General features: G+C 44.2%; 1 protein-coding gene across 1 annotated transcript; it reads left to right on the top strand.

Annotated features, from left to right (window-relative positions):
- The first annotated feature begins 21,351 nt into the window (after nucleotides 1-21,351).
- On the top strand, nucleotides 21,352-62,446 carry LOC115087392 (cytochrome P450 26B1). Its single transcript, XM_029594526.1, has 6 exons — nucleotides 21,352-22,434; nucleotides 27,398-27,622; nucleotides 44,200-44,475; nucleotides 46,691-46,846; nucleotides 53,892-54,173; nucleotides 60,228-62,446. Exons 1-6 carry the CDS (start codon nucleotides 22,231-22,233, stop codon nucleotides 60,618-60,620), a joined length of 1,536 nt encoding a protein of 511 aa, XP_029450386.1. The 5' UTR covers nucleotides 21,352-22,230; the 3' UTR covers nucleotides 60,621-62,446.
- The last annotated feature ends 9,643 nt before the right edge of the window (nucleotides 62,447-72,089 follow it).

Here is a 72,089-nt window from a genome sequence, read left to right as displayed (position 1 = left end):
TGCATTAACATGTGTCACAGGTTAGAAAACAGAGTCTGTCTTTGGGGTTTATTTACTAATTTGTGATATGCATTACCACGTGTTAATAAACAGACTCCCTCATGTTTAGAAGTTTTTGGCATTCTTTCTGATTTGGAAGGCTTTGATAACCAGCTTTGCCAATTGTTGAGACTACTAATATTTTTCTTTCTGTTGGGCTTTTCTCTGTTTCACAATTGTTCTCCTGATAGCTTCATAGCAGGCATCCTTAATTGATCCTTTGATGTATCCATTTTTGGTTCTTGTATTAAATAATTAAAGAAAACATGGTTGAAACCAACAGAATGGTTGGATAGAGATGATATGAAATGATCTACATGACACCAAATATCTGCATGCTTAGCAATTCCTTTATGCTTCTATCCCTCTGTGATTTAAATTTCTGATGTAAAATTGCCACCTCAAGTCATCGACATTGTATCCTGCACTAGAGAAATGCTGTCCCAACAGATTGCCTGTGGTTTTATTCTGTTGCTGTGAAAGTGTATGTTCATCCAGTTTTGGAGCATTTTTCTGATTTTCCTCCCATTAAAAAAAGTACCATTCGTTCACTTAACACACAGTAGACCATACTGAGGGAGCTGAAAATAAATGAGACTTGAAGTTTACCCTTCTCTGTAAACTGGGGATTGTGTCAATAGTTTTAACATGTGTGTTTTCAGGAAAATGCCCCACATGATGAGAATCTATTCCTGGCATCAATTTGTTTCCAGTTATATGGCTGAATGTAGGACAGAAGTGACTTGCTTGGAAAATCATCTCATAATCTTACATCTTCATGGAGATGCTTAGAAATCATGCACAGAACATTTTTCTTGGGTTTGTAGAAGACTTCTAGAAAGATTTAGTTATTTTCTATTTCTATCTGTATTCCAACGGACTCCTCCTAGTTATTCCAGTAGTTCTGTGAATTTGATTATACGCAATCGTAGGTACCAGCTCTGTAGGTGCTTGCGTACCCCCAATATTGAGCAAAATCCTTTGCTGTGTCTAGGGAGGAGTAATTTTGTGTTGGATTTGGTAACCCCCCCCCCCAATCATTTTGAAGAGTTGGCTTCTATGTGCACAACCCTGTAGCACCAATTTATAAATTCTCCCCCAACATGTTTCTCTTTATGTAACCGTCAATTGAGTCTGAAAACCTTTGGTTATATAGCATGGCTGGACTTACATGATGGGGTGCGTCATAGAAACATGAAATATGACGGCAGAAAAGGACCAAACAGTCCATCCAGTCTGCCCAGCAAGCCTATGGTAGCACCTGCCGCACCATACAGGTCACCCCCATCCTTAGTTTCCCAAACCGTCAAAGTCAGGGCCCTTGTTGATTGCTGCGGGCCGGCTCAGGTGGCAAGTGCTATGCACGGCCGTGTGGAGGGTCTCCAGTTCCATACCGGAGTCGGGTCTTCAGTTTCCTGGGCTGGCAGAGGTCTAGGGCTGGGGATGCTGTGGAGGCAGCGTTGATAGCCTTCAGGGAAGGGAGGGAATGTCACGGTCCATGCTTAAGGGTGACACTTGGTAGCTGGATTCAGGGCCCATGCCTGCAGGGTTCCAGAAGCGGGTGCTGCTGTATGGCTGCTGGCACAGGGGCTGTCGCTGCGATGACCAGATTAGGTATGTCGGGAGCGAGGAAGTACAATAGGGGAAAAATCCCTGGGTGGCTGTGAATGAAGGCTCATGGCCCCAGATGATAGCAGCAATCGGATACAATAACTGAGAGTTAGCAGCTTATTATTAACTGCTAGAGAGGGAAACAGCAAAAAACAAGTTGCAATATATTAGATTGTTTTACCAAGATGCAGTGATTAGACGTATCCTTATATTACATTTTTGTTTTTTTTATTTACTATGACTATGTTGATGTATTTTTAATGCTCTTGTGAACCGCCATAATTGTATATAGAGTGAAGGCATATAAATAAGTAAATAATAAATGTCAGCTGCAGTTTATACTAAGGTTGAAGCACAAAAGGAAGCTGCTGGCTCAAAAAAGAAAAAAAGAGGTGAGGAAAGATGTGTGATCATGTCAGTGGTTTTTGTGTAGGCTGGAAATCATGAGTGTGGTTAATTTCTGTTTCCAACTTCTACACTAAAAGGTGAATTTTAAAAGCCCAGTGCACGCCAAAACCAGGAGATATATGCACAGGTTGGGTTTGCGCGGGCCAAGCAAATTTTATAAGGTGCTGGGATACGCGTGAACATGCCGCAGCGCGCACAAAGAAAAAGTATCCAAAAAGGGGCGGGCCATGGCCGGGCCAGGATTCAAACTTGATGTAATCCAGACTAGAGCTGTGAATCGTTTTTCTGACGATTGAAAATATCGTACGATATTTTCAAAGTCGTCATAAATCGGGGGCTCCCCGAAACCGATAGGAAAACCCCACAAAATTGTTCGTGGGGTTCTCTTATCGTTTTGGGGAGGGCGGGAAAAACGGCACACAGAAATAACCCCTAAACCCACACCGATCCTTTAAAACAGATCCCTTAGCTTCCCCCACCCTCCCGACCCCCCCAAAACCTTTTACAAGTACCTGGTGGTCCAGTGGGGGTCCAGGGAGCGATCTCCCGCTCTCGGGCCGTCGGCTGCCACTAATCAAAATGGCACCGATGGCCCTTTGCCCTCACCATGTGACAGGGTATCCGTGCCATTGGCTGGCCCCTGTCACATTGTAGGAGTAATGGATGGCCAGCGCCGTCAGTTTGACAGCTGACGCTCAATTTTACTGGTGTCGGTTCTTGAACCCGCTGACAGCCACCGGTTCGGAAAACGGACGCCGGCATAAATGAGCGTCTGTCTTTCAACCCCCGGTCTGTCGGCCGATTTAAAATTTTTTTTTTTTTTAAATTTTTGATTTTTTTTAAATTTTGGGGCCTCCAACTTAATATTGCTATGATATTAAGTCGGAGGGTGTACAGAAAAGCAGTTTGTTCTGCTTTTCTGTACACTATCCCTGTGCCGGCAGAAATTAACGCCAGCCTTTGGGCAGGCGTTAATTTCTGAAAGTAAAATATGCGGCTTGGAGCCGGAGCGCACTGTACTGTATCGGCCTGAATGTGGTCAAGGGACAGTCTGAAGTCAAACCAGGAATCCAGATGAAGATGAGCTGAGGGTCCGAGCCAAGCTCAAGCCAGGGAGACAATCCAAGAACAGGAGGCAAGGCAGAACAGCAGAAAGACACAGAAGATGGATGAAGGCCACAGGACAAAAGAACGCAGGAACTCTGGAGTTGTGGGGAGGAAGCAGGAGCATGAAGACAAGGCACAGGATCACAGTCAGGAACAGGAACCGGGAACAGCATGGCAAAAGAGCTACTCCGAAGAGTTTGACCTATTGCCGAGGCGTCCGAGGTCAGTCTGAGCCAGCCTTAAATAGGGGAGAGCTAGTGATGTCATCAGCGGGTGCCACGGTGGTTTTCCTGCCGCGGGCCCTTTAAATAAGCCTGAGTTGTGCGCGCGCGCCTAGAGAGGCCCCACTCAGCTGGGCGGAGTCCCTAGTGCGGTGTTGCCCGGCTCTTGCCACAGCCTGCTGCGTCTTCGCTTGAGGGCCTATTGCAGCGTCGGAGGCCTCCTTCTGGCCCGGCGCAGAAGGTAAGAGCGGCCGGTCGCGGGGCCAACCCGCAACCGGCCAAATGCAATACTGCAGTCTGCAAGGATTCCTACCACCAGGGATCCCACCAGAAGGTTAATCTTCTAACTTTGAGTAAAAGATCTACAGTGGAGGGAGGACACTCATCTGGCATCCACAAAAGGCCCTGAGGGATAGAGACATTAGCTCTGTGTCAAGATAGATTTGTGTGCCATTGGGAGGAGGGGGTTTCCTAACCATCCAAGGGAACCTGGCCCAGAGGGACCACTGCACAATCTAATCCAGAAGTGTGGATGGATTCCTGGCCTGATAAAGACTAATGCACAGATAGAGGAGGAAGGATCTGTAATTAAGAGAGCAACTGCAGAGACTGTGGTGGGTGATTTATCATATTTAACTGTGTCATTCAATGAAACTCTTATCAGTAAAGCATTATTTTGGACACTGCCTACTTGGTCCAAGTGTAGTTTGTTGGCACACAACACACAGCGCACAGTAGAAAGAAGAAACTCCAGCATGGCTTACCAGTCACCCCCATACTGGGACCAGAGAGGACTGCTTTCCACCCCTAGCCTGAAGGAATTACACCTTGGGATGGGAAGAGAAGTAAAAGGTATCCAGGGTCCCTGCCCTCAAGAACTTACAAATAACTTTATGTCCCCCCCTCCGTACCTGACTTCTACTTTAAGGAGGGGTTACATTGAAATTTGCGCAGACATTCGTATGTGCGCTGACGCACATCAGGACCCCGCCACGTAACTTTACTTCTGCTATGGATGCTGTGTAAATAATAAAACAATATTAAAAAAAATTGTCAGATCAGTGGGGTTTTAAGGGTCATGGCTAACAGGGGGAAGGGAGGCTATTAAACTGGTGGGGGGATGGAAGTTCTATCCTTTAACTGGGCAAACTGGGAACGAACTGGGGAAACTAGCAGTGGCGTTGGCGCGCATCCCTTATAAAATTTCCCCCCTTATGTAGTAGAAGCAGGATTTGCACGCAAGTGTGCACGTCCATTTAAAACTGAGCGCACATTAAGCGCGTCCAAGCTATTTTATAACACGCACGCCTATGCATTGCACACAGAATTTGGCTTGATGTGGTTTCTGGTTCCCTTTTTGACTACACCTTTCTATTTGTCCTGTATGGTCTCTTTATTCTGTATTTAGTAAGGGACTGTCTGTGCACTGCATCAGTGACTGAGGTGAGATATACTGCTACTGGGCAGTTTCTGTGTAGCGATTTATAGCAACCTGATTTGTTCTGTTTTCCTAATAGGATGTGCAATTCATTGTATTTCATTTATTAAAAGTGTACATTCCGCTTGTCAAACATGTTAACCAGGCGGTAACAAAATAAAATTCTACAAACAAATCAAGGATTACAACAAGCATTATAACAAGAACATTACTTACAAACCGGATGCTGCAACAAACTATACAAAAACAAAGGTAGAGCCAAAAGAACAACACTGGCAATATCAGTTCACTAAGACCAATTGTAAAAAGGTTAAAATAACTAACAGACAGAATAGAGTACAAAATCCTAACTTAAATCAGGTTTTGATACACCTGAGTCAAAAAAATAAGTTTTTATGGCCTTTTTGAATTGTAAATAATCACTTTCAAAACAAATATCAGAAGGCAGGGAATTCTGCAATTTTGGTGCCTGAAGATTCCCTAGTGGAATCTAAAGGAATTACAGAGGGCATTTTAAGGCCTGGAGTATTTTTTGCAGTATTGCATTTTCCTGGGTAGGGTTCTTACTGTTTGAATGCTGGCAGTTTGTGCTGTTTTGGTGTGGGAGGTTTAGTAATACTATAATTGTAGTTCAGTTTACATAAGGCTTTCAGAGGGCCACGTGCCAACACACTTTTATAATAGGCCTGATACCATATGGGTTCCAAGTGCCTTTTGCAGGTTTTCCTCGTTGGCACCGCAGCAGTGTATGTAAATATAACACACGTGTTGTTGTAAGTAATAATTTTACCTCAGAAGGCTGTATTTTGAATGTCCTTTTTCATATAAAATCTGTTATTATAAATGCATAATTATTATGTGTGATGCGTGAGGGAGGGACAAGGCTGTAAGATTCACCTAGGATGCCTAATAACCTTGCATTGACCCTGAGAGAGTTCAGTGCACACAAGCACTCATCGTTCAACATCTCCCACTTCCCTTAGAGGGCAAATGCTGGGGAGACAAATCAAGGCGAGCTTGGATGTTCTTTTTAAGCAGGCAAGTAGTATCCAAACAAGTAGGACTATTTCAATATCTGTAGGCCACATTTTCTTGGTTTTCTGATTACATCTCTTGGTACTCAATGATCTTCTCTCTCTCTCTCCATACATAGTACAGAATAGTTGCTTAATACTGAGACTTCTATTAATAATGCTATTTTCTCAAGGGCAGGCCATCCCTGCCTGCAAGCAGAAAAAAGACCCTAGCAGGTTTCTAGCATCAAGAATGTTATTGGTAGGTCTGGGAATGAATAATTCTATTCTATGGTTTATGCAAAGAATATAATAAAGAAAGAATGATTGTAAACGTAAAGCAAGAAATTGGCAGTGGGGGTGGAGCTAGGGGGCGAAGCTTGGTTGCCCAACCAAAAAGGTGTTCCACTGCCCCTGTTGCCAACTAGGGCTGGGCCATGGAATGGAGACCTAAAAAAAAGAAACCATTTCATTTGTTTTTAAAAGACTTCTTCCAAAGTTCTATTTACTAATCTCTCTTTCTTGCCATCTAAGGGAAAAGTGAGAAGTCCTTTTGGGAAGCTTGGATGTAGGGGAGTACTACTGCTTGAACTCTCACTGCACTGACCATAAGAGGGAAAAAATGTTCCGAGAGCAGAAAATTTAAAGCAGCAGCACTTCCTATTGACTGCAAAAGAGAGAGAGAAAGAGCAAAATATGTCATATCCTGCCACCAGGCCAGAAATAATAACCAGACACAATACTGAATATCAGCAGAATCCTGGGAAATGTCATTATTATTTCTCTCCTGTACTTTTTAATTCTTTCCTTTTACTGCTTTGTGTATTGCTTTGGCAGCCCATAGATACGTCTGTCATGCCAATATGAATATGACTGGAAAAGAGATTGGCAATGTCTGTCATTAAAGATCTCTTATTGGCAAAGCTGCTGCCACAAGCAGAAGCGCCTCCTACTTGCTGAAAAAAAAAATGAAAACCTTCAGCAATTGTTCGCATGAGGGGAGAAGAAGGGGTAAAACATTTTCAAGGGTCTGTTCCTTTTGTTAAGTGGATGGGAAAGCTGAAAAAAATAATAATAATTACTGAATTAAGTGGGTTTGGAGAAAATGCCAGCCAGCCAAAGCGGCATTCACTGCTCCGTCAGGAGATTTGCTAGGTGTCCAGCTGCCCACTGGGGGGGGGGGGGGGGGGGGGGGGGGAGGGGGAGGACACACGTTTTTACTCCTTATTCTCCCCTCGCTCTCTTCCTCTCTTACAATGTCCGCTTTTTGCAGTAACTAGGCAGCAATACCTCTATTAAACATTTTTCTTTTCATACCATCTTCTCAGTGGACAAGCGAGAGCCTCGCGTGATGAGTAACCCCTGCTCTCCTTGGCAGTCTCTCCCCTTCCTGAGGATCGAGGCATGCAAGGATAGCTTCCTTTTTTTTTTTTTTTGCCACAAAAAGAAGATGTTTCTCATTACCCGTTTTGAATTTTCTAAAACTGGCATACAGCATTTACAATATTACTCTTATATTTTTGCAGTGATGCACAGTAAAAGAAAACCCAAGGTACTGTTTCCAAGGAATTCTCTGCTTTGCATGAGAGCTATGTGTGAAGTCAAATGACTATAGGATGGACAGATGGTTATGCCAGAGAAGGAAATCCAATAACAGAATAACGAGTGGTAAAGAAGAGGAAAAGCATTCAGTGGAATACATTTAGGAGAGCTCTTGCTATATGAACATATAAAATGACTGAAAGATGTTTCCATTGACCAAACCCAGGTATGCACGGCACAGTCCATGATTTTAACATCTGCTTGTTAAATTGCTTCTTTTTTTTAATGTCCATTTTAAAAGTCTGATAATACACTTCTGGGTGTGTATGCTGTAGTAGCCCTTGTCCTGACTGGTTAAAGATATTCCTCCGCACTTGAAACCTCACAAGCCCTCCTGGCCGCGGGTTATTGCAGCATATCCTACACCTGGTTGTGTTGTTACATACACTCTGCTTTCGGGCAACGTGAGGATAGCCAGCCAATGCAATAAAGGAACAACAAAAGATATCAGTCAATTGTATGCTTGAGTGCATGGACGTGATCATTAATGAGAAAACAGTAAAACACAATCTCAAGGAGCTTGCACTGAAGTGACAACTGCGCTTCACCCGTTCATGAGGTATTAAGCAGGAAAATAGAGATTATCATTGTCCACCTTAAGCAGTGTGTTCCGTCCTGGAGGCCACACCTTCATAAGGACATCAAAAGATTGGAAGTGGTGGGAAGCAAGAGCTACAAAAATGATACAGGAGTCACAACACAAGACTTGGGACACTCAGAATGCACTCACTGAATGAAAGGAGGGGACCATGAGAGACACATTCAAATATTTGATATGCTTTAATAAATGACAGGAAGGTGGAATTTTCCATAGAAAAAAGCATTTCAAGGGCAGGGGCTCATGAAATGAAGTTGGATGAGGGAAGGGTGGTAGACACGACAGAGTCTTGAATAACCTAGCAACTGAGTGGTCCAAATATAGAGGACAGTGGTAAGAATAGGGTTTGGAAGTTGCAATATTGCAGACAACTCACCCTTTTCTCCCTTGGGATCAGAAGCAAGGGAAGAGGTGATAAAGAGAAAAACAAAGGGCAGATGGGGAAAGCATGACTTAGATATACTGCGGGTACAACGCCTCAGACTCCCATCAGGTTGCTGCTAGCAGGTTAATGGGTACTGTTAATGGGTGGCTGGGTTCTGTCCAGTAATAAGTGGAAAATAAGGAGCAGATCAAGAAAACGCAATCTAGTGATACTGAAGGCCGTGGAGTAGCCAGGTTGGTACCAGCAGGCTCCAGCCCCCCCCAAAAACCATCTGGGTTGGTGGCTAGGTACCGTCCAGCGAGCCAACAGAGCCCTAGGACCTGCATGTTCAGAAAACAGCCTCATTAGTTTTGGTAGCTGTTTAGATTATTACAAAAACTTGGTGGCAGGACATGGGAGAAAGGGTAGGGGAGAGAGGAAGAGGATGGAGATGGGGATCAGATTAAGTACTGCACCTTTTATGCTTTTCTATCCAGGATGGCAGAGAATCAATAAGGATGACAACAACAAAAAATGACTTTAATTGTATGCAGATATACCTCATGCACATTCACTGTGAAAATCCCGCAAACCAGACTGCTTTGTGGCCCTGAAGGGCTGGATTTGGGGACCTCTGCTGCACGCGCTCAAGCTTCTACAGCTGACAGCTGGGATATATTCTGAGCAGCGTGGATTGGAGGGGCCAGCGGGTCTTCTGCCATCATCTACTCAGTCTATTACTGCATTATATTGTATCTTGTGCATGGGCCTCACTCTGAAAGCATTGTCTGTTGTGAGGACATTTTCTTTAAAAGAGCCTTGTCTTCAATTCACCACATTTTCGAGACTTGTGTTCTTCATAACAAGTCCGTTTGTTAGAAAGGGCATAACCCTCCGCAGCTGGTGGCAACCCACCATGATAGCATTTAGCCCACTCCTTTTGTTTCTTGTTTTATAAGCATCCCATATTCAGTTATTGCCCACTGAATTCTCAAGAATAAATTCGAATCTCAGTGGTCTGCGGTGCCTTTTCTTAGGTCTTGTAGCGCACAAGCTCTCAAGGTCACAGGACCAAAATGGCTGCTAGAGCTCTCTTTTTGGAAAGAAAGAAGTAGACTCAGAAAGCTAGCCTTACAAGTTCCTACATATTTGTAACAGAATCCACTTGTCAAATCGCCTGTCTTAACACCCTGACTATAAAACAGCTTTCAAAAATCCTGTTTCTTCTCTGCAACTGCTGTAAAAAAATGTCTTTTTGAAAATAAAGGTGTTCATATCGGAAAAAGCTACCGTACACAGTATTTTCACATTTTGCAGACATTTCAGGGCTAAAATGGAAAACGAATGACCTCAGTGCCTTACTGCTTAAAGCTGAAGGAATATGGGTAGGAAATGGAGAGGAACAGCTCAGCAGTTTCATTGGCTACTTGAGCTCTCACAGCTAAATGAAGCATAAAGTGGAAATAAATTGTGCTACTTCTCTTTCACACATCATAAGAGTAGTAAGACCTTTAGGCCTGTGCTTAAAGCCCCATGGGAGGGGTTTAGGGCAGGAGGCATGCACAGGGACCCTTCACGCACGAAGGTCCCGAGGTAATAAGGCGCGCTCAGCTGAGGCACAGTTTTACCCACGTTTGTGCGCACATTTTTTTGGGGGGTGCAAACTTTACTCCCAATGCAGCAAGGCGTTTTGCACACAAAAGATGCGTCTGTGCATCTGTATGCACTGCTTGGCACCCTTGCATGAAATCCCACGCAGGTGGAGGCATTAGCTGTTACCCCCCTGATGCTAAGAGGTGTGCCGGCTTATCTTGTAGTTTCTTGGCGCTGGAAATTTTAGTCCTGGTCGGAGGTGGAGTAAGGTTTCCGGCGCTAATGTTAGTCTAGAGGCAGAAGTATGGGTTTTGGTGCCAAGACCTGTGGTCGGTCTTTTACGTGCATAAAAAATGCTAATGTGCAGGTAAACCAACTTTTCTGTGCCGCGAATATGATTTACGCGCACCAAAAGGTGAATTTTAAAAGCCCTACACTTGCCAAAGCTGGGAGGTGCGTGCCCGAGTGGGGCCGGCGCGCACCGTGCAGATTTTAAAGGGCGCCCACGTATGCACCTAGCTCCCGGTACCCGCACAAGTCAAAAGTTCAGAGAAAGGGGTGGGGTGTGGGCGGTGTCAGGAGAAGGCCAAGAGATGTGCGCGTAAACACACACACACACACACAGATGTGCGCTGGGGGTCCCCTGCCGCGTAACTTTACTTCTGCTATGGATGGCGTGTAAGTCCAAAATCAGAAAAATCCAGACCAGTCAGCAGGGTTTTAAGTGTTGAGGCTAATAACCTAGGTGGGAGTTTGGAAATGCTATCCCTAAACTGGGCGAACTGGGAAAACACGGTCTGGCGTCAGCGCTTGTCCCTTATAAAATCCCCCTCCCCACTTGCACAATAGAGGCGGAATTTGCACGCACATGCACGCATCCATATAAAACTGTGCGCACGTGCACCTGCGTTCTTCCTATTTTATAACACGCGTGCGTTTTTGTGCACATGTTATAAAATGGCCGCATCTCTGGACACGAGCTGGCATATGCATGTACGTGTGAACCCGTGCGGCTGTTTAAAAGTTACCATCTGTGCCTTTCCTTGTGCACATTTTCTGGTTTGAGTGCACTTCACCTGTTTATGACATCACAATTCAACAAAATGTTTTAACTCCTGATGCAGTATGCTAATGGTATGCTAATGCAGAGTTAAATGTGCACACACCAGAAAATGTGCACAAAGAAAAGGCTTAGCACAGAGCAAAACATGATTTATGTGCACAAACCATGTTTTCCACACATAAAATATGATTTATGTGTACAAAAAATATTTTCTGATTTGTGTACATAAATCATGTTTTTCTGCACATAAAAATTAATTTATGTATTTATTTATGAGTTATGCACACACAAAAAAATGCTTTCAGCATGGAAAGCATTTTTTATGCATAAAGCATGTTTTTTTTGTGTGCATAAAATACCATCTACAGGTCCCTATTCTGGAACTCCAACTTCTGCCTGTAAACTAACATTATCCCTGGAAACTTTTCTCCACCTTGGACTGGGAATTGCTAAGAAAACAGGAGATAAGCCAGTGCGCCTCCTTGCATTTGATGGTAATAGCTAAGGCCATCATTAACATGAAATGTCCATGCGAGGGTGTTAATTTTGAAGTAGGTTGTGGTGCACACATTATTTTTTTATGTGTGAAAAAAAAAATCTTTGCTCCATTGACAATACAATTTGCACACAAAAAACTGTGTGTCCAGCTGTGGGTTAAGATTGCCCTCTGTCCAGCACTTCTTATTACATTTGCATTACATGTTAGGCGCCTGGGACGTCACACACACACACTTCATATTACAGGTTCCCTTGGATCACACAGCTATAACGCATAAAGATGGTCTGCATGGACAGCAGTCTGAACAAAGAACTGCCATTGTTTAAAGAAGAGCTGTGAGCAATGTTGAACTGTGACGTCATCAATCGCATACGTCAGTATCTCATTTCACCAAAAGGACATTGAAATAGTGTTTTAACTTTCTGTTCTCGATCACATTGCTTCCTTTGATCTCTAAATATGTTGCAAACATGCACTGTAGTTTAAAAAAAACCAAAACGTTAAATTCAAAGCATCTGTCCCAATGGGCTTACAGTGAAGTGAGATCTAATGTATCTCATTGATGACAACCACATGACTCTCTTTAGATCAGCTGGGCTAAGTGGTGCATCAAATCTTGGAAAGGAAGTAGAAGTCTTTTCCCATTGCCTGCCACAAAGTGAATGAACGAGACTGCCGATTTGTAACCTATCCGAATGGTCTGTGAGTTTCTATGCAGATATTTATTCATGACGGCAAAAGACTGCTAAATAAATCTTATCGCTACAGTAATAGCACTAGGGAAGATTTTAATTCGGTCATTATTCTATAAGGCTCATATCTACTCTACAGCATGTGTGCGTCCAACCATATCTTTCTTAATAGCAGTCTTCTGTAACGTTCATCGTGATAGGAAGGGTCTGGCATGTGATCTCATACAAGAAAAGGATGGTTATTTGTATAATCCTAAAAAGATCTTACATTCTAGATGACTATAGATTGAAATGGCAACAGCTACTGGGGGGGAGGGGAAGCTGACAGATTTTGCCCTTTCAGCCTTTCAAGGTCACTTATGATGTCACTGAAGTTGCACAACAAGCCTTCCTGCAGAAATAAGAGTATCCAATTGGCTGACGTCCTTGCCACGATATTATATACTTATATACTGTAAATCACTGTTTCTAACAGCATTTTTGGTAAAATTTGCTGACTAAATTAGTGTTAGGGCGAAACTCTGCAGCATCATATACTGTGATTTGCACCGGCAGCTTCAGCATTATTTGTTACCCACACATGAACCGCGCAGACTCCTACACTTCATATTTGTTTCAGTAAGATTTTGCATCCTGCAGGGTCTCAGGTAAAATCTCACGAGGCAAAAAAAAAAAAAACAAACAAAAAACAAGGGGGCCTGAAAATATTTAAACCACCGAAGAAAAAAATTACAGAAAAAAAAAAAAAAGCTTCGAGAATTGCCATTTCCCAACGTGAGCATTATGTTCCTCGGGGTTGTACAGTACTTAAAGATGAAAAGCGACGCTTCTCATCCCGTCTGACTGAAGGAGAGGAGTGGGAGTTAAAGAAGAGAGGCTGCTAGTGACAAACTCCTTTCCGGGCTGAGCGGGCGAGCCCCAGGGGCAGGAGCCAAGCCTGTCCTCTCGGAAGGGGAGCGCATCTTCCTCCCCAGATCTTCGGGGGTAATTCCCAGCCTCTCAGTAAGCACAGGACCCCCCAAGGGAGCAAGCTGCTCCCGTGCTTCCGCAGAGAGCCAGTGGGCTTGCAAGGGCTTTCCAAAGGTTGAAAATAATTATCTGAGGCTTTTCATAAGGTTCCCTCTACAGGACCTCGCTTTCTTAGGATTTCTAGCCAGCGTTTGCTAGGAAAGCACTCGTTACTCCCTGCTTTGTACTTGTGACTGTCCGAGTCCGGTTCTGAGAGTCGGTTAATGCGATCTCTGGCTCCTAAAAGTACTAATAATTGCAATAAATTGCCTGGCGAGATCCATGCGGTCCTCTTCCAGATCCCCTTCTAGCATCTACCGCTTCCCACGTGCCCTTTCCCGCGGGCCAGTCTCAGCCTCCCTGGCTTTACTGGGATTCTCCGGAGGGGGCCGCAGCTTTCACACGGAAGTGTTGAATCCAGGTTACGTCGACCTTGGGCAGTGATGACGGCGGGTCGTGGGGGAGCTGCCTGGCTTTCGAGTCTACAGGTGGAGGACCCCAGGTCTGCAAAATGAAGAGCTGCGGGGTTTTTGTTTGTTTGCCGCACTAACGAGACTACTTTCGCTGTCCGAAATCCCAGCACAGCCTCTCAGCTCTGCCCGGAGGGCTATGGTCGTAATCTGCGCCTTAAAGTTTGGGACTGACATAAGTGGTCGTCAGCCACAACCCTTTCCCCTCCTCAAATAATAATAATAATAACATCTACTAAATCTGTATGCTGACGTACGTTTGTTTCTCTTTTCCTGATACCAAAAAACGGAAGGCAGGACAAGAGAGAGAGAGAGAGAGAGCATCCGCTGTACTCTGCTAACCCCAGGATCTTCCTCAATGAGACTTTGCGTTTCTAACCTTGAAAACGTTTCTCATTTCGTTAAACAACAACAACAACAAAACATTTTGAACCTGCTTAAAAAACTAATGCATATGATAATAAAAGAACACCAGGACCCTCTCCCCACCACCCGCAATGCCTGAACTTTTCAGCACCGCCACCTTTCAGTGCACTCCTGTCAAAAAAAACGAAACAAAACAAAAATCATCCTAAAATAAATAAACCCATAAACAAACAAACAAAAGATAAAGAAAGGGACCCTCAGCCCTGCTTTTCGTTTGCTGGCTCCTGTTTTTGCATTTGACAAAAGCCTCTGGGTTTTGTTTTGGTTTTTTTTTTTTCCTCTGTCACTCTTTTCCTTTCCTTGATGGATCCCCCAATTGTCAGAGCGTTCAAGAAAATGCACTTTAGCTCTTTGTCACAGGAGGTAATTTGATAAACTCTTTCTGCAGACAAACACACTGGTTTCCGAGTTCTTTTCAAAATGTTACTGCAAGGAGAGCGGGAGGCGGGGGGGGGGGGGGGGGAGAAGCAGATATTTGAGATCCTCAGTTGAAGATTTTTGGAAATTGCTGTGGGTGAAAAAAGAAAGAGGAAAAAAAAAAAACCCCGGGAGAAAACAAAAAGAAGTTTCATGGAAAGTCTGACATCCGCAGATGCATCGAGTGGGGGAGGGATGGTGGTGGAAGGGGGGGGAGAACGAAATTTCTAAATTATGATAGTTCTTAAATGCGTGTGAATATTCATTTGAAGACATCACTTTAGGGGCGGACACCTCACGGGGTTTAATTCTATAAAATGCTGGGAAATCCTTTGAATTGGAAACAAACACAGATTTTAGGGAGGCCCCCGCCCCTCCCCCAAAACTTGTTCTTCTCATAGGAAGCCAAGTTGGACTTAAAATTTGGTAAGTTCAAAATTTATATTAAGTTACAGATTTATACAAATATTGTAATACTTTGCAAACATTTATTGTTTTTCTTGATTCAAAAATCGTTGATCAAATATTGTTAAAATATGAAGAGCTTAATTTGTAATTCATCTCATTCATTTTCCCCCACAGGTCAAGAGTCAAATATTGCTTCTGACTGAAAAAAAAATAAAACTAACTTTTTTGTTAACAGATTTTTTTACTTTAACAGATTTCACTTTTTTTTCTGTAAAAAATGGTAAGCTTTCCTGTCGCATATTAAAGTGAGACACTATTAAAAGCAGTAACAATTGGAAACTAAAATGTTAATCCGATTCTGTTGCACCTTGTTATTAGGAAGACATGGAAGAAAAATATCGTAAAGAACAGAAAATAACTTTTGTTTTCTTAAATAAAAGAAACAAAATATGAATAGAACTAGAATTTCCCGTTAGATATTATAAATCATTTCACACAGCTAAACTTTGAGACAATATTTGCAAAGTTATTCTCCGCTGATGACCTATTTTAAAATCGCACCACCAAAGGCGTTATAGCAGTAATAGCTAGACTTTCAGTTCCTTAAGGATAAAAACTAGTCGAGTTCTTACAAAAAGCCTATAATCGTTTTTACTGGCGGAGCACGATCCTGTTATTTAGGACTGTAAGCAGCATACTAGACTCATATATGAATTTCTCCAGCTCCCTGAAGTTTGAGAACATGTATATCCTTAAAACCGCAGTTCCTGACGCCCCCTCCCTCCCGACACCCCCCGTAAGAACCAAAGCAATGCCCATGAATGAATGCTGATTAGATAGCTGAGGGAGAGGAGGCATATATAAAGAAACATCGGGCACAGTGTGCCTAAAATCAGCCAAGAAGAAAGACAAATTCTAGGCATATTAATAAGAAAAAAAATTTGTCCTGATTGGGAATGGCGAAAATCGTGTGATTTATAAAATGGTTTTAAGGGAATCTAAGAAATCTATTAAACAGGAAAGGAAAGTCCAGTTGTAGAAGCAGGGCTACCTGACCGCGGGATTTAAAGTACCTCCATGGGATTTAAAATGCCTAAAACAGCTACAGCATTCAGAAAAGGTAGCGTCGTGCGTTCCTAGCTGCATTAAAAAGTAGCCGGTATTATTATTATTTTTTTTTATTATTATTTTAGCGAGACCTTCATTTATCCAACTAAAACTCCTTTTCGTGGCGGTGCCAGGTGAGCATATATTTTTATTAGGGGATGGGAATGGGGGCAAGGGCTTGTGATTGAACATTGCATAAGTCAGAAAGCCTTCCCTTCAGCTCCGCGTAACGTCACAATCCGGATCCTGCACCGGATTCACACCGGCCGGGGCTGTGGGGCACTGTTCCAGCCACAGAAAACAGGATGACTGCCTCCGTCTCCTTAAATAAAAGGGCTGGTGGTGTGGGGAGGGGGTCCGCAAGAAGGGAAAGAAAAGGGCATTTTTAGTAAAGGGGACTTGCACTCATTCAAATGACCTGCTTTCCTTTTTTTTTTTCTTAATTCAAAAGTCTACGCTCCCTCCCACCCGCTGACACACACTCCCTCCCAGGCTCCTTAAAATGCAGACTGTGCCATGAGGAAGATGCTGCAGCGGGACCCTAAAGAGCCTGGCACAAGCAGACAGACCGGAGAGAGCGCTGGCTGTCTCATCGGAATTGCTTCTGAGTTCCGAACCACGAAAAACCCTTTTAAAAAACCCACAGAGCAGAGTCGTCTCAGAGCCTCCCGGCTCCTCTGCCCCGGAGATTGTGGTTAAGAAGCTCCGCCCGTAGGGTCCGGGCTCGCAGGCAGCCTCCGACCTGAGCCGCAGAATTCGCACTCCGGCCAGGCCATCGCCCACTGACCCTGCCGTCCCACTGAGGGTCAGCTTTACCTATTGATCCGATCAATGCCCTGTCAAAGGGAGAGAACTGGTTACTTGTGGGTGGGAATGGTGCGTCCCGGAGTTCCCGGGCAGGATTTGTGCTGAATGCTTGCTGGGGCAGCTCCGGGCACCGGAGGCAGCTGCTCAGCCTCCCAGGGCAGGCATTACTTGTGTGCTGGAGGGCGGTATCGCGGTGAACACCCCGGCTTCAGCTGGAAAGTTTACTTGTTTATTACAGGGCAAGCGCAGATCCGGCAGTGTGTGCCATTCACGCTGGAGACACAAAAAATTATCATGTAATCCTCAAAAGAAGTCTTTTTTTTTTTTTTTTACAGTGGCAAACTTTGGGTTAAGCCTGATTCATCCTCATTATTATTATTATTATTATTGCCCATCAGCATTCCTCTCAATCATGAGGTACCTAACTGAAATTGACGGCTTTCACCAGTCGACCATTAGCCACATCTAGAGAAATAACCGATAGGAAAAGTTTACAGCCCTTGTTGCAGTGGTTTAAAATCAGAATTAAAAACACATCCCCATTAATTGTTTGTTTGGTTTTTTTTTTTTGTTCCATTTTCTAATAACGATGTCGCCCATTGCCCTTGCCTGATACTGGACTTTCGCTCTGAAATCCATGCCAGCAAATGTCTAGTGATAATGCTCACCAGTGGCGGGGATATCACGTCTATAATCCGGACGGTATATTAATGCTCCAAGGAGAGACACTGAATTTAGCAAACTCCAGGCCTTAGCTGCATGAATAACACTAAGGTCAGAGGTTCATTCTTATTGTTCTGAGCTAAATTATATCCGCTTTTAAAGTGTTCGGTATGAATCAATTTTTTTAAAATAATATTTCAGAGAAATAAACTCATGCCCCAGTCAATCATTTTGAATCAGTTTGGGATTTAATCATGTCGAGGGAGGTAGAACAGTGCGGAACAGGCGTACTGTGTACTTGAAAGTCCTCAAAATCATTTTAATAATAATAAAACAGCCAACCATTTCTGTAACTGGAGAAGTTGATAGTTATTTTAGTTTGAAACGAAATCGTAATAAAGGATGCTCTGCCGTGTTCCTGCATAATACCGTGCACACCAATGCTTTAGAAATACGTGATATTGATATTATTCTCATGTATCTCTTTGCATGGGTGGTCTCAGAACCCTTGAATTTTGTACACTGTTTCTTAAGAGCAGATCTGAAATAATAACTGGGAAAAATGGGAGAGAAGGCATTTGCTTTGGATGTTAAAGAGACACGTCCTTACTGAGAAGAGGTTTCTCAAAGATTTGGAAGACCCAGAAGCAAAATATGCTCATTGAGCAGGGACAAACGTCACTCTCATGTCCAGATTAAAAAGAAAAAGATATCTTATGTTCCAAAGTATCTGTCAGATATGTCAATTTAAGTGGCTAAATAGAGGATTTATTCATAAATGATATTCCTTATTTAAATGGCAGAGGCAGAACACCCGACGCTGTATTTCAGCTCTGACTTGCCGGGTGCCCCGACTTCAGCAGGTCTCTTCCACTGTAGCACGGTACATGGTGTGGCAGAGTTTCAGTTTGCTATATCACAGAAACTTATTTTCCATTATGTCCCCTCTTGTGTGCGGTGCTAGCCTTGAGCCTCTCCCTTTCGCAAAACTTGTAAACTGTGATCAGCATATGCAATGTCACCTGCCTCCCACCACTGTGACACCCCCTACCCTCACCACTGGAGTCAGCACAGCCTAAAAGCTCCCCTCCCCCTCCCCCACATAGCAAGGATAAAATGAGGGCGCGTTATGATAATTTGTGCGATTTCTTTAGAGGGGGACATGGATCCTTACAATCCATAAACCATAACTGGGAATGAATGCAGTGGTAGCGGTCGAGTTTTAAAGTTACTTAATCAGTGTTTGCCTGCAGTTGGAACCATCCCCCCAGTAGGACGTGCACCTGTGATAAAATGCACAACCTTTCAAATTATTCTGTAAATAAGAAGGTGGGAACAAAACGATCCCTCTTTATAACTGATCTGCAACAGAACAAACGCCAGTCTTGTCCTTGAAGTAATTCTGAAAACAGTCCTTGGTATGGAAGTCAAATTCAGGGGTGGTCAGTCTGTCTTTGGAACAAAGGTACCCACTGCTGCTCTCTGCCAGAAAGACAGATTGGTATAATTGATTTATAAAAATGCCTTGAAAGTGTAGCTATTACTTTGATGTTAAAATACCAATTGATTGTTTCCGAATCTGGATGCTAGAGTTGTTGATTCATAATAATAATAATATATGTAACCCAACGCCTATATATATATGTACTTTGATAACACCTGATGGAAACTGCCTTACGGTGGTATATCATTGATGATAATTAGAGTGCAACACTAATCCGCAGCCTAGAGGACTGAAAATATGTTGAAAATGCCAGGAATTCATTTTTTTTTTCTGACAAGACCCCGCATAGCTGAGAACTGTCCTATCTTCTTGCAAAGTGCAGCTTCAGGGAGCGCCGGGGACGGGAGACGTCAAAGCACAAACAGTTCCCAGATCTCAAGGGCAACATCTGTCTCGTGCCTGAAACTCGCTGAAAGAAGGATTTTCAGTGGGTACCTTTGCAGGGAATTGCACTATACTTGAACCATTAACCTAAGCCTCTAGGGCGACTGGAATGGGCCCAGGGATGAAACGTAAAACATTCACTTCACTGATACATATTACAGGTTTTTTGTTCTTGCATGAATTTTAAAAAGTTACCTCTGTAGACGCTGAAATATTAAGAAACATCTTAAAAAACGTATTACCTGTCATATAAACCCCTCCGTAGGCCTCTTGCTATTCTTGCCTTTCTTTGCAGGCCACTTGAATTGATATATAAATATATCACTAATAGCCCATAACACCATAATTGTTGTGGTCTAGGAAAATTTAGAATAAGCTATCGATAAGGTCGGAAAAATACAATCTGTGGTACATCTCATGTATTCTTCGCAACGTTTTCTCCTTCCCCAGGAGAAATGAAGGCCTAATTGTCTAGCGCCAACTCCATTCCTAAACAGCTAGGAACACCATGCCGTTGTATATATTTTGGGATGCATGTTAGGTTATGATAATTAAGATTAAGTTGGGACAGATATGCTGCTAACCTCATTCCCTCCCCCGATAAACAAATGAGAGAAACCCATATGCTAGAGTCTCTGAAGTTATGTCCTCTCATATTGGGGTGGGAGAGCTCCTGGCTCTGCCATTGTTTCGCGACTTTTTCTGGCTAAAATCCAAGGGCAGCCCTTGAACTCTGATACTGAGAACCTGTACAGCATGGCCTCTGTACAATATGCCACTGAGCCCATTTTTTGAGGGGGGGGGGGGACACACGATGATGAAAGGAGGATTAAACTTCTGCTAATAGTAATAATGAAGATATATTAAAATGGGAGAAAAGAAAGAGAGTAAAATAGTTTAACTGTATACAATAAATAAATTGTCTTCCTTCCGTTACTTCTAAATGTTACAGAAAAGCGAGATATGTTTCCCTGCAAGGTGTAAAAACAGAGACACTTAACATATACATTTTCAGGCAGAAAATTCCCTGCATTTGCTATGATATTCAGACATCTCACGAATGTAATTTTTGAATGAAGACTTTTATTTTATGTTATTGAATCTGATGCACTAAACTTTGGGAATTTTCCATTTTTATGTCTATGGGGGAAATGCGTAGTAATGCCTCGGCTGACCACTAGGTGGGGTTATAGGGCAAAGAGTGAGAGCAAAGGGGCGCAGAGTGCTCCAGGCTGCGAGCACCGAGACCTGTGCTTCCAGTCCTGAGGGTGCAAATGCAGGAGAGTAAAACGGAGGGAAAAGGAGTCGGATATTCTGATCCTTTCTCACTTTTACTATTCTTAGAAGTATTTAGCGAAAAGGAAATCGAATCATTTCCTACGCATATATATATATATATATATATACACAGGCTTTTCACATATACCTTGGACAGTTCAGAACAATCCCAGAAACAGAAGGAGATACAAAGCCCTCCGCTGTTTCAGAGCCCCCACCATAACAGCAGACTCAAACCAGCTGGAGAGGTAGAAAAATTATCAATGAACTTTTGTTATTCCTGTAATGTGAAGCAAATGCTTTCCAAAGCCCTGCACTGAACAAGCCAGTCTTGACGCTCGGCCACGGGCAGCGGCTTTCCTCACTCGGCTCTGCCTGCTTTAGTGGTGTAAACATGTGTAAGGACTTGTGATGACAACTGCTATCAGCCCGAGGAGCACATAAGTGAAACTCGGGACTCTCTCTCTCTCTAGAAAGGAAGCGCCCAGCGGCTGCCGCACATGCCCACGAAGCAGACACCGCGATGGCTTTATATTTATTTATTTATTGGAAACGCGGGCGGATTTTTTTTTTTTTTTTTTTTGGTCGTGCCATAATCAGACAGAGGCTGCCGCTAATAACTTGCCAACAAAGTGGAAGGTGCCCAAGGAAAGCAGATACCCCCTAAGTGGCAGCGCCTCGCCTCTCGCCGGCAGCAGCAGGCTTCAAATCTTGTTTGTTTATCTCTTGTGTTGTAGGTGTGGATTCCAGCAGGAGAGGAATTAAAAAAAAAAAAAAAAAAAAACCAACCCCGAGTTTGATGCTTCTACAAGGCTCCCTTCCCTGGCTGTGTCTCGCTGGGACTCTTTCCAGACCTAGCACGCTCCAGCGGCAGCTCGGCTCACCCCGCCTCCCAGCTCTTCTACCTGGCCGCTTGCCCACAGCTCTCCTCCCCGCCTCTATATAAACACACACATTGACTCCCTTTTTTTTACTCCAACTCAGAGGCTTTAACAACCAGCCCTTCAAACCCTGCCTCCCATCTCAAAGCACTTTCTAAGTGAAGAAAAAGCTGGTGGGGCTTTACGCTCAGACTGATAAATTAACTAAGCCTGGCTTCACCCCCTCCCCCCCCCCTCTCTTTCTCTTCTTATCAAACTCCTTGCTCCCCTTCCCCCAATTATTTGCTTAACTTTTTTTTTTTTTTTTTTATTTGAATGACCAGGGCAGGCTAACATATTGAAAGAAAAACTTCACCCCCCTCCCCCTACAAATCTTATTTCTTTTTACAGATTATTTTTATTGGATTTATTTCAGAACACTGTGGGAATTTTTATTATTATTATTATTTATTCTTTTAAAAAGTTTTCAGGAAAGTTACTTTTGCTTCTAAGGGGATGCAAAAACCGACTTTATAATTTCCTCTGTCCCCTCTAAAGTGTTGCACTTACTTACATGTGTGATTTTTCAAGTTTTGGTCCCTCTGTTTGTTTTTTTTTTTCCCCCCCGTGTGTGCACATCCGTATGAAATATGCTTTTTGAAAGTTTTGATCTGGTTTCCGCCTTGGCCACGCTGGCTGCTTGCTTGGTGTCAGTGGCCCTGCTCCTGGCTGTCTCCCAGCAGCTGTGGCAGCTCCGCTGGGCAGCCACCCGGGACAAAAGCTGCAAGCTGCCGATCCCCAAAGGATCCATGGGATTCCCCCTCATCGGAGAGACTTTTCACTGGATCCTGCAGGTAAGGAGATCCCTTGCTTCCCTTAAGGTGGCCTGAGCCAGTTAGCTGCATGCAGAGTATTATTGCATCATTTCTTGCAAAATGAAAGGTTTCTTTTATGGGGTAGAAAATGACTAAATTACCTTGCACTAATTAATGTGCTTGGGAGGGGGGGGGGGGGTGTCCCTTAATGAGATCTGAGGTGGGTTACAGAAGAGATTCTCTAAATAGGGCTATAGACTTTTTTGGGTTTTTTTTTTTTTTGCTTTTCTGAGGCTAGCCCCGTACCTTAAATAAAAACCGGAAGATATTCTCGACTTCGGGTAATTTACAGTATGGTTTTTAAGGAGCGTGGACTCTCCTTTTCAACACCAGTTATTACTTTCTAAATAGAGGAGAATTGGGGGAGGTTGCACGTTAGAGATCGGGTAAATTAATGAAATAGCATTTTGTGAACATAATTCTTTAAACCCTTTCAGAAACAATGAGTTGAATAAACTAGGTTTTCATTTAAAAACAGTTCTTTTACCAAATTTTATAGAAAGAACCCCCCTCCCTCCCCCCCCCCCCCCCCCCCCCCCGCTCATTTTGGCTTCGTTAAGGTAGTATAAAACTGGATAACTCATTGTAAAGATTATACAGTACCGTAGTTCACTTTTCCTCTGATTTGTGGACCCCAGCAGTTATGCTTCGAATTTGAGGTGATTATTTAGACATAACCTACTGAAATATAAGGACCTTGTTTAGCTGCGCTAGTCCTGTAAATCATCGGTAGGGAGAGAATCCAGACGTGCATTGCCCCTTTAAGGCCAGAGAGAACGTGTGTCAATTACCAGCGAGTCCGGCAGGCTTCACACTTGATGCGTCCCTGAAAGTAAAAGTGCACACTTGAGGAACTGAAGCTGGTCTCACTTCTAGGATAGCTTGTTTACATTTGCTAAATAATTGATTTTAGATTTAAAAAGTCATCCAAGAAAATTAGCTCCATTAAACCCTCGCACATGCCTTTTGATTAGGCGATTTGTGCACAGGGCAATCCAGATACCACTGTAGAAGGGAAAGCAGTGGCGGGTAATAGGTGGATTAACCTGGGATTAACCTTGCTAAGTGCTGAACAGGATCTGATGCAATCTGATCGCCTCCAACAACACTTCAAAGATTTGGGTGAAATAGCGATAAAAGGCAGTGCAAAAACAAAATAGTCACAATATAGTGCTACCTCTATGCAAAATAAAAAGAGGTAAATGCTGGAAAACGCATCAAATTAACTTGTTGGGGAGGGGGGAGCGTGAAGAAGGAATATATTGTGTGGAACATACAAGGTAAAGCTATTTATTCATGAATATCTAGCAATTTAAAGCGGTCATTATAAAATACTGAACTCAGAGTAGTAGGCATTCCCAGGACAGTAGCTTTAATCCCAGCCTGCAGAATAGTATTTTATTAAACACGCAATGAAACAAGTCCTTATTTCTCTACAAATGAAATCATTTTCTTAGGAAAATAAATCACTTGAACGCTAAAGAAAACGCATGACAGACTGAAAGGGGGCGAGCGACTGGCTGGTAGAAATTAAAGGGCTTTTCAGTGCACGCTAGTTTGGGTTCTTACGGTGGTCTGATAGCTGTGACTTTAATTAATAACTCTTATGTGCTGGACCTATAACCGGTACCCACGCAGAGATCCAACCTCCTTCTCCTCCCATGCGGTGACCGCATTCCCCGTGCACTAACGTGATGACAAGCAGTTACGGAGCAGCAAGACTCGGGAGTTTTCTTAAGGAATATTTTTTTTTCACTGCTTTCTGTCCATCCAACATTGCAGATGCCAAAGAAATCCCCCCCTCCCTCCACCACACTTTCCGCCAGCAGTGAAAGGGTTAATAAGCTCTCACTAGGCCTTTATTTTTCTTTTAAGAAATTTATCAGATTTTTTTTTTACAGGGGTACGAAAAGGGTACTTTTTTTTTTTTTTTTTCCACAGGCTCCATCCAAACACAGTCCAGGGCTAAAAATACCAAATTTTGTATAAATTGGACTCCGGTCGAAAGTCCTACCACATAAAGGTAGTCTTTGTGCAGCAGTGGAAATGTTATACAAATAACTCTTTATTAATTCCACAAAAAGTGCTTTAATTATATTTACGCAGATCAGAAACGAGGGGGGGGGGGTCACCTGAACCTTCTGACATTCACTAGGTCTGGTTCAAAAAGGGACTTTTTAGTGAGCGTATGGTAATGATCATATTACATCCTTCTTTTTGTTTTTAAAGCAATTGCATTTAAAGAGATCGGCTCCCCCCCCCCCCCCCTCTCTTTCTCTAACAGAAATGACAAAACGCTACGCCTAAAAAGAAAAGCCCTTGTACTTTAAACTTGGGCTCACTTACTTAAAGTCTCACGTCCCTGGATGCTTCAAAAAATTATTTTCTTTTTACTGTGGGTAAAAGGGACCTCAGCGCATGTGTGCGAAAAGATCTTGAACTGAGCAAAATTATCCGGTGGAAAAGTAATTGAGTGCCTGCAATCGAGGATCGCTTTGTAGGATTCTTTGCCATTAGGTGCGGGGGGGAGGATCATAAGCTTAAAAGAGACGCGATTTTGCTGCTCATAGATTATATTGCGGCCTTAAACCAACTTGAAAGAGGAGTTTTGTATGAACTAAAGAGGAGAAAGCAACGCGGTATTCTGAACGTTCCCACCTTGGCTGCTGACTGAAGGCTCTTTTTTTTTTTTTTACCGTGGCACTCGGGATGTAATAAACGGTGTTGATGCTGCAATACGTCAACAAACCTTGCCAAAGCGGGATGTTCATGCCAAAGAAAGGTACAGTGGCCCCTGCCATCAAAAACTGGGTGTGGGTAAGGGTGAAGGGAGTAGATGGGGTGCCCGTGGTCAGAGTACAGTGCTTCGCATCCTCAAACCGTCCTTGCAGAGTCCATATAGAGCCCGTAGGCAGGAGGCACTAAATAAAACACTAGGAAACGAGAACGTTTAAACACTAAACAAATCAGCACGTTTATCCTCTTTCGCCAAAGAGTGCGGCCGCCGAGCTCATCACCACCCCCTGCCTGATAAAGTCAAGGCTGCGTTTTAAATATCGCGAAATCCCCCCTCTCTGTCGCACCCAGGCACCCTGCTCCGCACACCCGAAAATGCTTCCGGAATTGATAACAGCCTTTCTAACCCTCCTCCCGCGATCAATCTTGTGTAAGTGGTCAGGCTAAGATCCTCCCCACCAGCAGCTCAGCACTGGCCCCTCCTTTCGCGCGCTCCCCCCCCTCCCCTCCCCCCTCATTGACGGAGGTGTCAGTCTAAGGCCGGACGGCGGCCGCCGGGAGCTCTTGCAGGGCTCAGGTACTTCCTGCTGCCTTTGCCGCCTTAAGTGAACGGAAGAAAACGATTTGACACATTGCCGGCATCTAAACCCCATACAGTTTATGTTGCGCTATCAGTTCAGGGCTGCGTAAGGGATTCTTCCTGCTGTTTTTCACTGCACAGCAGTACTTTGCACCGTTTACTTGCCTGGCGAGGACCACAGTCCCCCCCCCCCCCGCCCCGCCATGAATTCCCCGAAATAAAACGTGGGCACGCGTATAAAGTGCATTATAGTCTTTGTGTGTAGTAATGGGAATTGCTCAGTCTGACTCTCAACTCCCGTTTCTCGGTTTTCACCTCTTGTAGGCAGGCATAGCTCTGGTCCAACCGGCCGCAGTAGACGAGAAGGAGACTGTTAGCTCACAGACCCAGACGCTTGCCGGCGATCACCCACCGATTTCCTGCGTGCTCTCCAGTCAAAGAGGTTGGGTTGGCCAAGCCGCGCTTTCGCTTTTACAACGCCGCCTCCGCCTCTCGCTGTGCGCGCCGACGTCCACGGAGCCCAGACCAGCCCTTAACTTGATACTTGGTCAAACGGCCGAGGTGGAAACTTTCCTGCGAAATCTCCTTTACTAGCCGGCTCTACCTTTAAATATCGCTTGGGTCGTGCTTCCTCTGTCTCCGCGCTTTTCCTCTGGGCCGTCTTCAAAGCCCCGCCCCCCCCCCAGCGGCGGATTCAGATAACTTTATGACCATGACAATTTTTACCCGCAGAATGGTTAAAATAAATGGGCAGGGAAAGAAATTACAAAATGGTAATAGGGGCACGATGAGGCTTTAATTCCTGCCGGGGGACACCGGCAGCCCCCCGAGACCGGCTGCAACATTTCCGCCCAATCATTGCAGCTGGCGCTCGGAGCTGCGCTTTCCCTGGCAATGTTAAGAACTGGCTACATAAACGGAGAGTTTATGTAGCCAGTGTAAAGTCCAAGCTACCTGGAGTGGCCACCAAGGCCCTATTTTCTAACCAGGGGAAGGAAGTGGATTAAAAAAAATAAATAAATCATGAGCTCCCCGTATCTTTAAATATATTGCAAACCTTTGCGTCTGTCAGTTTCTTTCCCTCTCTCTCTCCCCTCCCCTCATACAAAGCACGCATGGCCCGATCTAGAGAAACGTCAGATAAAACAAATCCACTTTGATTTCTTTAGTACTAGCAGCCGAATGGAATCCAGGAAACTAAAAATCTTCCCTGATGGGAACTCTTACCCCCCCCCCCCCATGCCCCTCAAAATCTGAACGCCTGGTTTTGTGCTGTCTGTTTGCTTCTCAGCAGAGTCAGTACTTCCTGCGGGAGTGCGGGTAATACTGCATTAATCCTGCATCCTCTCCCAGTCGCCTTCCCCTATCTTAAGATTAGGGAAGTTGTTATCAGCTTCCAGCCAGCGTTGTGTAGTAGCCATCCTTTCTCTTCTTCCAACCCACTCTAGATCCGGCGCAGCAACCTCCTGCTTCTCAGCAATAGGATCCCCCCTGTGATATCCAATGACGGCACAAGTGCACCGAAAAACAACAAGAACACCAGCCCTCCCCCGATCCCCATCGGACAAAATAAAAAAAAAACAAACCAAAACAAAAAACAACAGTGAGTTTCTGTTTGGCTTGCAGGGATCCGGGTTCCAGTCGTCCAGGAGAGAGAAGTACGGCAACGTGTTTAAGACCCATTTGCTGGGGAGGCCCCTTATCCGAGTGACGGGCGCCGAGAACGTGCGCCGGATCCTGATGGGGGAGCACCAGCTGGTGAGCACCGAGTGGCCGCGCAGCACCAGGATGTTGCTGGGGCCCAACAGCCTGGCCAACTCCATCGGGGACATCCACCGGCACAAGCGCAAGGTAAGCGAGGGCCAAACACCCCCACCCCCGACTCCCTCCGTGAAGGGCAACAGAGGGAGCAGCTACTGTTGCCCTTCTCCACCTCCCACCCCTCCTGATGCATCGCCGTGGCTTTAACTGGAGGAGCGATGGAGCCATACACTGACTCCCTGTAATCTGCGGTTCCTCTCTGGGCCCCCTCCCCCTCACCCCCTTCCCGCCGGCAGTGACTCGGGCGGTCCCTCATTTCCCGTAGCCTTCAGCTTCAGCTCTCTGAAATGGGGCTTGGCGGAAGTGTTTCTAGCTCCTACGTGAAGAAAGTCACTAGTTCGACTGTGAAAAGTCTCCGGATTCGGTAAAAAGTAGCTAGAACCAGGTGACAGCCTAGTTGGGAAACCTAAGCTTGGCAGGGATCGGGGTTAATACACACTTTTGCTCTCTCTGTGACAGACAGACCCTCACACTCTCCCTCAGTTTTTCAGGTTCAGGAAACGTTATTGGCATACATACACACACATACTCTGTTTCATAGGACTGACCTTGGGGGCAAATTGGAGTGACCTTAGGCTCCGTGCTACCCTAGCAGTCCCATTCCTAACACTCAGGCGGATACAGTACAGTGCGCTCTGAAAACGCGCCTGCAACATGCAAATGCATGTTGATGGCCCCTGTTATTCCCGTGCGATTCACTAAGTAAAATGTGCAGCCAACCGCACATTTTCCTTTCAGAAATTAGCGCCTACCCAAAGGTAGGCGTTAATTTCTGCCGGCACCCGGAAAGTGTACAGAAAAGCAGTAAATACTGCTTTACTGTACACCCTCCGACTTAATATCATGGCAATATTAAGTCAGAAGTCCCAAAGTAAAAAATAATTAAAAAAAAATAAAAAAATTTAAAATCGGCCCGCAGCTTGAAAACCTGATGCTCAATTTTGCCAGTGTCTGGTTTCCGAACCCATGGCTGTCAGAGGATTTGAGAACCAATGCCAGCAAAATTGAGCGTCGGCTGTCAAACTCGCTGACAGCCGCCGCTCCTGTAAAAAAATAGGTGCTAGGGACGTGCTGGTGTCCCTAACGCCTCTTTTTACCGCGGGCCCTCATTTAAATACTGAATCGCTTGCCCGCTCTCCCGCGACTTTTACTGAATCGGCCTATGATTTCCTGTAAGCTTTGGAGGTAGTGCCACACACCTTTTGTATCCCAAGGAAGAGTACAACATAGGGGATGACATTGTTCTAAGCACGAAAGACGAGTGGGATCTAGGAGTGTTGGTATCTGCTGTGGCCAAACAGGTGGATAAGGTGAGGGCAAAAGCCAGTAAGATGGGAAAGGGAGGTGATATTGCCCTCTTTGAGGATGGCTACTAAAATGGTCAGTAGTCTTTATTCTAAAGCATATGGTGATAGATTTAAAAATCTAAATATGTCCTAGAGGAAAGGTGGATAGGGGAAACATGACAGAGACATTTAAATAACTCCAAGGTTTCCATGAAGAGATACGCCTCTTTCAAAGGAAAGGAGGCTATGGAAGGAGGTGTCATGGGATAAGGGTGAAAGAAGATAAACTCAGGAAATATTTTTTTTTTTATGGGGAGGGTAGTAGATGCATGGAAAAGCCTCCCCGTGGCAGTGGCTGAATTCAAGAAGGGAGGGCATAAACATAGAGGATCCCTGAGAGTGTGTTAGGGATGTAAAGCGGAGTAGCTGATGTGGTTGGGCAGACTGGCTAGTCAGAATGGTCTTTTCCTGCCATCATGTTTCTCTTTCAGCCCTATTTTTTCAGATTTAGGAAACTTTATTGGCACACGCACACACTCTCTCTCACTCTGACCCTGTTACACACACTCACAAAGATACTCTAGATCTAACAATGCTGCACGCACACAGTCTCGGTCTCACAAAATCACACACACCATGCATATTCTCAATCTGACAAAGGTACACATATCTATGCTGTTGCTCATGTGCCCTCTCAGTGAGTCCCCCTTTCCCCTCCCCCAGGGGCTGACTAACGATTGGATGCTCTTTACCAGTCTGCAGAAGCCACAACTTTTCTGAACACTCACCAGCTTAGCTCAACTGGCCGGGCTTAGCTTGCGGCCTCTCACACACTGTCAGTTTGTCATGCTGCTGTCAGTTTGTCATGCTACTGAGGAGGTAATAAAGTTGCACCTCCTGTTTTTTTTTTCTTTTGCTGACTGTGATTGGTTCCTTCCCCTTTCAGTAGAGAGGGCTGGTGACATCATCAGGTCCCCCACACCTCCCGGGGATAGAGACCGAACCCGCAGAGGCTGACATGGGAGGGGGCGTGGTGGGGCTAGAGTCACTGCACAATGGCGCTCTAGACTGGAGATTTTGCTTTCTTGCACTTTCGGACACGCTCAGAAAAGAAGAGACCCAATGGAAATTTTAGAGCTGGTGAAAGTCGCTAGATTTGTAGTAAAACTGTTGAGGAAAAAAAAAAAGTAAATTAGCTCCCTGTCTGGTTTGCAGTTCCAAATCCTCCATCGGGTTCAAAAGGTCGCCAGAACCAGCGACAAAACCGCTAAATTGTCTACGCGGTGGCGGCTCGGAAAGCAGCCTGCCCGCCCTCAGCTGCCTTTTTAGGAATTTAAAAGGGCGATGCCAGGATGTCCCTGCAAGCCCCTTCTCATCCCCCAGCCAGTTCCAAGTTCCGGATGTTTAGCAGGGAGATGGGTGGCGGTGGGCAGCCAGAAAAAGCCAGGCTGCGGCTTCCAAGCCTTATGCACCCTGTGACAAGCGACCGATGAAAATCGAGGTACAGAAAACTGTAAGGAATTGTCCGGTCTTGTTCTCCTCCCCCTTCTTTCTCGCTCCTAAACGATGTGGCAGTTGTAGTCGGCGCTCACTGTGGGGCGGAGAAGGGAAGCGAACTCCTGCACCTCCCTGGGTGGCACTAGATTGGCTGGGGGGAGGAAAGGGGTAAGAGACGGTGGCACGTGCTGCATGAACTGCAGTAACCTGAAAACGGAGCCTTTGTCCGCAGCCTCACGGTCGGCTCCTTCTTAAAAAGGCGAGGCCAGCCAGGACAAACCCCACGCTGCGGCTGGCGCCCGGAGCTCTCAGCTGGTCTTTCTCTGTGTTTTACGTAGATCGCTGTTTCCTAGCTCTATCTTAAAGACTTACTTAACAGATCTAGTTAAGTGATCCACAAGAGGTATGTTCATGCATATTCATTGTGGCTATACTGATTTACTAAGGTATATGTGTGTAAGTCAGGCTCATTATTATTATTATTATTATTGTTTTTTTTAAAGATGTTATTGCAGTAGCATTTTTCCTTTGCTGGTCAGTTTCCCATTCTCTTTGTTTTTGTCCTAATCTGCTTTAGCAAGGATACTCCAATAACCCGTTCTGCCACTGCCACTAATTTTTTTCCCCAAGAAAATTTTACATTAGTGTTTTTTTTGCTGCTTGAGTAAATTTAATCCTGAGAGCTTTGGAGGACTGCCATTTAACTGGGATCCTAGTTTTTTTGCATTTTAAATCAAAATGTACCATCCCAAAAGAATTATTTGAATGACTGAATTACACATGGGTCCTCCTGTTGTTTTTGCTGAGTAGAAGGATGATTCAAGATGGCTAGAAGACGCTGTTGCTGCAAGATGCATTGGGCATGATATAGTAAAGGCTTTTCCTATGGCAAAGGAGCTGAATGGGAGCCTAATCCTTCACAGATCAGGCTCTTACAGCTTTTCTGAGAGCAGGGAATTTAGCTAGATCACTAGATGAAATCCCAGTATGCCTTCTAAAGAGAGACTTCTTTAAAGATGAATAACACTGTGGGTTAATAAAAGCAACAGAGTCTGGTGCACCTTATAGATAGACTAACAGATTTACAGGCCTATGCAATATCAGCACGTGTTAAACGGGCACTCATGACTGAGCATCCACTCTCTTAACGCGCGCCAATCCACCTCTCCCGGGTGCCTGATTTCATATTTAAATGGGCTGCTGCAGTAAAAAGGAGGTGCTAGGGAAAATTCTGTGTCCCTAGCACCTCCTCAGCATCGGGCGCCCAGGAGGGGTGGCTGTCAGCGGGTTAGGAAAACGGATGCTCAATTTTATGAGCATCCGTTTTCCTAACCTGCGCACAACCACGGGTTAGGGAAATGGATGCTCGTTAATTCAGCATCTGTTTTCCTAAATTGACTGCCAGTATACTATCTATCTATCTATCTATTTATTTTTAACAGTTCTCCTTTTTCGGTTCCTCTAACTTAATATCGCCACAATACCAAGTCAGAGGACCTACAGAAAAGCAATATTTTCCATTTTTTTTGTAAACTTTTGATGCATCTGATGGAGGGGACACTTGTCTTCAAAAGCTTATGCCTCAATAAATCTATTAATATATAAAGTGCCACCAGCCTCTGTGTTGTTTTCGTTATCACAGACTGTCAGGGCCACCCTCTCTGGCTGTGAGTTTGTGTGTGTGCACAATGTACTGCAGTCTTAGAGCAGCCCATCCTGAAAAAACAGGGATTTAAAAATTACAAAATTGGAAGACTAGCAGTGATGTTAGTGGTATTGAATCAAGGGTAAAGCCTGACGCATTGCACAAGATGTCGGATCAGATCTAACATTTACAGCGAGAGGGGTCTGATCTGACATCTTTTGAAATGTGCTGGGCTTTATACCTGGTTCAAAACAGCAGCATTGTAGGCTGTCAGTGCAGTCCGTGTTGAAACCTGGTGTGCTTTATTTTCATGGGGGAAACATTCCCCATGCATTGGAACCACATGCCCATTCAAACTTGTGTTCATTCATGAGTAGGCAGATATTTGTAAGAGCAGAAAAGGGATATGTGGGCCAAGAGTGCACAGCTCTAATCCCAGAGGGCATCAGATGGGTTTCGTTTTCAGGGTAACTGGGCTATGCAAATCTACCTGTTTCTTAAGCCATATATATGGTGTTATATCTCATGAATATTCATTGTAGTTATCCTGTAGTGCAGACCTGTTTGCTGCCCTCGGGGAGGGGAGTTGTGCATCACAGGATAAAAACCGAGATACGTTATTTCTTGGGAGAAGAGGAAGGGGCTACTAGAAAGTCAGTGGTAACGTTTGTCATCTTGCAGAGGGTCCCCTTTTATTTTTCCCTTGGAGAAAGAAGTAGGTTGGACCTGGTGCTTTGGTTAGTTTTCAGTAATTGGTGCGTTTTTGTCAGTCGACCTGGGCTGCATCGTCCCTGGGTGCTTGGATGTGGCGTTCTTCAGGACCATAAGCTAGTTGGAACTTCTGGCACGCCCTGGGATGATTTATTCAATAAAAACTGCCCCAGATAGAGGCAGTTCCAGGTTACTAGTCATCGGTGGCTGCCACTCTGTCTAGGTATAGTGGTGGCATAGGTTTTGCTACTGATTGTTGCTCATCATGTTGCCTCCTGCCTAGCCTGGAGACTGAGAGCCAGATGAGAGCACGTGGCGATAGTTGTGGCAGCACAGTGCTTTTCATGTCGCTCTGTGACTGCTCTTTCCCCATCCACATTACTGGTGGAGGTATTGGGGGGGGGGGGGATACCCCTTCTGCATGGACCAAGAGGGCAATTGTTGTAGTTGACCTCTGGCAGCTGCAGTCAGGGAAGTAAACCCCATCCAAAAAAGGTCCAGTTGTGGTCTTGCAGCCGTAGCACACCCTAGCAGTTTCAGATGATTCCCAGTACGGTAGTAATAACTATTGCAGTGAGGAGTATGAAGGCAAATGTTACTAGCTACCGCCGTTCCCAGTGAGATTTGGCATTCCTGAAAATGTAATGGGGCAGTGCGCATCGCTAGTGGCTACATGAAGTCACAACACTGGTACTGGAGCTGTACCACAAAATGAAGTGAGTGTAGTTGGAACACACCAGTCCAGCACCTAGGGGAACCCTGGGTATGTTTAGTTGGTTGTGACAGCCCTCTTGCTTGCTTTGTCCGGGGTTTTGGATTCTGTCTCGTGCGTGCGGCCGAAAATCAGGCTTAGTGGAAAAGGCTCTGTTTGCTTGTGCTAGTCCACTGAGCCATTTGCCGCCCTGGACAACAGAGACATTTTGTTGTGTCACACAGAGCCAGATAGTGAGGTCCACATTCAGACACAGTCCGGACAGCAAGGTTAGCCGAATAACTTTGGAGGCATATTCAACAGTGCAGCCACACTATTGAATATAGCCGGCTATCTTACAGGGTCATTCATCAAAATGCATTATGGCGTTATCGCAGGCGTTAGGACCCCAACGCTCATAACGGGTGCATGGGGCACCCCACAGTGGGATTTAATGGCAACAGAACAGAATACCAAGGCCAGTCGGTTCTTCAGCCGAAGGAAAGAACAGGGATGCAGGGGACTGGACGCATTGTCCCAACCCTGGCCGGCAAATCAGAAGTCATACATTTTCCCCACCCCGGCTGATGATAGGCAAGGTGATCGGGAAGATTTCTCGATACCCGGGCTTGGGTGGTCCTGGTAGTGCCAGACTGGCCAGGATCTCCCTGGTTCGAGGATCTGATGAGACTGAAGAAGGCAAAGCTGACCTCATTCAGCTCTCCTCAAGCAGGGGCCAGTAGTAATGGCAGATTTTGGAAAACTTCTCTTACGGCTTGGCTGTTGAAAGGAGAAGGTTTAACAGAAGAGGGTACTCTGCCTAAGTAATCGCGACCCTACTAAAGGCCAGAAAGACGTCCACCTCCTTCACATATGCTCACATTTGGACAGTTTTTGAAGCCTGGTGTAAAAGTAGAGGGTCGGCCCCGACGAAAGCAGAGATTGCTTCAATCCTAAGGTTTCTACAGGAAGGGCTAGGCAAAGGGCTAGTGGTTAACACATTGAGAGTGCAAGCGGAATCGATTGCGTGTTTCAGAGGGCCATGCAGAGGAATATCGATGGATGCTAAACACAGATGTGGTTCGCTTTCTCAGGGGAGCAAAGCAGGTGGGACCTCCTCGGAAGCTCGTGGTACTGCCTTGGGACCTGAACTTGGTACTGAAGACTCTAGTCAGAGCACCTTTTGAACCCATCTGGGAGGTTTCCTTGAAAGACCTAACACTAAAGTCCCACTAGTGGCCCTGTGTTCAGCCAGAAGGATCTCAGAGTTGCAAGCGCTGTCTTGCAGGGATCTGTACTTATCCTTTTCAAAGGAAAGAGTGACAATCGGACTGGTACCCACACTTCTACCCAAAGTGGTATCGGATTTTCATCTCAGTTAGCCCATCTCTCTTTCTGGATTTAGGAAGGCAGAATGCGTAGGGAAACGCAGAGATTTGAGGTTCCTAGATGTTCGCTGGTTCCTCTTAAAGTACCTGGAAGTGACCAATGACTTTAGGAAGCCAGACAGACCTATTTATCTTGTTCACAGGACCCAGAAAAGGGCAGGCAGTGTCCAAAGCTTCAGTCGCGAGATGGATTAAGGAGACAATAGCAACAGCCTATATAATGAAGAACAAACCTGTACCGGAAGGGCTAAGGGTGCATTCTACGAGAGCACAAGCAGTGTCTTGGGCAGAATGCAGAATAGTTAACGCCTAGGGACATTTGCAGGGTGGCCACGTGGTCGTCTATCCAAGTTTTACAAAACACTACAGATTACCCCTTCAAGAAAGGGAGGAAATGAGTTTTAGTATTGGGGTCTTGGAAGCAGTACTAGGGATCCCACCCAGGGCAAATACAGCTTAGGTACATCCCACAGGTTACTGGTCTGGCAGGATGAAGAGAGAGGTTCAGTTAGGTCTTACTTGCTAATTGGCTTTCCTCGAGTCCTGACAGACCACTCATAAGAAAAGAATAAACAAGCATATGAATAAAGGAACAGAGTTTGATAAGTAATTCGAAACATAAGGAACGAGGGAGCATAGCTGTAGGAGAAGGTAGGCTGCTCTCCACTTACCATTTTTCTTTTGTTTTGTTTTGTGATGTGTCCTAGATCCCTTACTGCAGAAAGTAGGGAACCAGCGTCCTATAATACCAGGGAAAATGACACCCTGGTGCGAGGACAAGAGAGACAAAGGAACGAGCTGATAAGTCTCCTTAAATTAAAAATAAAATAAAATAAAAAAGAGGGGATATAAGAATACAAGCAACAAGCCACGCTTTGGCAAAAGATTACTGACTTCCCCTCTGCTGGGCCAGTCTTTAGGGTAGTGACATCAGAAAGGAAGCTTTTGCACTCTGCCCCCATCTGCTGGTGGGAGGGAGAATCCCACAGGTTACTGGTCTGTCAGAACTGGAGGAAAGCCAATTAGCAGGTAAAACCTAATTGAACCATCCACTGGGACTCCAGTGTATGTCGATTTCTCTCCTGCATATTCATGGCGTATATACCGAAAACCCAGCTGGCGGCGGGGATAAGGGGGGAGGTCCCGGGACAGATTTGGGAGGCCCTGCTTTTTCAGTGTATTTACTTTCTAGAGCTGGAAGTTGCTCCATGTCCACACAAACAAAGGAGGAAGTGTAAAGTTAGGCTTCTTCATGGATTTAACCAGCGGCTTTTTCACTCCGCCCATGTTGAAAATGATCTCAGTCTTGCAGGATTGGTGTCATTTTGCAATAGGGGTAGGTACCAGGTCTACATTCCCCCTTCGTGTTTGAATCCAATTGATGAATTTTTGTGGAAGTGAATGGTGCCACCAGACACCACTTTGAATTGCTGCTGCAACGCTCTTGGTCATGTACGAAAAGCAGCAAAAAGGGAACTTCGGTTGGGGGATGAGAGCGTGCAGGAGGGGTCAGGGGGACAGATAAAGTGGTGTGGCTGCCCACAGTGCACTGCCTGCTAGCACCGCATTCTCTCAGTGCTGGTATCAGTACAGTGAGCAGGTATTCTGACCTTTTGTGCAGTGAATGAAAACGCTAGCTCTAATTGAGGTACTACAGGCCCAGAAAGGAAGAGCAGGAGACTGCCAGGTTCCCAGAAAAAAAAAAAAAGTGCCGTGGACGTACTATTCACAGACGCCCGTTGCATTCACTGGTGAAAAAACTGCACTGAGTAACAGAACCAGCTGCTTTGTGTCTTTTTTTTTTTTTTTTTTGTCAGGGAAAGAGTTCAGATAATTTTCACTAGAGGGCACAGTGTTTGTATTCTGTGATGAGCTCGCAGGCTGCTGCTTCAGTTTCAAGGCAGCGTTAAGTCTGCTCTGTGGATGCGCTCCCCTGGCATTGCCAGCTGAGGGGTGGGGGCGGGAGGGCGGTTAGGTCCGGTTTTCTCATAAAATAGGGCCTTAGGATTTACTAAGTATTTTTCTCATAGACGCAACCTGGGAGAAAATATTTAGTAAATTGGCCACATAGAGCGGTAAATAACTTCTTTGCTACATAAACAGTGTACAGACATTCCCCCGCCAGCATGCTTCGCTCCATCTGGGACAAACCATTTCCAGCGGGGGAATTCGGAGCCAGTGGCCCGCATGCTGCTCGCTTGTTAGCGACCTCTGGTGACCTGGGTTGTCTTCTCTTGGATGTGGCCTTTTTGGCCGGGGCTAAGATGCTGGTTGTGCTCTTGCTGCGACCAGTTTCTGTGTAGATCTCTGCCTTCACTGTTTGAATTGTCTGCTGCCAGGCAGGAAAACTGGACTGGGACTCCAAAGGAAAGAATAAGAGGGCAATGGGGATCGGAGGTGGCAGTAAGGCTGCGTGAGTCTAGTAATGGAAAATTATAGGAGAAGAGACAAAGTCTCTCTCCAATTTTTTTAAACTTAATTTCATCATTTAAAAAAAAAAAAATGAATAAAATGAACCAACCTGTATAAGACATCTGACTGTCAACCCTAGCAGTCTTCACATTGTAAAAGGAGACCTGCTCGATAATGAGCGCAGTATTTTTAGTCAGATACTTTTTTCCATAGCAAGCTGCATTTTATAGACTGAAATGTGGACTTGTTAGTAGAGTGGGTGTAATAGCTGATAGTATCAATAACTTTTATTAGGAATTATTACTGTGGTTCTGCTTTAAAATAAACGTGCTGGGGGCCAATAAAGAACATATGGGAAGAACTTTGGAAGAGAAGGCTTCAGTTTTTCATTTCCAAGATCTATTGTGAAGTTGTTTTTTTTTTTTTTTTCATTTTTATATCATAAAGAGGAGCTGTGGGTATTTATTATTTCTCTGCCCTTGGATCAGGGCAGTGAACACGTTCATTTGGGTTGCAGTAGCTATCCTAATCAACCTGGCACCCACCCTGTCAGCATTCCTCAGAGTTGAAAAACAGAAAACTATAACTTTGTCCTTTTTTTGCTAAAGAACATTGGACCTGGTTCATTGCAGAATGTTTGTTTCTTTCCTGAGGGCATATACACTGTCTGCAGCTTTCTTCCAGTAAACACCTGCTTAGGGTTTTGGGTTTTTTTTTTTTCTTGGGTGAGAAGATAATCAAACACGACCATTCTCCCTCCGAGAGTCTTGCCTATTGTCCTGTGTATGAGCGCTACCCTTCCCAGAGATGGGCTCCCCTGCTCCGCCATGCCCAATATCGTTTAGCTCTCTTCAAATTTGTTGCCAGCGATTGATCCCTCCTCCTCTCCTGGACATCTGTCCTCCTACTTGACTTGGTGCCAGTCTTGATCCTGGTGGTGCCCTGTACGTGTGGGTGGAATGGTTCCCTGTGTGGCAGAAGTGGAGACATTTCCTTCTGCTGATTTGAAGAGCATCCTGCAGAATTAGACGTGTGCGCCATGGGCAGGACCGATGCCGAGGGGATAATGTGTCCGAGGCAGAATTCAGTCTTGCTCGCCCGGCCCACCCAGGGCCTGTACGTCCCATTAGGCGAACTAGGCAGTTGCCTAGGACGCCAGTCGTTAGGGGGCCGGGGAAGGGCAGCCATGTGGGGCCTTGAGCGGAGCCTATCCTGCTCGCGGCTGAGAGGAGTAGAGATTCGGCCGGCTGCATGCGGTGCCCATCCTGCTCGTGGACAAGAGAAGCCCAGAATCGGCTGGCTGCCAGCGGTGCCCATCCTGCTCGTGGACAAGAGAAGCACAGAATCGGCTGGCTGCCAGCGGTGCCCATCCTGCTCGTGGACAAGAGAAGCACAGAATCGGCTGGCTGCCAGCCATGCCCATCCTGCTCGTGGACAAGAGAAGCCCAGAATCGGCTGGCTGCCAGCGGTACCCATCCTGCTCGTGGACAAGAGAAGCCCAGAATCGGCTGGCTGCCAGCGGTGCCCATCCTGCTCGTGGACAAGAGAAGCACAGAATCGGCTGGCTGCCAGCCATGCCCATCCTGCTCGTGGACAAGAGAAGCACAGAATCGGCTGGCTGCCAGCGGTACCCATCCTGCTCGTGGACAAGAGAAGCACAGAATCGGCTGGCTGCCAGCCATGCCCATCCTGCTCGTGGACAAGAGAAGCACAGAATCGGCTGGCTGCCAGCCGTGCACATCCTGCTCGTGGACAAGAGAAGCACAGAATCGGCTGGCTGCCAGCGGTACCCATCCTGCTCGTGGACAAGAGAAGCACAGAATCGGCTGGCTGCCAGCCATGCCCATCCTGCTCGTGGACAAGAGAAGCACAGAATCGGCTGGCTGCCAGCGGTGCCCATCCTGCTCGTGGACAAGAGAAGCCCAGAATCGGCTGGCTGCCAGCCGTGCCCATCCTGCTCGTGGACAAGAGAAGCACAGAATCGGCTGGCTGCCAGCCGTGCCCATCCTGCTTGTGGACAAGAGAAGCACAGAATCGGCTGGCTGCCAGCCGTGCCCATCCTGCTCGTGGACAAGAGAAGCACAGAATCGGCTGGCTGCCAGCGGTACCCATCCTGCTCGTGGACAAGAGAAGCACAGAATCGGCTGGCTGCCAGCTGTGCCCATCCTGCTCGTGGACAAGAGAAGCACAGAATCGGCTGGCTGCCAGCGGTACCCATCCTGCTCGTGGACAAGAGAAGCACAGAATCGGCTGGCTGCCAGCCGTGCCCATCCTGCTCGTGGACAAGAGAAGCCCAGAATCGGCTGGCTGCCAGCGGTGCCCATCCTGCTCGCGGCTGAGAAAAGCAAACACTCGGGCCATGAGTGGCAACTTCAGTGAATGAGGTCGGGGCTGGGACTGGGGGGTGGATGCAAGGCAGAAGGTTCGCCTAGGGCGCATAATACCCTGGCACCTGCCCAAACTTATCTCCTGGCAGTAGGTCTGTGCTTTTCAGCTGCCAGTGGAATGAGCTCCGCGGACGGCTAAGGATCTGTCACTGGTGAGATTTTGCTGACGCCCTGCAACATATGGCACTCTAGATGACCACATACCCCAACAATCGACCTTGATTTAACCTGCAGATCGCGTCATTTTTTATTTTTTTTTTCTATTTAACCACTCCTGCAGTGTTAGAGACTTATAATATTGCAGGAAGGAGGGGAAGGAGTGTCATTGCCAAGGGGGAATCTCCTTTTCTCAGGCTTATGTGTACACCGTATGACGTTAGTTGCAGACAGGTTTATTATTTTTTTTTTTGCTATACGTCAGCCATGGGTGTCGGGGGTGCTCTTTGCACGCAGCTGACCACTTTGTCCATCGCTGGTGGTTATGGTTGAGATGCTCAGCTGGCGTGCGGGAGGCAGGCAGTATAAATCAGTCCCCAAGTAACCAGGTTGGGAGCTTTTCTAATGTCAGTGTGGATTGAAAAGAGACTGAGCTGATTGCATGTGTGGGGTTATAGGTGGATCAAGTCACAGGTAGCTTTCTTCTCGGCATGCGGTGTGCTGGAGTCAGAAGGTAGCTGCTCTTCATTACACCGCTCCATGTGAAACTGTAAACCTGGCCGGAACACAAAGCAAAACCCTTTTTTTTTTTTTCCGTTTTCAGGTAAAGGGAACACGTTCTCTCTCTCCAGGGGACAGATTTTCTGACTGGAATAGGTTTTTTGCTGCTGCAAGTACTTGCAGAAGAGAGCAGCAGCCTCTTGTTTTGAGATTTCTGAAATCATGATAGAGGGACATTTGGCAGTTGGGCTTGCTGGCCGGCTCTAGATGGCCCATACAGGGCTGATTCGGTCCCGAGTTTACCCCGTTGCATGCAGGCAGTTGTAGTTCTGAGTCTTCTTATTGCAGTCCCTAAGAAAATGTGAGACCGCAAGTCCCTGTGTTCAAAAGGGGTAAACCCAGGACTGGGGCAAATCTGGAGCCCTCGGGCAACCCTATTTGCAGTAGAAACTTCTAGCCCAGCATTGTTGCGTGCGGTATGGGCAGTAGGAAAATCGGGGGGAGGGTGTTTAAGAGTAAGGCTCTGCTCACATGGGTACAATTATGTGCCTTTCTGACAAGCTGAGGATGGACAGCTGGAGCTGTACCAGGAGTCTGAGTTCGTTTCCTATAGGCCCTGGCCAAGTGCTACCGGGTAACTGCAGGTCACCAAGGATGGGGATGAGCCCCCCCCCCCCCCCCCCTTGTGCCTGTGGATGTGTCCTCTTGCTATATTCGGGACATAAGTGCCACAAGTGCAAGGGAGGGTTCGTCCTGTCTCTGATGAACTCCAGCACTCCCATAACCTAGCTGCGAGCCATCTGGGTCTTTCTCAAATTCACATGGGGGGGGGGGGGGGGAGTCAAAAACCCAGAGGACAGGGGCAACTCCTTGCAGCTGTTTATTTTTAGAAAACCAGGGACGCCTCTGGGCTCCCAGCATGTGGTCGTGCCATTAAAGGGCTCTTTAGCGTAATAGATGGGGGGAAAGCTGGGTTTGCGTGTGCGTTTAATCCAGGTCAGTCTGTTGCTCTGCAGGGGAAAACAATTCTCTTCCATGGCTTTAAATGAGAGGCGGCAACAGTTGGGGGAACAGCGCCGAGAACCATGGATCCTTGGCCAGACCTTTGCATCTGGCTAAGGATCAAAGCAGGATGCCTTGGGCAGCAGCAGCAGCACGAGAGAAGGGGGGGCGGAGGGTTACGTGCATTCCCCCCCCCCCCCCCCCCGCCATCCTCTCCCTATTTGCTGAATTGTCGTAGACTTTCCCTGTTCGTTTTCCCAGTTCGTGGTCGGGATGACAATTCTTCTTGTTAGTTGGAGGGTAGGGGGGGTGTGTATTGGAAGTGACCGGGGTACCAGACTTGGCAGGTTCACACGAAATTAAAGTTGTCTTTTCCCGCCCGCAGGTATGCAGTAGATTTTCCTCGTTCTGCGTGTGTAACAGTTTTCAGAAAAACGTGCTTTTCAAATATCCTGAAATCCTCTCTCAAAACCAGGGACGCCCGCCGAAAATGTTTTCAGGTGGGACAGAGAGAGGGTATAAAGAAATAAGGGATAATATACAAACTAAATCGTAGAGATAGCTACAAAAAAAACAATTGGTCATTAAAATCCGAGGGGTGGGGGTGCGACCCCCCCCCCCCTTCTGTATCCAAACTATCATTTACCAGAGTGGGCGGCGGGATTGAATGGAGGATTAGACAAAAGGGGAAGCAATAGGAAGAGATCTGAGGGGGACGAGCAGAAAGGGTTTTTTGAAGTCTCCTTCCATTTTTAGGCTTTCTTATTTTTGTTTGGTTTTCTATTACCCGTCGACCCGTTTCCAATCCGGCTTCTCTCTCTGCCTTTTCTCGCGTGGCACTGCTGGTCTGTGGAAGGTGAGAACCACGCAGCCCAGAATGCACCGTGGCTGGAGTTAAGACAGGCTGGACTGGATGCTACGCTCTTTCGGAAATGGAGCTAGGCTGGCGAGCCTGCTTTTCTGAGGCAGAAAAGGGGCCTTGCCGGCAAGCAAGAGCATCTGCGAGATGGCCTTCACGTGCATGTTGCCTCAGAAAACACTCGCAGAACAGGATTCTTATAACGGTCACAAAGTGCCTGCTTCTTTGTACGCTTCTGTAAATAAATCCCTTCCCTGGTTAAGAAGCAGTGGAAAGGTTAGACCCTGTGCGTGGGGAATTACTTATGAAAGTGCTATTGTCAGAGCCGGGGGCTGAGGCCTTAAAGGGACAGGGGATGTTATTTTACCAAACAAACTCCAGCGAGCCACGGACATTATAAATGCAAGGTCTCCGCCAGGAAAATGTTACCTTTTCCTCCTGGTGCTGACTGCAAAGGGAAATTCTCAAATTTACAGTTTTTAAAAAGGTTGCTATGTTTAAATTTTATTTATTTATTTTTTGTCCTGTCACATTTTTTCCTTTTATATTCTGGTGTAATTACAAATTTTGCTGTTTTTTTTTTTTTCTTTTCTTCAGGCATGATGTTGCAAAACACTAACCTTTTACCTTACACATGCACGTACACACACATGAAAACACAAAGGTAGCCAGGCAAACCGGAGTACCTCAATATATATATATATATATATTTTTTTTTTATGTGCAGTGAATGCAGGTAAACAGAGCAGCAGCTGACCTACTTGCCAAAATACAGTGAAAGGAAAAAAACCCAAAACACAAGCCCCAGAACGCGCTTCCTTTTGCTCTGAAAATCCACTTCCCGCTGGATATGTGACCGGCTGCAGAAAAGCTGCGGAGTGATCCAGCTTCTGGAGGGGGCCAATGCTACCTCACATTTTTGAAAGACTACATGTCCAAAAATGTTCTTTTCTGCAGTTTTTTTTATAAAGTCACTTTCAAATTTGGTGCCCTTGGAGCCAGTATAATGCGCACTTGAGGGCAGGGACAGTCCTGACTTTTTTTTCGACCTTGCAGCCCAATGCCCTGCAGGTCGTTCCCCCACCACAGCTTTGAATTGAAATCGGCCTTCCAGGACTGGCCAAAAGTCTCTCCGTAAGAACAACTGGGGCTCTCGCCAGATGGGTCAGAGCAGTGGTCCCCAACCCTGTCCTGGGGGCCCACCAGCCAGTCGGGTTTCAGGATATCTGCACTGAATATGCATGAGAGAAAATTTGCATGTTATGGAGGCAGTGCATGCAAATTTTCTCTCATGCATATTCATTGCGGATGTCCTGAAAACCCGACTGGCTGGTGGGCCCCCGGGACAGGGTTGGGGACCACTGGGTCAGAGAAGTGACTGAGGTTCCGGCCTAGCAGCCCTCTTAACCCAGGAAAGACGGGCGAGGTGTGATAACGCAGGGCTCCGCACGCCATGATTAGACAGGATGGCAGAGGACAGCACAGGGCCAAAGCTAACCTTCTTTTTTTTAAATTTTTTTAAATTTTATGTTATCGTGGTGCCACTGTCCCTCAGCTAGAGCTTCGTTTACCTTAGGGATGTGCTGCTGGTTGATGACGACGGAGACAACAACGATGTTTGTGTTGTCGTCCACAACGGCACAGCTTGTCTATGTTTGTTTTCAAAATTAAATGATAGGACCCTCCCCTCTGCCCCCCACCCTGCCCCCCTAATTTCATTTTGTTAAGCTTTTCTGGTTTAGCATGTGTTTAAAAATAAAAACCCAGAAAAATAAAACAAAATTACATTTTTTTTTTTATGCATGCCCCCTAACTCGCACCTTAATGTAATCTACAGTACTGCTGTCTAATTTGGTTACTTCTGCTGCAGTTTTTGGCTTTTGGAATATGGGCTGCTGATTGCAACATTTTTGATATACGAGAGTAGGCAGAGATCAGAGGCAACAGGTGGTGAGAGGGGAAAAAAACAGAATCATTAATTTCCTCCTCCTCATGATACTAAATTAAGGCGTATCACGTATATGCTTTTTATTTTATCTTTTAAAAAATAAATAAAAAATTATCTTTTGTAGGTGTTCTCCAGGATTTTCAGCCATGAGGCGCTGGAGAGCTACCTTCCGAAGATCCAGGTAGTGATTCAGGACACGCTGCGGGTCTGGAGCAGCAATCCGGATCCCATCGACGTGTACGTCCAGGCGCAGAAGCTCACCTTCCGCATGGCCATCCGCGTGCTGCTGGGCTTTCGCCTCTCCGACGAGGAGCTCAGCCAGCTCTTCCAAGTCTTCCAGCAGTTCGTAGAGAACGTTTTCTCCTTGCCTGTGGACTTGCCATTCAGCGGCTACAGGAGGGTAAGGGCTGGCTTCTCCTTTTGTTTGCTCTTGAGGTGGACAGTGTCTGGACTGTGTGGGGGGGCTGTCAAACTGCAAATTGACTTATATGGGATGGGGGCGGGGAGGGGTATGTGAAGTCAGAAGGAATAGAGGGATTCCTTTTCAGTGATTTAACAGAGAGGTGGAGCAGGAAGGGGAAGGGGATGTCCTTCCACGGCTACAGTACAATGGGATGATTATATACTGTGGAGTGGTAGTGTAACAAATCTTTAGTGTATTTATCTGTGCGGTCTGACTAGCTTAACATAATACGAAGGCTCAGACACAAAAATACTGCGTGCCATGGTGAAAGGGATCCTTTTGGTAAAAGAAGCAAGTTTTGTATAAAGTAATCCATTGGGACATGCAATGGAAAAAGAAAAGGAACAGGGTCACTCACCATGTAACTAATTTTCCCAAGTTTTCAGTAATACTTAAATACAGTGATTAGTGCTTCAGCGGCATGCGTTTAGTCTCTGTTTGTGGTGGGAATGGGTAGGCTCCTTGAAGGAGCGCTCCAGAAGTCAGCGGTGATGAAATGTCTTCTGCGTATCTGCAGTCTGTGATGTTTGATCAAAATGTTCTTTCCTCCATGATTTGGGGCTTGTCACATGCTCAGTGCTGCCCCTGGTAAATGTCTTCAAAGAGGATGGCCCGTTACCTGTCCGATCTGTTAACACCATACATTCCATCTCGCTCGCCTTGTTCTTCACGATTTGAGTTACTCCCAGTACCATCACTCACCATGATCAGACTGGAGATCACCTGTCATCCTCTTTTTTTTTTTTTTTTTTTCTTACAAATTACCTTTATATTTAAAGCAGGAGTTTACTTATTTTAAATTCCGAAAAGGCTTAAAAGCCCTGCTTTTTACAGATGCTTGTAACTAATATCAACTCATTTTATTTTATGTTAAATTGTAGTTTAGTTTCTATCCTAGCTTGGTTCTGATTATTTTTCTATTATGCTGTTATGTTTAGAATTTTATGTATTTTATTTTATCAGTTAATGTTTATTATTTTAATTCTTTATATTGTATTTTTTTTATTATAGTTGTAGTCATCTTGTTTTAATTGTAAGCCTCTTGGGTATACTTTTTTTTATGGAAAAGCGGTAAATTACTTTTACTACTAATAATAAACACTCCCAAATCTTGTGGCACTTGATCCCCCGGCAGCATCTGGGTTTGGCTAGGGGTTAAGTGGCAAGTGGGGTAGAAGAGAACTCCCATATTTGGACAAAACCAGATTAAAAGAAGGATGTTTCTCCTCCTGTGGTATATAGCTCCGATTTTTTTAACACTCAAGGCATGCGTTGCCAGCCAGTTGAGCTTTAGTTGGTATTTGAGCTTTAGGAATGTGATTGTGTGTTAATACAGACCACTCTTGTCCTGATGGAAGTGCTCCCGCCCGTTTTTGTGTGTGTATGCGTTATTGATATCAGAATTGCTTAATACAACTTTTCATGATACAGTTCATCTATAAAAGCTTAAGCAAGTTGTGCATGAGATGTAGGATCGCATAGACGGAGAGTTTTTTTTTTTTCTTTCATTTTCGTGACCTTTGAAAGTTTCTTTGATTATTGCTGACATCATAGCTTGGAGGGAGGGAGGATAGTTTCCTTATTTATTTTAATTTTTTGGCTGGGTTTGTCTGCTACTGACATCTGCATAATTGCAGAAAGATGTCAGTGTGTATTTAGACCTGACTGTTGCAAATGTAAAAGTCCAGAGTTTTCACTGCTGTGAAACATTTTCACCCAGCACAGTCCTCTTGGTTTTGTTTGGTTTTTCTTCTTTTTTTTTTTTTCTGTGTGTATTGCTAGTGACTAACTGGTGAAACCAATTAACTCCATTTGGGATTACGTTTAAATCCCCTTTCATTTCAGAATTTCAAGGATTTTGTCCCACCCTTATTTTAATTAATTTTTCTTATAAAAGAGAGGGTGCGTATGTATGTGTCTTTTATTGTATGTGGCTTTGGATGGAATTCCGTCTTAGAAAACAGGTTAAAAGTGCTAAAAAAAAAAAAATAAACTAGAATACACATGAGGATTGTTACTAGAAGTAGTAGAGCGCAACAGAATGGAAATATGAAAAGTACAAGCCGCAGGGCTTGGACAGAAAATGTCCCCTTCACGTCTGCCAAAATCTGTATTGACTGGGCTGCATGTGTGCTGCTTGTTTTTCCCACAGGGGATCCGAGCTCGGGAGACGCTGCAGAAGAGTTTAGAGAAAGCCATCCGGGAGAAGCTGCAGAGCACACAGGGAAAGGACTATGCAGACGCCCTGGACATCCTCATTGACAGCGGCAAAGAACACGGCAAAGAGATGACCATGCAGGAGCTGAAGGTAGCGTGCTGATATGGTGCCTCCCCTCTACTGGGGGGTCTTCCTCTTGTGCTGGGCGCTGCCTCTCTTCCCGTCTCTTTACTGCCTTGTCCTCCCGTCCCATCCCCCCCACCTTGGACCACCCAGAGGTGATGTCTCTGCTATTTAACCTAAACTCGATAACTTGAAGATTTGGGACTGAAGCCACCATCCTAGCCCCTGCTGTTGAAGATGCTGCTTATCTGTCCAATTCCTTTTCATATTCTTTCTGGCTCTGGCATCCAGCAATTTGAGAGCCACTGTGCTAGAACAAGAATGGCGGAAGAACCAGCGAGGGTTATGTTGTTGATTTAGAAGCTTCTGCTGATTTATTAGTTATTGTCTTCTGTAGCTGATGTAAACAAACTCAGAACTCTCTATTCTTGGCTCGTCTTCTGTGTATTTTGTACATGCCTGTGGGGTACTCGAGGAGCTACTGTGACTTAGATAAAGCTTAATGTACAATACCAGTCTAGCAGAGTATCTTGCCTTCTAGGGACAGAGCTAGGCGTGCTGAGTCTCCAAGTAACAATGTTTTTAGTGGGGTCCCAGGAACTTGCTCCCCTGTCATCTCTCATTCTCCTATCACCCTCTAAATCTCGTTTCCACATCTATCAAGCCTTTCGCTCCCCCCTCTGTCACTCTTTTTTTTCCTCTTTCCTTCCTTACCTCTTTCATACCTTTTCTCCTCCTCTTACTCCTTTTTCCACCTTCTCTTTCTAACGTGCCCTTTCTCTCTCACATACTGCAGACATGAGCTGAAGGGGTATTGACTTCAGGAAGGACTGGGGCATGAGGGATAAAAATAACAGTGAGTTACACCCTCACCGTGCCATCCCTAAACTTCTATAGCAAAATCCAGCATTTTTGTGAATTTTTGTTTCCTGCATGGCTTATTTAGAAAAAAAGAGCAAGCTTGTAGAGCATTGCCACACCTCCATTATTACCCGGTAGGCATAAGGACGAGAGGCGACGGCGCCAGTATTGCAGGGGCGAAGGGGAGCGAGTCTGTGCTTCCTGCCTCCATGGGACACCTCTCCTCCTCCTGACCCATGCGTTCCCTGTGCAGAACAGAAGCTTTTGTTGCCGACTCGGGGGGGGGGGGGGGGGGGGGAGAGAGGGACAGTTCTGGTTAGAGAGAGGGTACGGGTAGGGCAGAGGAGAGATGGAGGGGGATAGTTGCGATTGCAGATTAACCAAATTTATTTTGTTGGATTAAGGGGGAGGGGAGGGGGCCGGGGAGTGAGATGATAAGGGGGAATCGGGCAATAAAAAGAAACTGCAGCAAACACTCTCCAGCCCCCAAGAAATATGCCAGTGATATCGCTGGCATTTTTTAAAAATATAAGCCATTAAAACTAAGTTAAGTGCGGAGGATAGGGGTTGCTAAGAGTAGAGCAGCACTGTGTTTTTCACTTATTTATGAAAACTTAAAAAATAGAAAGTAAATTTTATATTTGTGTATATATATGTAATTTAATTATTTTAAATATTGACATATTACAATAACTAAATTGCAAATGATTTTCTTTTCTTTTTGTATTCTTATTTGCTCCTCTGCTTTCATCCTGATTTGTTTTCCTTTCTATTCTCCTTTTTTCTTATGTTTCTTTTTTCCATCCCACTCTCCCCATCTCTGTATCTGTCTCATTCCTCTCAATTGTTTGCATATCTCTTGTATAGCTTGCCTTTCCCCTCCTTTTTCACTTGCCAGTTCCTCCTATATCTTTCATCTCCATCTCTTACCCATTCCCCTTTACTTCTCCTTTATCGACCCCCCCCCCCCATCTTTCCTACCCCCTTCTCCATTTCTGCCTCTTCCCACCCAACCATCTTCCTCTCTCCATCATTCACTCCCACCTGGGTTCCATCTCCCTAGCTCCACTGCTTACTCCTTCCAAACACCCATCTTTCTCAGTTGCCCCTTCTCTCAGTCATTTCTTCCCTGTGTCCATCTCTCTTCCTCTTCCCTTGGATCTTCTGGCTTCTTTTTCTTTTCAGGTCCCTTTCTTCCATATCCACTCGTGCTCTCTCTCTCTTTCTCTCTATACCTCAGGGTGGCACGATGGCGTGGGGTGTGGGGATACTGGGAGAGCACAGTTTTCCCTGTTCCTTCCTGTGTAAGGTGGGAGGTGTCTATAAGTCCAGTAGGAGGAAGAGCAGCTGCAGGTTGCAGGGAGGGATAATGCTCCCCCCCTCCCCCACTACGGCCTACTCTACCGCACCACTCACAGAACTGGTAGCAGCAGCAGAGAGGAGTTGGTGGCAGGTGGGAATGAACCAAACCAGGCTCCGGTTAGGCTTGATATCTTGTTACGATGCCGAGGCAGCGCCGTGTGTGCAAGTCCAGGTGCTGGACTTGAGCCTTACCAGGCTTGCTGGGCTTTGAGCAGAAACGGAGGCAGACAGCTCAGAAGGAGACTTGAGACATGAAAGGTTAGGTCCCTACAACCCACTGAGCAGCTGAGGTTCTGTGCCTTTGAATAGTTGCAATGAGACGGTAAGAGTTGGGTAAATGGTGTGGTTAGGAGGATAACTGCCTTCCTCTGAGATGGTCAACCTTGGAATGTCTCTGTTTACAAAAGGACAGTTTTGCCCAGCCCCTATGGGTTTTTCCATTGCTAACCCAGGACTTCTGACTGCTTATGGTCTTGCAAATTGTGACTTCAGTTACTGGAACGTAGTAGGATGAGTATTTGAAAAATGAAAATAGTGACTGGACAGAAATGTCGCATTTCTCTAGTCATCCTTTAATAACACTTATGAAACTTATAATATAGTATAATGTTATAATTCTGCTTGTGGATAGCAATAGTTAACTGCAAAGGATTATATTCCCTGAAGGTGAAAGCTAAGCGTAATATTGCCTTGGGAGGTGATAATTCCCTCCTGAAAGGTTCGTAAGTTTCTAAGATCAGTGTGGGAGTGTACATTCACTTTGTGAGGTTGTGCTGGAAATCAGAGGAAGAATGGAGTTTGATGTTATGTCAATCAACCTCTGCTTCCTACAAGAACTATTGCCTTCTTATAGGGCAATGGTCAACATGGTAATATTGTTTTCAGGCTATAGTTTACTCTTTCGTTAGTAATGTGACAATCTACCAATCCATTTCACAGAATTATTTAATGTCTGGAAAAGATGGGCGAGACGGTGAGGGTTGTAGTTGACTTTTACCTTGAAGGAAGCTTGTCAGAGGATGAGGTTTCTGAAATTTGAAAGGTTGGGGGAAGTATTCCCTCCTACGATATCCTGAAATTTGCCTGTTTGTTAGAATCGGAATTTCTATGCAGTGTCGTTCTTGTAAATGAATTTCCATTATTTAAAAAAACAAAAAAAAACCATTGTTTCACCAGGCCCTTTCTCGTTCCTCATCAGCATGTTGCCCCTGCTGAGCACGAAGAGGACTTGCATGGCCTCAGGTCCCATCATAGCCCTCCAGGTTGGTCAGTGCAGCAAAGCCAAGCAGATGGTGCTCCATGGTTAGTGGAGTGAGGTTCTTGTCCTTGGCCACATGACAACAGCCTGAACCAGGAAGCACTCTCCATTTGTATAGTGATACTAGGTTGCTAAGCCTGGTCCTTGTCCACAGACATGGTCTGCGTTTCTGTGTTCTGAGATACAGACACCCTAGGGCTGATGAATAAAGACTTTGGAGCCAGCACAAAGCCCTCGGTTCTAATTTGTGGCAGAGCTAGAATTGTGGCCAGATACATGACCTGAGACAGACAGTTGGCATCCTGATGTTGGTGCTGCTTTGGTACATGGGACTAAACAGGGCAGGAGCTGTGTGAGTGCTCAGGCCATGCCTTCATAATACAATGCATGCGTGGTGGGTCGTGCACTTGACGCGCACACAGTTTGAAGAAAAAGGTTTTACACGCAAATCATTGATTGCACCGTGAAATGGCTAAAAGATAGCACCATCCCCAACTGGGAAAACTTTCATGTGCATTGTTTTGAAAGCGTAAACTTCTTTTTTGGGGTAATTGTGTTTGAAGTACAGTTATGAATTTGAGAGCATGTGGACCGTATAAGTAAAACCCTATTTGAATCTACTATGGTGCCAGCAGTGTTAAATCTGCATGGGAAGCAGCAGCACTATGACCTGTACTTGAATATCACCACATCTCATTACATGTCATGACGTATTTATCTCATGCTAAAATATTCAGCCTTGCCATGGAGCAGGGCAAGGCAAGCTATGCTAGTTCTGGATGGTATATCAAACTCTATGTATACTGATTTTTCTGTCAGTACCTTGGCATAGTCATCCAGACCTATTGGTATTGGCTTCCCCATTGATAAGGCAAATGCACTATCCATAGGAATATCTTATTGCTCAGGCAGGGCCGAAAGAGCCCTCTGACTCCCAGACCTTTCCTAGTTTACAAGGTGAACATTAGTGCTCATAGTTATATTTTACCATTATGAGCATTAATGCTAATTAACGTCCAAATTAATATTCAGGCTGATAATTTATCGCTATCAGGATCAGTCTGAAGGGTTGGTAGCCATCTTATGGACCTCAGTAGAGAAATTGATATGGACCCAACGATCATTGATGTCTATGCCAGTACCATGCCCTTGATGTTGACCTTCATGGCTTTGTGCCTGATCTTGCCAGTGTACTTGTTGGGGTACGTTTATTTAATCCACAACATAATGCTCCATAAACACTGATTTTCAATTTTTATTTACTTTGTTTTACATTGTGTATGTGTATTACTTGAATTTTGCACTTGAATCTGTATAAAAACCATAAAATATAGGAAATTTGAAAATATGTATGTACTTAATCTTCTCTATAGGAGTAATAAGGCAAAGCATGTTTCTTTACAATTTAGTCTACATACTGAGGAAATAAAGCTGCGCTTGCGAGAGGCACCTTGCAGTGGACGGCATGATAGACCTTGGACTGGGCCACAAGTACACAAATAATCCCTGAAAGCTTGATGGTCTGTGTCTTCCTCCTCCTCTGTCCGCAGACCAGAAGCTTCATTTGGCCGTCTGTGCACAGCCATTGAGAAGCCGTTGGTTGTTCATAGGAAGCATGAAAACTGTAAATCCACTGAGGAGGATTTGGGAACAAATCCTGCTCCGTCATGTGATTGTGATGAGAAGAGAATAAATGACCTAAGCTAAGGATCAAACCCAGGCTGTGTGGCTACTGGCCAAGCGTTGTATCAGCTGTGTTTTTGCAGGCCAGGTGCTCAGGCTCAGTCTTCTCCTCTGCCACGCACCTGAGGCTGATGGAATCTCTGCAGGATTCAGGCAAGATGACCAGGGGATGGGGGGAGGGGAAGCACTGGCCAGAATGTTTTACTTGCTCTTCATCCTCCTAAGGCCATCATCCGTTTCAACAAGTGAGGCCTCGGACGTCTTTTATTATTGTTGTCATAGGTCATTTGACCGGCCAGATGTTCATTTCCAGGCCCCCCCTCTCCATGGCAGAAGTACTTTCCACAGTACGCTGGTGACTGATGTGGGCAGGGGGTGTCCTTGCATGTGATGGGGGGGGGGGGGAAGCGGTTGTTGGTATGTGCCTGACGGGAAGGAGGGCATCCATGTGGGTGTGGCGTGAAAGGGCAGAGATGATGGCGTGTAGAGCGAGGACTGGAAGGAGAGAAACCTCTTCAAAGATAAAATAGAGCACCTGTGAAAGGGCTGTTTGTCAGGTGGTTTATCTTGTTGACGGTCACCGTACAAGACGTCCTATCGTATGTCACAATAATATTGTTGTGGATGCTTTGAGGCAAACACATTTACCGGGCTTTACCCTCCTCTTACCCTCAGCTGCATGTTGGCTACTCTAAGACCATTAGACACAGTTTGCAGAGAGCGATTCAAATGGGCAACAGGAGGCTAGTGGCTAAATGGCAGAACTGTGAAACCTGGAGGCCCAGGTTCACATCCAATCCCTATCATGTGCTGTGTGACACTGAGCAAGTTAAGTGGAAGAGAACTGGTAGACTTTTTTTTTCTTCTTTGAAAATCTCAGCTCTTAGAAGAGGAACACACTATGGCTTGGAGCATGACATCGCAGCATGCAGGCGTAGTTTTTGTATTATGAGAGCTGGAGTTGAAATTTACCACCCCTCTGCTCCTTGTTAGCTTGCAGGGGTGCAGTGTAACCTGGTGATTTTGAGTGTGCCTTGAAAAGTAATAAATGCTGCTGGGTGTAAGGACTGGCACGGGTCCTGTGTTGATATGTGTACATTGTTTCACATGGAGAAAAATCTTGGGCAAAGTTTTTTTGTTTTTTGTTTGTTTTTTTTTTGCGGCAGATTTGTGCCCTGGGAAGAATTGTACTGTTTCAAACCTTTTGCAAGCTTAACTGATGTGGCATATTGGCAGACTTTTTTTTTTTTTTTTTAATTTACATTGTATAATTTTGTAATGTATGATTAAGGATGTATTTTTTTGTGAGCTTTAAATTTGACACAAATGCAAAAAAAAAAAAAAAATCATCATTGCACATAACAAATTATTCTCAGTGAGGTCAATATTCAAGAGTTTTGTTCAGCTAACTATTTGGAATTAGCTTGAGAAAAGCCAATATTTGACTACTCCTCCCCTCCCTCTTCCCTTGCCACCGCCCTCACACACTCCCCAGGTGGATAAAGTTTGTGTGCGCAACTCATTGTGCATGCAAAATGTATCTGGATAAAAAGATATGGCGCCAGAGATGTTCCAGGGCGAGGTTACACTTTAGCCGGTGCTCTCAGATATTGAGCTCTGTCTGGCTAAAGTTAGGTTCATATGTCTGGTTGGAAGAGCACCTCTCCTAAAGCTATGCGAATAGTTATGCACACAGCTTTTATCTGAGTAAGTCTACTGAATATCCGGATAAAGTTACACGTATCACTCTACCCGGCTTAACTTATCAACTCGCCAACTCTCTGAATATTGGCCTTTTACATTCCTTTTGTCCAGTTCTTTTGCTGACTGATTTGAATTTCATTAAATACTGGTTTCACCCTCTTTCCATGCTCATCTCCTCAGTTTGGTGTCTTTGTCACTTTTCAGGATGGCACTCTGGAGCTGATCTTCGCTGCCTATGCCACGACTGCCAGCGCTAGCACCTCTCTCATCATGCAGCTGCTGAAGCACCCGGGGGTGCTGGAGAAGCTCCGGGAGGAGCTCCGCAGCAACGGCATCCTGCACAACGGCTGCGTCTGCGAGGGCTCCTTCCGGGTAGACACCATCAATAGCCTCCATTACCTGGACTGTGTGATCAAGGAGGTGCTGCGCCTCTTCAGCCCTGTCTCCGGAGGCTACAGGACTGTGCTGCAGACCTTTGAGCTGGATGTGAGTTCACACAAGTAAAAAGTATTATTAATTACACTTTTTTTTTTCTACAGCAGGCTGTTGTACAGCAGTAAAAGGGGCAATACCAACAACATGGTGCACTTTGTATGGTGATGTGTACACTTAGTGCTATAAAAATAATTCATGGTGTTGCTTCATTTGGTTTTTGCAGGCTTGTATGCACTATGATGGTGGCATTCCTTTCTTTGGGTGGGGGTGGGTAAAAGAGGTCCTGGAATTTGACATTTTATTGTTTTCTAAATCAAACCCCTTTTTTATGCATGCTAATCAGCTCATTTATGCAAATCAAATAACGTGGCTTCCCTCAAAAATTACAAGCTGTGTTGTTTGTTGCCGAGTTGGCTACAGCTCAAGAGTTGTCGCTAACTTTCCCCCAGGAGCACTGAGACGTTAACAGATGCCCTGATGCTCCCAGGGTCGTGCCTTAAAGGGGCTGACTGACCCCAAGTAACACCTCCCCTAAGTGTGGCTGAGACTCCAAGGGTCTCTGGGGAACCCCTGTCCCATCCCTCCTCCATTCCTGAAGATGGCTGAAATTCCTCTAAATAAGTTTTCAATTTTAGTTTCCCCTGGCACAGGTATAGGCCCTGCCCTCAACCCCCGACTTCTCCCCTTTTGTCAAAAAATCACCCACCGGCTCTCCACACTCTCCTGACCTTCCCTGGACTTATTAGACTTGCTCTGGTGGTCTAGTTGGGATCTGGAGTGCTGCCTAGACTCTGGACCCACCAGGGGCCATTTTCCAAAATGGCGCCATCTGGCCAATAGCTTGCCTTTTCACCTATCACATAATAGGGGTATTGCCAAATAAAGATATCGAACAGCAATTATTAGCTAATAAATCAGCTTGAACAAAAGCTTGAATAAAATATCAAGGATCACCTCCAAATGTTGCAGAAAATAAGATCTGAATTTTTAACCACTCATGGAAAGACCAAAACAGTATTCAGCATTACATTTGTCGGGGCAGTGGAATTTGAGTAAATTCATTCTTTTTTTTTTTTTGTTTTGTTTGTTTGTTTAAGAAGAGCATGAGAGCGTCCTCAATTCAGATTAAAGGGGCAAGTAGAAAACTGGATATATGTTATGTTGGCAGACTTTACAAAAGTGATTATGCAAAGGCTTGCAAAAGCTATTGGGTTTTGTATACTCTGTCACTTGATTGTGTTTTAAAGGTAACATTCTTAATCAGACATCAGGTTAGAAGTAGGTCTGGGAGGCCATTTTGAGCAGTTTGGGCAGTTTGTTTCAAAAAGAAATTGGAAAAGAGTTCCCCCCCCTCCCCCGAGAATAAGGTGGGAACCAAGCTATCCTAAAAGAAACTAAGGGAAAAGGCCTAGCTCAAGGCCTTTCTTCACTGAAGCACTGGTTGCACAGATGAACTGCGGTGGTATTAACCTCAAGAGGAGGCTTCACTTGAGGTCTTTGAAATGTTGTCCTGGTTTAAAGATCTCCAGAGCTCTGTTTAGATGAAAACGTCTTTACAGAACCGAGTTATCACTCGCTGGGAGACCTTATACGAGTATTGTTGGGCTCCTCTTCTCTAAAGGTTTTTCACACTCCCTGGGAATTCCGTAGAGTTGACTCGGGCCCAAGGATGGACCGAACAGCTCTAGGGAAGTTGTGGCTGTTATCTTCTGTTATATCTTAGACTTTGAATACATGCCAACTGCTGCAGCTCCTTCCTTGCGGTTTGAGTTAGTATAATTTATCTAGAATTACATTCTCTGCCAGGTAATGTCTCCAAATGGGTTTGTTTTATGCACAGCATGACCAGAACGAGCCTCGCTCGTAAACCAGGGTTTGTTGAATATGATCTCAATCTCTCAAATTTACTGCTAGTGCTCACCTCAGTAATTTCATTGTGCCGAAAAGAGCCACCTTCTGGAGTTCATTAGATGTAATATGAACAGGCAGCATATCAAGATGAACTTGGAAGTTCCTTTGAATCAGGCCGATAGCACCCAATTCAACTGGGGCCGTTTCTGTATCTTTCCTCCACATTTTCTTGGTCTCCGATTGCATCATTTGATACTTAAGGATCTTCTCTCTTTCCATACGTTTGTACAGAATAGACCTTTGGCTCTGACACTTCTATAGCGATGCTGTTCTTGTTTTTTTCTCCTTTACCACTGTGTCTGGTTTTCTTGCATCAAGCTTTTATTGGTTGAAGTAGGAATGTCCCAGGCAATCACAACTTCTGCATTCACTTCATTTCTCTCTCTTATGATCCCAGTGGTTTTCTGGTACAGTGATGTTTACAGTGCTTACACAGTTTTCTAGTGGATGAGCCATGCTACCTTTATGCCTTTCTGTATACAGGCCTTCTGAGATCAGCACTTCACATTCAGCCATAAATGTGTAACAGAATCTGCATTTATCTGGTGTACCATTATTTTTTTTTTGTCCATGCTGGCTGTGAACCATCTTGTCCCATAGTTCACTATCCTGTGCTGCATTTTCCAGGCTCTCATCTTTAGGTTGAAATTGACTTCTTAACCATTCCTGTGTCAGGTCTTCAACTACTTGTGGGTGCAGGAGGAACTCTTAAGTGTTTCCCTCTGTATTGTGCTTGTTTTTCCTTGTTTGCTGGTCTGACTCTTTAAAAAGGTTTTGGTTTTTTTTTTCAAATTCTGTTGCTTTTTTCTCAAAGTGTGCTTGTAAATTCTCACCCATTCCTTCTATTCATGAAATTGTCTTAAGCTTAAGAGTGAAGACCGATTATTTTTTTTTTTTCACTGCCTTTCTTTTTGAGTGTTTGGACCTGTTGATGCTGTTAAGAATGCTTGGTGGCCTATAATAGCAGCAGTGTACATATAAAGAAGAATTTTAAGACCCGTGCGCGGGCGCACATGTGCGTGCATTTGCCGGCTCGGGCACACGGTCGTGGGGATTTTATAACATACGCGTGCGCCTGTTATGAAATCGGCCATACGTGCATACATGCGCGCATGATTTTATATTGACGCACGCATGTGCGTGCAAATGCTGCCTCGATCACCTAAGTGTGTGTGTGTGGGGGATTGTAATAGATACGCGCGCCTATGTGTTACCTGTTTTCCCAGTTCGTTCTCCAGTAAAGGAGAGGATTTCCTAAATCCCCCTAGATAGCTTGCCTCCCTTATACCCTATTAGCACTGACCCTTAAAACCCCGCTGACTAGCCTAGTTGTTGTTTTGTTTCATGGCTTACACGTTGTCCACAGCAGAAGTAAAGTTACGTAGATTGGGACCCCGGTGCACACCGAAGTGCGTAAATACTTTCGCACTGGCTTCATTCATATTTCTTGGGATGCCACCCCGTGCCCTGCCTAGACCACACCCCCACCCCTTTTATGAAAAAAAATGTTTACTCGCGTACCAGGAGATACGTGCGTAACCTGGCGCCTTTTAAAATCTGCGCGGCACGCACCAGGTCAATACTGGCTCTGGCATGCATAGGGCTTTTAAAATTCACCCGATACTCTATATCTATAGTAACCATACCGTCTTCATCTCTTAAAATGTACACTTTCGGCACACACCAATTCTTGTAGATTACTTGGTGCGCACGGAAAAGCTTTCTTGTTCTTACATCCAACTGTTTGAGATCTGTATTAGGCCAGTCTACAGTTTCCAAACTAGGAAAGTTCATGGATTGCAGGTAACTTTAAAATGAGTGCGCCCATATATGCACATATGTGAGCGTGCAAGCGTGTACACAGGAATCTTATATCAGTCGTGAAAGTAGGCAAGAACGTTATAAAATAGGCCTAGTGTGCGTATGTATGCTCCTAACTTTAAGCATTTATGCAAGTATCTGCTAATTGCACATTTTCCTTAGGAATTATTGGCTCTTATGTGCGCAAGTGAGGTCATTTTATAATGAGTGCAGGAAGGAAATGACCAGTTCAACCAGTTCTTCCACCCGTTTGCCCAGACTAGCCCTAGGTCAAGATCTCCCTGGTTCTTTAGTCTGCATGCCCCTCACAATTTACTCAGATCCCATAAGCAGTCCATATTTGACTATAAATTGTTTTATTCAGATTTATACCTGATATGTAGCAGTAGTAATTATGTGCAGGGGAAAGCCGAATGTGCACTGTGTTTGCAGGATATGAAATTGCAACTTGCGAGCGTATATGTTGGCTCCACAGCGGAACGCCCCTGATCTGCAATTATTCAGTCCCTTTCTTAAGTGCGCCAGTGTGTTTGTGCATCGGTACTTGAGCACACATGTGCGTATGCGAGGTTTAAGGCAAATTTTAAAAGCCCTGCGTGCCCCCAAAACCGGGAGATGTGCGCACAGGTTGGGCTGGCATGCGCCGAGCGGATTTTAAAAGCCACCTGAGGACGCGCATAGCTCCCCAGGCACGCCCAAGGGAAAAGTTTGCAAAAAGGGGTGGGAAGTGGGTGTAGTCTGTGCTTGGGCATGTCGGGGGAAGGCCAGGAGATGTGCGGGGTTTTAAGTATTGGGGCTAACGGGGAAAGGGAGGCTATTAAATTAAGGAGGGGGTTTGCAAGTTCTGTCCCCAAACTGGGCATGATCTGGAAAAATGGCAAATGGCATCGGTGCACATCCCTTATAAAATTCTCCCACTCGCGTGGTAGACGTGGCATTTGCGCACACATGCACACGTCCATTTAAAAAAATGTGCACATGTATGCGTATCCAGGCTGTTTAATAACATGCACGCATATGCGCACGCATATTATAAAATGGATGCGTCTCTGGACACCAGCCGGCAAATGCGCGCACGTGTGTGCTTGTGCGCCAGTATTAAAGTTACCGCACCCTGTGTGCGCATCTGCCTATATTTATGTGTGTAGCTCTTTTAAAATTCACATTGTTCAACCTTGTTAAAAGCACTTTTCAATATCATTTTCTTGTATTCTTTGCTGATCTTTTCTCTCAGCAGTTTATGCTGGATTGTTGCCCCTTTTTCTCATCCTAGACATTCTCTACCTGTTCTGCCCTCTTGTATCTCAACCTGTTTATTCTTCTATCTCACGTAAGTTAATAGTTGCTGTTGGGGGCAGAGTACCTCTTATCTTTTAAGATTAGAGTGCAAACCTGACCAGTTTTGGGCAAGAGGATTCCAGTGTTCCGTATTCACTTTTTGTAAAACTGATTTTAATCTCACATTCATGGATCTTTTTATATAACCTAAATCTAGCCATAGAATATTATAGTTGAAGTCACCACTGAACATATTAACGAACCCTGGAATAACAACTGTTGGAGTGAAAATATAATGCTGAAATCATTTTTGCAGGCTTCTCTGTCTTCATGGTGGAGCGAATGCAACCTTATTGCTCCAGTTGCTGCTTGCCAATTTACCATTTAATACAGGGTTATTTATTCCAGTGTGCCTCATTCAAAAATGAGGGCCAATGCAAGGGTATTAGGTGTCCTAGGCAAACCTTGGACCTTGTGCCCCCTCCCGTTCGAGGCCACGGTTCCAGCCCCAACCTCATTCACTCAGACAGGCCCCCCTCTCTTACACACACATAGGTTCCTTGTCTCATTCACACACACACCCTTACACAGGCTCCCTCCTCTCTCTCTCACTAACACCATTGCTCTCTCGTACACACACAATCCCTCTCACCCACACACACTCAGAGGTGCTGCTCGTGGCCTACTGAGTCTCTGCTTCTCTCAGCCATGAGTGGGGATGGTCTCTGCTCGTGGCCCCACATGGCTGCTCTTTGCTGCCCCCTAATGGCTGACGCCATAGACGACTGCCTAATTCGCCTATTGGGACACATTGGCCCTGGTGGTTGCACTGCAGTGACACTGAATAATGATGTCCACTGAGGTCCACTGTCCAATTTGCTCAGGGGAGCTGATTCTCCTTGCCACTTACAATGCAGTAGTCTAATTGTTACTCTAAGAACTAGACTTTTTAGGGACCTTGACGGACTGTATTTGAGAATCATCAAGATAAAGGATGATGCATATTCCGGCTATCTGAATGACTGAATGCTTTCTAGCACTGCACAATGGATTACATTTCCTTGCTGATGGTGTATTTCATTTTTGTCTTTGCAGGGTTTCCAGATCCCCAAAGGCTGGAGTGTTCTGTATAGCATCCGGGACACCCATGACACAGCTCCAGTGTTTAAGGACGTGGATATCTTCGACCCTGATCGTTTTGGGCAGGACCGCACGGAAGACAAAGATGGCAGGTTCCACTATCTCCCATTCGGAGGTGGTGTGAGGAACTGTCTAGGTAAACACTTGGCCAAGCTTTTTCTTAAGGCACTAGCCATCGAATTGTCCAGCACAAGCCGGTTTGAGCTGGCCACCAGGACTTTTCCACGTGTCATGCCAGTTCCTGTGGTTCACCCTGCTGATGGACTAAAGGTCAGATTCTTTGGACTTGATTCCAACCAGAATGAGATCATAACAGAAACGGAAAGCATGCTGGGAGCCACGGTGTAGCCCAAGCCTTCTGCTTTTTGGGTGCGTAGGACAGGAGGAAATGCAAGCAGACAAAATAAAGCTTCTTCACAACACTTAACATTGCAAAAAAAAATTATATATATAATATATAATTTTTTTTTTTTTTTTTTTTTTACCAATATTTATAAAGCTGCCAAAACAGTTGCTGAAATGTTATTTCTTTGGGAAACCCAAAATATTGTTTTGTTTTGTTTTGTTTTTTTGTTGCTCTCACATGTGCTGAAAAAAAGAAAATAAAAACCACACCTCTGTTGCGAATGGTAACTGCATGCATCAGAAAAGACGAGAAAGCAAGGTGAAGAATATTTGTAGGGAAAGATCATGAAATGGTGGCTGTTGAGGGGGCTGTGATGATCACACCAGGCAGAAAGCTCTCTTTGCCATGTGTGTGTGTGTGTGGGGGGGGGGGGGGGGGTATGCAGCTAGTTGCAGGTCTATGAAGTAGTCTTACCTCTATCTTGAACTTTTTTTTTTTTTTTTTACAGTATTACTAAACATCAGGGTCAATAGCGTGTGCTTTCTCTTTTTTTTTTTTTTCTAGAGCAGAAACACACACAAGCATGTTAGCAAACTGCTCTGATAGGTGATATATCAATTAAATGTTGTTGTTGCTTTGTCACCAGTCCAGCCTCCACTCACAGTGGGTTTTGTCAGGTCCACAACATTGAGATAAGGAAAGTCGAAGCCTTGGATTTTGACTTGAATGACGTGTACTTCTTATATTTTTTGGCGCAAAAAAACCCCTCCATACTACTAGAAATTTTACAAGGTGGGGTGTGGCATGTGGAGTGTTGAGGGGAATCAAAATTAAATATAATCAACCAGTCACTAAAATATAGTAAAAGTAAACAAACCAAAATAAACCCAACTACTGGTTGCTTTTTCAGATATTAGCACCAAATACAATGATGCTTAATATCAGTAAATAGATAAATACATTTTAAAACATGAAACTGTGTGCCCAGACTGACGGAGAAATCTCCATAGTTTGGGATGTGCCAGAGGCAGTGGGATCAGTGATGGTGTAGTAATCCAGGCATTCGTTCTCTGTAATGTTCGCTGTCCCTAGAGCATGGGCCACTGAACTTAAAGCAATGCACATTTTAAACAGTGGGTATGAAACAAAGAACTACAATTAAAAAACCTGGAAATCATCATTTATTCAGGGATAATGGGGAGTCAAAAGATAGAAATATTTCTTACTATTGAAATTCAGAAAATCTTTTCATTTGTCAGATTTGTGTGGGTCTGTAGCAGCTTTCCAACTTGCAGATGCAAGAGAAGTAGTCCAACAGGGTAAAGTTTAAAATAAATAAAGAAATTACTAACAATTTGGAAGGGTTCAGGTAGACCATAGCATTAACTATCTTTTTTTTTTTTTTTTTTTTAAACAAGGGGATTCGGACCTAAAGTATCAAAATATATAAAGTGTCAGTTTTAAAATGTGGGGGAGAGGTGAGTCGAGAGCTTCAGAGATGGCAATGGCAGTGTTTGTTATAAATGACAGTATGAGTGGTCTGCTTTTGATTATATTTTTTTTTGCCATTTGTCTGTTTCCTGATCACCCGCTTCCATCTCATTGCCTTCTGTTACTGAAGAGGGTGCTGTGGCGAGCTGGTTATTTACAGAGGAATCCCTCGCTCCACAGTTTTGGCAAATGGGACTGCACAACTGAGAAGGATTGTCTGCTCCAAATGGTGCATGAGAACACCCTTAAAATTAAAAAAAAAAAAAAAAAAAAAGTGTCCCTCTAGATGGCTATGACGCACAAATTCTTATTTATATTTCCTATTCATATGATCAGACTTTCCATAGACAGAACATTAATTATTTGCATTAAAAATGTTTTTGTCCATGTAAATTTAATTTAAAAATAATCATAGTAATAAAAAAGCTTCCCCCCGCTTCCTGCTCTGTCCCCTTCATAGATGTCTTATGGGTCGTAGTTAAGGTGGAGTTTCTTCCATTGTAAACTGTTGTGACTAGGAGGCTAAGATACTTGTAAAGCTGTAAGCAGCTTAGAATGTTACGTGCCCATGCACCCAGCCTGGACCTCTGTAAGTATCCTTGTTTAGCAGGTCGGTTCAGTGGCTGATGTATTCTTCCCTGGCTCTAGCTGTACACCGGGGGGGCGGCTTCACAAGGTGAATCTGTTTGCAGGCAGTAATCTGCACGCCAAAATGCCAATAGAAATATGCTATCTCCTTGAAAGAGCACCCCATGAAGGAAGTGAGGGAAGAGGATGCAGGAAGAGAAGGGATAAGTGTCAATGGATGTCCGTAATTATCGAGTGGGGCGGGGAGGTGAGACTGATGATTTCCACCCCCCCCCCCCCCCAAACTGGTCTCAGAAAAGTAGCTCTTGCTTGAATGTTATCTTTAACAAAAACAAACAAACAAATATGCTATATGTAGGTCGAGTATTCGGATTGTTAAATAATTTAAGCATAGCTGTCTGTGTTCTAGGCTATAACAAATGAGCGTGTGTGTATGTGTGTGTATTTTATGTACACGGTGGGGATGCAAGCAAACCCTGATGCTATAGTAAGATGGTGTCGGTGGCTCGGTCTTGGGCCAATCTGGCAAAAACCTCTTGAGTTCTCGGAGCTCATGGTCAGAGGTTGCTTGCATTATCACTGTCTCTGTGTAGCTGTAGCTAAACAAGAGATGCCGCGATTACCGTTCTTTACTATATAACTTGACTAAATAAAAAGTTCCTGCAACAAGTTTGCAGAATAAGCACTTTGAACGTCAGAGTTTGTTTCTAGAGCAGTCCTTATACTGGCTAATTCACTATATTATTTTATACACAGCCATCACAGAATTTTTGAATTTGTATTTTTTTGGTCTGTCTTTATAAACTATTATAAGTACTATTTTTGTTATAATTCAAAATAGATATTTAGTATAAATTTTTTTGCTGTTAAATATTTGTTATTTAGTAAAATATGAATTTTCCTTTATTTGTAAACATTGTTCAAATATTTTTATTGCAGTCTTTTTTTTTTGTTAATATTATAAGAGAAGCACTTGTGTGTTTTTTTTTTTTTTCTTTGTTATGAATTGGCGCCACAAGGACTCTTGTTTTTGATAATGTGGGATTTTTTTCATGAGTATATAATATTGTGTCACATATTAAAATGAATGTTGTGTTTTTGTGATCTTAAAATAATAAATGTGGCTATTTTATAGACTTCCATAATAAAAAGAGATGAGTCTCAACTTTTGTTTTGTACAATTTTTTTTTTAAGCAATATTTGGTGGCAGGCTAGGAGAATGGGATGGAGATGGAGCAGAGGGAAATGAGCCAATTATACAGTTAATATAATTTCAAGGGGCAATTTTCAGTGACAAGATTGGGGCAAGAGTCTGTGAATACTTTTAACCCATGTAATTTGCATCAGTTTACAAAGCAAGAGTACGCATGTGCTTTTGATACTTGCTGCAGATACAAAGCATTCACAGCCGTTTGCATCGTTTTTTTCTGAGTTTTTTTTTCCTTCGCTGAAAATAAGATGCTTACATAAGAAACGCCATGCTGGATCAGACCAAAATCCATCGAGCCCAGCATCCTGTCTCTGATAGTGGCCAGTCCAGATCACAAACGGAACATTAACCTACTTTATGGGATCTACTTTATGGCAGATCCCGTAAAGAAGATCTATTTCTTTTTACTAACTCCCAGAGATAGCAGTAGCTTTATTTAGTCTACCCAGCTAATAATGTTTTATGAATTTTTCCTCCTGGCTAAACATCTTATAAACCTTGTTATGCTAGTTGCCTTGAGTGTGTCTTCTGGAAACAGATTCCACAGCTTGATTGTGGACTAAAAGGTAAATTTTAAAAGTGATTCGCTTGCCAAAAGTGGGTGATGCATGCGCATATATTACTTATTTGCGGCCAGCTGATTTTATAAACATGCCACACGTGCACAAGAACCGATGCGCAAATATCTAGCATCGAGTAAAAGGACAGAATGGGGTGGGTCGTGGGCATTCTGGGGTGGGGCCAAAAGCTATGCAATGCGATATGCATCTGATTCGTTTCAGTGAAAATTTGCTTCTGCTATTGATCCAGGTGTAAGTCTGAAAAAAACAATAGCCACACATGAACTGCTTGAGGGAACTGGGTAAACTGGGGGGAAAGCAGGCTAAAGAACCAGAGGGGTCTTGATGACCTTGGGATTGACTGGGCAAACTGGTGGACAAACTGGTTAAACTGGTCATTTCCTTCATGCGCACATTTTGTAAAGTTTCCTCACTTCTGCGTGTAAATTCCAACAATTTCCCGCTGTTCAAGTAAATGCTTAAAATTTAGAGGCACACATACGCGCTAATCCTATTTTATAACGTGCGTATACTTGCACACAGTATATAAGATTTCAGTGTATACGGCTATACATATATATTGCTCACATGCTCATTTTAAATTTACCATCAGAGTGAAAACATTTTTTCTGTAATTTTGTTTTTTAATCTGCTGGTTTAGTATCCTATAGCATCCCCTTGTTTTAGTATTTGAATGGGTAAATAACCATCCTTACCCATTTCACCCTACTCCAAGATTAATTTTATAAACTTCTACTTTGTCCCAGCTCAGTCATCTCTTTCCAAGCTGAAGAACCCTAACCTCTCATCATAGGAGAAATGTTCCATCCCCTTTACCAATTTTGTTGCCTTCCTCTGTCTGCATCTTTTCTGGCTCTGCGATATTTTTTTTGAAGTGGGGATCTGTACTCGGACCGGTGCTTTTCAATATATTTATAAATGTTCTGGGAAGGAATATGACAAGTGAGGTAATCAAATTTGCAGATGATACAAAATTATTCAGAGTAGTTAAATCACAAGCAGATTGTGATAAATTGCAGGAAGACCTTGCGAGACTTGAATATTGGACATCCGAATGGCAAATGAAATTTAATGTGGACAAGTGCAAGGTGTTGCATACAGGGAAAAATAACCCTTGCTGTCATTACATGTTAGGTTCCATATTAGGAGCTACCACCCAGGAAAAAGATCTAGGCATCAAAGTTGAAATCATCGGTTCAGTGTGCTTCAGCAGTCAAAAAAGAAAACAGAATGTTAGGAATTATTAGGAAGGGAATGGTGAATAAAACAGAAAATGTCAATATGCCTCTGTATCGCTCCATGGTGAGACAGTATCTTGAGTACTGTGTACAATTCTGGTCACTGCATTTCAAAAAAGAAACAATTGCACTAGAGAAGGTACAGAGAAGGGTGACCAAAATGATAAAGGGGATGGAACAGCTTCAATATGAGGAAAGGCTAAAGAGGTTAGGGCTGTTCAGCTTGGAGAAGAGACGGCTGGGGGGGATATGATAGAGGTCTTCAAAATCATGAGAGATCTAGAACGGGTAGATGTGAATCTGTTATTTACTCTTACGAATAATCGAAGGACTAGGGGGCACTCTATGAAGTTAGCAAGTAGCACATTTAAACTAAGAGAACATTCTTTTTCACTCAACGCACAATTAAGCTCTGGAATTTGTTGCCACAGGATGTGGTTAATGCAGTTAGTGTAGTTGGGCTTAAAAAAGGTTTGGATAAGTTCTTGGAGGAGAAGTCCATTAACTGCTATTTATCAAGTTGACTTAGGGAATAGCCACTGCTATTACTGGCATCAGTTGCATGGGATCTACTTAGAGTTTGGGTACTTGCCAGGTACTTGTAGCCTGGATTGGCCACTGTTGGAAACAGGATGCTGGCCTTGATTGACCCTTGGTCAAGACCCTTGGGCAGATTGGTCTATCGGGGGATTGGGCTCCCTCCTGTGGGCACTGGTCATGTGGTAACCTCAGCTCCTGTTGAGGGATTGCCGCTGAACATGATGTGGCCTAAGGTGTGTGTCAGTCGGGCTGCAATGGAGCCCAACCCATTGTGGCCTGAGGGAGGTGGCAGCGAGGCCACGTGGCCTGAGGGTAGGTGGGGCTGTGATGGAGTTCAACTTGTCGTGGCTCAAGGGAAGTTTTGAGCTGAAGAAAGGCGTACAGGCTCAGCAACAGGAAGCATGTGGCAGTTGCAGGCCCACTTCCTCCCACTTCCCCCTCCAGCAGTAAATTAGCAGCTGGCTCGGTCAGGGCCCAGACGAAAGGACGACGCCTGAGAGATATGGGTGTTTGTGTGTGTGTATGAGAGAGAGAGAACTTGGAAGTGTGTATTAGAGAACCTGAATATGTGCATGAGAGAGAGCGCCTGTATGTGTGTATGAAAGAGAGAAAGCCTGAATACATGCATGAGAGTGAGCGCTTGCGTGTGTATGATAGCGTACCTACCTGTTTGTATGAGAATACCTGCATGTGTCCATGAGAGAGAGAGAGAGTCTGCATGTATGTAAGAGAGACAGAATCTGCATGTGTGTGTGTGAGAGCCTGTATGTGTATGAGAAAGAGAGTGCCTATGTGTGTGAAGGAGAGACAGAGAGGATAAACATTGTGTGGCCTTCACCTAAATCCAGAACAATCTCTGGGAAATCAAAAGATGCCAGATATTTATTTATTTAATGGTATGGAGAGCTGGAGATTTTTAATCTCTTATTTTATTATTTTAAAATTTTGGAGTGTTATTTCATATCTGCTGTTTTGAAATATTTTATTGGTGTTTGGGAAATATTAGAACAAATTTATGTAACTTTTTTAAAATCATTAGGGGCCCAATATTGAAAGATGGCTGTTTAAGTAACTTGACCGGATATAACTTATCTGGCAAAATTACACAGTATATTCAGCAGCATGGCGATGTCACTAAATATACACATATATATTTGTACTTGGCAATTATAACCGTTTAACACAGCTGGTAAATGTATGCGTCTAAGACAGAATATTGCTACCTAGCTGCTTAAGTTATGCAGCTAAGTTGCTCCACTCACGGCCCGCCCACAACTTATGCAGCTAACTTTTTAGCCATATAAGGGACTTATGTGGCTAAGCAGCAGCCCCTAAATGTAAACACACATTCAGCGGCCGCTACTTAACCACATGAGTCCTACTTATCCAGCTAAGTAGCGCTGAACGCACTTTGAACATTTGTCTGTTGCTTTAATATATTCATTCTTTTCATGATTTTAATATTATGAATGATGTCTTGTATCTCTTGATTTTATTGCTTGATATTTTGTGAGGAATGAATATGTTTCTGTTTTACATTGTTGTGCTGCATAATACAGTCGGGCTTCTTGTGGTTACCAGAGCATGTTTGTGAGCAAGAGAACAAGTGAGCCAATGAGCATATGTTTGAGCAAGAGGACTATTTAAGCCAGTGGGCCAATGTGTGAGTATAAAAGAGAGCAATTGAGCCAGTGACCATGTGTGTGAGCAAGAGCGTGACTGTGTGACACAGTGAGCATGTCTGTGAGAGAGAGCCTGTATGAGAGATACTGTAAGAATATAAGTTGCCATACTAGGTCTGATCGAGGGTCCATCAAGCCAAGCAGCTTGTTTCCAACAGTGGCCAATCTAGGATACAAGTACCCAAACATTAAATAGATTCCATGCTATTAGTGCCAGTAATAAGCAGCTGCTATTTCCAAAGTTAACTTGACTAATAAAGTTTATGGACTTCTCCAGGAATTTGTCCAAACCTTTGATAAACCTAGATAAGCTAACTTCCTTAACTGCATCCTCTGGTAACAAATTCCAGAGCTTAATTATACATTGAGTGGAAAAAAATTGTCTTCAATTTCTTTTAAATGTGCTACTTGTTTACTTCATGGCATGCACCCTAATCCTTGTATTATCTCAGCATAAACAACCAATTTACATTAACTCATTCTAATTTTCTCTTGATTTTATAAACCTCCCTCATATCCTCCCTCAGTTATCTCTTCTCCAAGCTGAATAGCCCTAACCTCTTTAACCTTTCCAAGTAGGGGAGCCGTTCCAATCTCTTTAATCATTTTGGTCGCCCTTCTCTGTACCTTCTCCAGTGCATCAATATCTTTTTTTGAGATGCAGCAAACACAATTGAACACAGTATTCAAGGTGTGGTCTCACCATAGGGCAATATAGAAGAATTTTGACATTCTCTGTTTTATTCACCATTCCCTTCCTAACACAGTAATTCCTGTTTGCTTTTTTTAACTGCTGCAGCACACTAAGCCAATGATTTCAATGTATTGTCCACTATGATGCCTAGATCTTTTTCCTGGGTGGTAACTCCTAACATGAAACCTAAAATCATGTAACTAGAGCATGAATTAATTTTCCCTATATGCATCACCTTGCACTTGTCCACATTAAATTTCATCTGCCATTTGGTTGCCCAGTCTTCCGGTCTGATAAGGTCTTTCTGCAATTTATCACTATCCGCCCTTGAGTTAACACTTAAGTAATTGTCATCTGCAAATTTGATCACATCATTCGTCATACCCCTTTCCAGATCATTTATAAATATATTGAAAAGCATAGGTCTGGTACAGATCCCAGAGGCACTCCACTGTTTACCTCTCTCCACTGAGAAAACTGTCTATTTAATCCTACTCTCTGTTCTCTGTTTTTTAGCCAGTTTGCAGTCCATAAAAGTACATTTATTTATTATTTTTTATATACCAACATTTGATCTGAGATATCACATTGGTTTACATTCAGGTACTGTAGGTATTTCTCTATCCCCAGAGGGCTTACAATCTAAGCTTTTTGTACCTGCGGCAATGGAGGGTAAAGTGACTTGCCCAAGGTCACAAGGAGTGACAGTGGGACTCAAATCCTGGTCTCCTGGTTCGTAGCCCACTGCTTTAACCACTAGGATATTCCTCCTCCCTTAACATTACTTCCTATCCCATGACTTTTTAATTTTCTTAAAAGCCTCTCATGGGGAACTTTGTCAAACACCTTTTGAAAATTTAAATACAGCACATCTACCAGCTCACCTTTATCCATATGTTTATTAACCCCTTAAAAAAAAGTAGCAGACTTGTGAGGCAAGACTTCCACTGGGTAAATTCCTGTTGGCTGTATCCCATTAAACAATATTCTGTGATTTTGTTTTTTTAGAATAGTTTCCATGATTGTTCCTGGCTCTGAAGTCAGGCTCACCAGTCTATAGTTTCCTAGATCACCCCTGGAGCCTTTTTTTAAATATCAGGGTTACATTGGCCACCTTTCAGTCTTCAGGTACAATGGATGATTTGAATAATCTATTACTAGTAATAGATCTGAAATTTCATTTTTTAGTTCTTTCAGAACCCTGGGGTGTATACCATCTGTTCTGGGCGATTTGCTATTCTTCAGTTTCTTAACCTGGTCTACTATATCTTCCAAGGTCACCGTCATTTGGTTCAGTTCATCTGAATCTTCACCCTTGAACACTGCAGAATGGGTATCTCCCCAACATCTTCATTAGTAAACACCGAAGCAAAGAATTCATTTAGTCTTTCCGCAATGGCCTTATCTTCCCTATCAGGCCAAGAGACTCCCTCACAGGCTTCCTGCTTCGGATATATTTTAAAGATTTTATTATGAGTTTTTTGCCTCTATGGCCTATTTTCAAACTCTTTCTTAGCCTGTCTTGTCAGTGTTTTAGATTTAACTTGCCAGTACTAATGCTTTTTCCTTTTTTCTTCCAATGTTTGAAGTAAGTTTTTTTGTTTTTTTTTTGCTAAAATAGTCTCTTTCATGTCATCTTTTAACCAAGCCGGCAGCCATTTGGCCTTCCTTCCACCTTTCTTAATGTGTGGAATACATCTGGACTGTGTTTCTAAAATGGTATTTTTAAACAATCTCCACACCTGTTGTACATCCTTAACCTTTGTTGTTGCACCTTTTAGTTTTTTCTATCTTCTTCATTTTGTCAAAGTCTCCCTTTAGTGCTAGAACTGTAGATTTACTTGTTGTCCCTCTTCCAGTCTTTAATTCAAATTGGATCATGTTATGATCACTATTCCAAAGTAGCCCTACCAGCATTACCTCTATCATCAAATCCTGCATTCCACTAAGAATTATATCTAAACTAGCTCCCTCTCTCATCTGTTCCTGAACCAATTGCTCCATGAATAATTCATTTATTCCATCCTGGAAATTTACCTCTTTCATATATGTCCTGATATTACATTTACCCAGTGAATACTGGGATAATTGAAATTTCCCATTATTACAGCATTGCCAAATTGGTTAGCTTCCCTTATTTCATTTATTTAAACTTTATGTCCCACTTGATCAAACATATTGTAAAGACGGTATACAAACACTTTTTTAAAAAATAAATATTACCCAAGCATTTCATCTGCCGTCTTATCATTTTGGTCAGGAGGATGGTAGTATACTCCTATCGCTATATTATTCCCTAACAAGCATGGCATGTTGAACCCATAAAGATTGTACTATGTATTTAATCTCTTGCAGGATCTTTATCCTATTGGACTCTGTGCCCTAGAACTCCAGTATGCCTCCTATTGGAAGTTGTAGATTGGAAAATAAAACAACCTGGACTGATCTTCATCTCTTCACAGAAACCACACACCAGCAGAAAACTTCACTTTGTTCACATATACAGAACACAGACCGGCCATCACCAAATACAGAATAAGGAGTTCATTTTCAGCTGCTGTCTGGCCAGCGAAGTTAGCCACATTAACATATCTGTTATACTTTGTTGAAAATGCAGCAATGCAGTGATCCCCTTGAATATACCCTATATAGCTGGATAACTTTATCTATTCAGTTTTAGGACTGCTCTACAGCATGACTAGAATTAGCTGATAAGTTATCTGGATAATTTTGAATATCAGTGTTAAAAAGAGAAGTTATCTGGCTTTCTTAACAATGTCCTGAAACACCCCAGGAATGTTTTCAAGTTGTCCAGTTGTTTTATCTGGCTAGCTAATTAGCTGGATAACTTGAAGGTGATCAGTCAAGGGGATTTTCAAATCCCACCAATTGTCTTGGCAAAAGGCACTGAGCATCAGACCTTAAGTGACCACAAATAAGAAATAGGGAAATACAGATAACAACTGAGGTGGAAACCCCAAGAAGCCAGAGTCTGTGAAAAATGCTACAGAGAAATAAAAATAGAAATGCATTTCCTTGTCATCTGTGCAAAATACAAAGATATGAGATGCACATTTCCCAAAGAGAAAAGTAAAGAATTCCTATAAAAGAATGAGCAGGAAAACATTTACTTTTATTTATATTCTGCTTTTCAGGCACTTCAAAGCAGATTATATTCAGGTACTGTAAGTATTTTCCTGTCCCTAAAGGGCTCACAATCTCAGGCCTAGATTCATCATTCTGCTATAAATATAGTGGAGTGATGAGCTGCGGTGAAAAAAGGGACAGGGGGACGAAAGTGTGCAGCCGGACGCATCGCGCCAGGGCGGTTTCACCTGTGCCGCAGTCCTATTGCCCCCATAGCGCCAATAGAAAAGGTTGTGTTGAATCTGGCCCTACTGCTGGTGATAATGTCCAAAAGGGATGTGCAATCGTTTTTCCCAAATT

This window comes from Rhinatrema bivittatum, chromosome 1, assembly GCF_901001135.1.
Source record: "Rhinatrema bivittatum chromosome 1, aRhiBiv1.1, whole genome shotgun sequence".
Lineage (NCBI taxonomy): Eukaryota > Metazoa > Chordata > Amphibia > Gymnophiona > Rhinatrematidae > Rhinatrema > Rhinatrema bivittatum.
This window is presented reverse-complemented; position numbering and strand designations above follow the sequence as displayed.

Bases quoted from the DNA above. Each gene is read 5' to 3' on its own strand.
- LOC115087392 (XM_029594526.1), top strand. From the start codon at position 22,231: ATGCTTTTTGAAAGTTTTGATCTGGTTTCCGCCTTGGCCACGCTGGCT. The intron at 46,847-53,891 runs GTAGCGTGCTGA...GTCACTTTTCAG, and splicing joins TGACCATGCAGGAGCTGAAG to GATGGCACTCTGGAGCTGAT. The intron at 54,174-60,227 runs GTGAGTTCACAC...TTGTCTTTGCAG, and splicing joins TGCAGACCTTTGAGCTGGAT to GGTTTCCAGATCCCCAAAGG.